This window comes from Centroberyx affinis, unplaced genomic scaffold, assembly GCF_046629955.1.
Source record: "Centroberyx affinis isolate AG114_WGS23_722 - 3 ecotype Tasmania unplaced genomic scaffold, CSIRO-AGI_Caff_v1 ptg001223l_1, whole genome shotgun sequence".
Lineage (NCBI taxonomy): Eukaryota > Metazoa > Chordata > Actinopteri > Beryciformes > Berycidae > Centroberyx > Centroberyx affinis.
Window position 1 is genome coordinate 1 of NW_027279738.1, and position 70,401 is coordinate 70,401.

Here is a 70,401-nt window from a genome sequence, read left to right on the forward strand (position 1 = left end):
AACCATCTAAGACAATTCAATTTGAATAGTAATTGTTTATCTATCATCAGCATCATATTAACATGGATATAAGTCACATACTTCATATCTGACCCTTGTCATGACAAATTGGGGGTTCATAAATGTCCTAGAAACACAGTTACAATCAATCATTGCAGACATTCACACTGATTACTGCATATCAACAGTAGAAAGTGATCTCAGGTCTGTGTTTTGTGTTTTGTGGGTGGCAGTTAACCATTCCACAACTCAGACAACTACCTGGAGGATTTCAACGGTCGGTGTGTTTTTGGGCTGGGTGGAGTCTGCTGAGGACTTGCTGCGACCTCCCCTCTCTGTCCCGCTACTTTTCTGGCTCAGTCCGTCACAGAACTCCGGCTGGCCGCTCTGCTGGTGGCCGAATTCGAAGCAGATCCTGAGCTCCCCGACCCGGGAGCGAGGGAGAACGTCCGGGATCCACTCGATCACGAACGGACTGGCCTCCTTCTGATCCGCTGTGCACGTTCCTAGCAGAGATGTACACATTGCTCAGAAGAACCTCACGCTTTCCCTCACTTATAAACATGACCCGGAGCAGTCTTACTCACCGACTTTGAGGAAGGTGCGCAGCTCCATGGGTCGTATAGCCTGCGGCCGATCCGTCCTGCAGCCCTCCGGCAGTTCTGGTTCAGGGGGAGGCTCGGGGCAGCGAAAAGGCGAATAGGAACCATCAATATTCTTTACAAAACTCTGTGTCAGCTCGAGAGGCAACTAGTGGACACGGACAGAGAGGTAAAAAAAACAGTGTTTCACTATACATTAGACACAGAGAAAGTGAACAGAGGAATATTTATGAGAGAGAGAGAGGGGGGGGGAAAGAGGGATTACCTCCGGGGTGTCAAAGATGCGTTTGACCTGCATGAGGTTAGTGATGTGCCAGGTGTACTTGGAGAAGGAGCCTAGAGGAAGACCGTCATTCCTCACAAACGCTGGCATCCACACGCAGAAAGAGAAAGCGGGTATGAATAGGGCTGGACGATATGGTTGAAATCAATATCACGATAATCATCAAGGATTTTTTTTCGATATCGATATATATGACGATATGGTGTGATGTCAAAACTTAACTGAAATTTTCACATAATATTCCTACCATACTTCATTTTGTCTGAGTTTCTAAATAAAATTTGCTTGTTCTCATCAGTTCAGACAGCAGAAACTGTGCGTCTCGATATCCCAAAATCACCATATCATCACAATATAATCCCACTGAAAGACGATAAACAATAATATTGAATTATCTAGGTATGAATTATCAAAATGATCATGTATAACTAAAAATGATTATGCATAAATCAATTTAGTAAGTGATGTTGGTCCCACCAGTCGTGGTGTTGGGCAGCCTCCTCTTCTTGGAGCCCAGTGAGAGGCGGTGCTGCAGGGCGTTGAAGAACTCCTGGGGGATATGGTACACCAGCGGCTCCGGCTTCCCTGATGGAAAAATATCCCGATTACTAACTTCTTACTGTGTGCATGAAGCAACCAAAGCCAGCGATCACACACAGACATTCATAGGGAGTGATATCACAGACTGTCAGGCAGAATCAGCTGGTAAGTGACAGTAAGTGACTTTTTGAAAAATCATTTTCAAAAAGATGTAAGCCTAGCAAAATCAAATCTGTTTTTTTGCACAGATTCACATAAAGTCTGTAATCTAGTATATGTGCTTCAGCTTTACCGTCAAACTGGTAGTGCATGGTCTGGTGGATCCTCTCTGTGACACTGGCCAGCCACTGATGGAAGCCCATGGTCACCGTATGCTCGTCCACAACCTGGGTGCTCCCTGAGACACACACACACACACATATTAGAAGATCAAGCAGCATAGCATACTCTCATTCATTATCTAATGATTCAGTTGGTCAGGATTTGTTTGTTTGTAGGTGGGCCACTATGCTCAGACCAGCCAGTGTGTGATCCTTAACAAAATGTCTAAAAATGTCTAGCCAAGGGGGCTGGAAATGGTTTGTCTCTCATAAATTAAATATTGTTCAAATATCCTCTGCGTCCAGTGCGGCCCCATTCTCTTGAATCGCGGATCAGGATTATTGCCAAAGGATTAGATAGACAGAAGAAGAAGAATAAAGATAGAGACAGATGCCTAAGACGGTGTAAGGCTCTTGAACAGACAGACAGATTTACACAGTAGAGATGAAAGGGGGGGGGGGGGGGGGGGGGGGGGGTCAGAAGTGAGACAGGCAGGCAGCACCTGGAGTTTTCAGCCCAGTGGCACCAGGGGCTTTCCTCTGACCGGCTTTCCTCAGACCGGAGGGTGACACTCCCTCTCTCCCCGCCCCAGAAGGAAAGACCACAGAGGGGACTAGGGACAGAGGCGGGGAAATTAAGGAAGGACAGGTTGGAAAAGAGGCAGATAACATAGATAAGAAATGCCAATGGCAGATTCAGACGATCACGTTTTGGAGAATCGTCGTCATCAGTATCATTGTGAAACTATCCACCAGTGAGAGACTCATCCAGGCGAAGTCTCTTTCCTTTATGGTGAGAGTTGATGGGCTCGGCCTGCTGCAGGGACTTGTCCGGAGCACAAATGATTCTGCAGTCGGCACTTTGCTGCACACCTGAGGGCACGGCAGATAAAAAGACACACAATATAAAACGATATGCTGTATTGAACCGCACGATAGATCAAATTCAACTGAAACTGAATGAGACAACAGGCTCGGTCGCCGTACCACTGGGGCTGTAGTTGATGAAAGCGGCGAAATCCGAGGCCAGTTTGTCGTCACTAGCGAAGGCACACACACAGGCGTAGAAGTGAAGGCAGGGCTCTGAAGCGGCGGGAAGAGGGGTGGAGGATCCGCTTGCCCCGGGCGGACCTGCCCCGTCAACACCGGCTTTACCTCTTCTGGCGCTAACCTGACAGGCACAGTGGAAAACGGCCTGCTGCTGCCCGTCGCGGCCCCTCCCCTCGCTCTTCGAGATCTCAGACAGACCGCCTGCCCCGACGCTCAGATGCAGGAGGCCCAGGGGGTGGTTGGAGTCGGTGTGGCACTTCACCACCAGGGTGTCCCTAGAGACGCGCTGCACCAGGGGCCCCGGGGACTCGGTGGCCAGCCTCCACAGCTCTTCCCTGGCTTGAACGGAGGCCTGCAGCCCCTCCAGGATGGAGCTCTTCAGCGTCAGAGGGGTGGCGTGGCTCTGACACTCCATGGCGTGCTTGATGTGGGTGCAGAGGCTGTCTGAGGACGAGCCCTCTTTGGAGCTGCTCGCCGCGGACTGCGATGGGCCCTGATTTGACCTTTGACCCTGTCGGCAAGAAGGCAGGAAGCAGCGGCCCAGGTTGATCCTGGTGAGCAGGGTGGCTCCGTCGCCCGTGGCTATGGCGGTATCGGTGGGAACCAGCTCCACAAAGCCGAACTGCGTGGCTGTGGCGCCTCGGCCTCTCTGACACACCGAAAACACCTGCACTCCTCCACCGGAGCCACCGCCTGCTACTCCTCCTCCCTCGTTTTCCTCTCCCCCCGCATCCCCTCGCTCTCCACTGTCTATAACCACTTTCACCACCTCTATCGCGCCCTTCTTGCTGCTCCTGCCCCCCGCGGAGCCGTCTCTGAGGACAATCCCACAGGCCTTGTTCTTGCAGCTGAGCCCACGGGTGCCATTATAGACGCCGCACTGAGGGCACTTGCGAATCCCACGCAGGGTGGCCTTGCCAAGGTTGGAGAGGAAAGCAGGAGTCGCCGGTGTGGTCTTTCTGCTCTCTCTCTGTCTGGCTGCCAGGTTGGCCTGGGTGGTCGAAGTCTGCGGTGTGGAGGAGGAGGAGGAGGCCACTCTTGATGATGGGGCTACTGCTACTTCAGTTTCCATTTTGGCACCTCTCTTTCACAAAGAGTTGAAACTGAAAGGGTAGAAACCTTAAGAGAGAAAAAAGAGAAAGCCCAATGAGATTACAGAACAAAGTGTCCCATGTCTATTAGTTACTTAACAAATGGCAAATTGCAAACTGAACTTTTAACATAAATCACATTGCTACATTAGGTTTAAAGAATATGATTTGATTGCATTGCAACTGTTCTCCATGCCCCTGCTTCAAATGTGCTGCTGCTCATTTTTTTTTTACAGTCTATGCACTGCACATGCATCAATTTGAATGTTGCACCTCGTCGCTGTTAGACACCGGCGGCTTTGATAGGATCATTCTCTAGGTGTTTTAACTACCTGTGAGCAGCCTCGGTTTGAGCAAATTCAGTTTTTATACTCGGGCCTCCTATTCCTCTCGACCGTCGCCATTCCTCCTTACATCCCAACAGCCGCATTGCGCCTGTAACGACACTCTGCATTGGCTAGAGATGGTCACATGTAAAAAAGGGTCCGCCTCTCCAGGAACACTGAATCATGGGAACTGTAGTTCATAGAATCGACCACCGCTCGCACTGTGTTCCACTGTTGCAAACTCGGCAACTTTGTTGCTCCTGATTTTGGACACATTCCAACGTGTCTCATCTCAGACTCTGTCTCTTTGGGGATTAACAAAGACAGGGCTGAGAGTTGGAGTTTTATGGTCATTTACCAGGTCTGTTCCTTGATACCAGCTCTTAGGGGTGGAAATAAGGTAATTTACGTTGAGGTCAGTGCCCTTTCCTTTCGATCTCACAGTCTTCCCCCACCATACTGATCTGTTATCAGGGAGGAGGCTCACACAAAATGCACAGGGCCTTTCCAGATGTGAGATGACAATGATGATGCATGTGGGTGCAGTTACTACAATCACAATCAAATTATAAGTGATGGTAATCTTTGTCAAACCCTTCCTTCTCCACACTATTTTACTTTCCCCTCCAGTGTTAAAGATAACAGATGCAGACAGTACAGATGTGAGCCGTTTAAGCATCAGCATTTTAATGGGACAAAGCAAGAACATGTTATTGAAGCATCAATATAACTTCCCTTGCCAAAAGATAGGTGGAAAATATTCTCAGGCACTGCCTATTCTTTGATAATTGGTTGGTTAAATTAAAAGTAACTAAAAATAAGGCAACACAATGGATCTCTTCCAACTGTATTAAAACTCTATGGTGGGCACAGTGCAAAATTCTGATCCTTATCAGGTTGTTTGATAACATTTAGGCTCCTAATCTATAATAACACCAAAGTCATTATTTAGGTTTTAAACACAGAATAACTTAAACTCTACATTACTGTGCAGTCTAAATCCTTTTGCATTGCATAGCAATGCTGTTTGTCTGGAAAAGTCTGGAAAAATCAAATGTTGCACTGTCCCTACTGAACAACAACATGGACCGGCACTGGACAGGGATGGTACTGCCAAAGAGTTGCTTCTATAATCCATTACCCCAACCCTTCCATCATAAAAGCAAGCTTCCATAATTAACATCATTTTTTTTCTTTATACAGCTTCAGTACAATTGAACAGACTGTTTGGTTATTTACATAAAAACAGCCCGCCAAAAGAAATTACAAAAGAAAGAAGTGGAATGCAAAACATTTCAAAATACCTAGTATTTTAACATCAAATTTTGTGAAAAGGTAACCAAGTGTAATAGTATTTGTGCAACATTTGTCTGCCTTGAAGTAAGATAACAATGGCAGTAATCCCTGCAATTGGTTTAGTTGAGATATTGAAAATCTAATTAAAAAAATACAGTTGACATCCATTTCATCTTTTATAAACACACATAAAAGGTCTTACATTTCACATGATTCAATGGTGTCATTGCTTCAACATTTCTTTATAAGACAGTCCCAAAACAAAACACAAAAGGCAAAGCTCTTCATACAATGTCAGCAGTTTTAAATTGCTTAAAAAAAAACAAAAAAAAAAAGCAAGAAAAAGTCTCATTTTGTCTATTTATAATAGCTGTAGCAAAAAGAAAAAAAAAAATGGCATAGTCCTTTCTGATTCATGAAAAAATGAACCGGACATGGTCTTATGTGTGTAAATGCATCTGTTTATGCACACACACACGAGCACACACACACGTTTCTTATCCAAAGGCTGGGATCTTCACCTCTGATGACAAGCCTTTCCTTTCACTCCTACCCACCTTAAAGGAAAATTCCACCAGATAGTCTTATGCTGTTATGAATCATCAATTTGTGACATTCAATGCATTCCAGGAGTTATTTTGTGATGAAGTGATGCAATTTACCTTTTGTTGTATCTGTTTTTCCTCAGCCTGCCTTGTCTACTTCTACTTCAGTTAGCGATTTCCTACATTTCCCAGAATGACAACCCCAGACAATTTGGCTGGACTTGTATTCAGCTTGATTGTACGTGTAGGTGGAGAGTGCAACAGCGATAGCATAGTGAGAGCAAGAGAGCGAGAGGTTCCAGTTGAGAAAAAGCAAGAGTCTTGTGGCTGCGTTGTATTATGGACTACTGAGGCTGCTGTCGATGGAGAAACTGATCTCTCTGCCTCTTCTATGATGGATTTCTCCTTGTATGATTGTTGAATGGTGCAAAATGGTGAGTCTAAAACAAAGCCCTTTCTCTTCAATTCTGTGGGACTGACACCAAAACCTGACGTTTACTGTAGATGTTTTAGATTGAACATTTTTCTCCTGTTAAACTCCATTGTAGCTATGCTGGCAATATCTCAACCTGACGGCCAGTTATCTGCCGGAATAAGAAAAGTACACCACCAAACAACAAAATGCACCCAGGAATGCAATGTGCATCGCCAATAGCTATTTTTTTTAACAGTGTCAAAGTGTTTTAGGGTGGATTTTTTCTTTAAACTTACAGATTTGGGCAATGAGTGGGGGTATGGGCTGGTAGGGAGAGAGCATACCAACCTCCCTACCACAGATTAATTATGTGTGGTAACAGAGAGGGCACATCTAACTCCCTCTTTCCCCAACAAATGATCATCCTTGTGGCCTCAGAGTATCAGAGAGTGGGCCCTCCTCGGCCACTCATCAGTGGGTGTGGTAGCCAGCTGTGCCCATGCCAGCCTGGTTGGTTAGGACCGTCCCGTTGACTCCCTGTCCTGGCTCCACCACAGCACCGTTGCTCACCGCACCCACACCCGTCCATCCAGCCCCAGCATGTACATGACTGTAAACACCAGACACAGAGACAACATCGTTAGCAGACAAATAGAGAGTCAGATTGTGAGAGAAAGTGGAGTGGACAGTAAGTAATGGGTATGTGGGCAGTGGGCATGGAATTCACAAAATCAGAGGATTGACGGGTTTCGGGAGGGAAGCTGAGATAGATGGTGCAAGAAAAACGGCAGTGCTTGCAGGAGAGGACATTTCAAAAGCAGAACTACAAAGGCATATGACAAAGGATGATAGAGAATGTCTAAATACGGAGGGCATTTAGAGGACACGGATAGATTGAAACAGAAGTAACACAGGGAGCCTACAGCTGCTACAAACAACAACAGAGTATACCGGCACATGGTGTCTTTTCATTTGAACATTGCGCAGTGAACAAGACCAAATGAATTTTGCATGTCCTGGGTAACATTCCACAGCCGCTCCTTTCGCCTACTGAGGCTCAGTTACTCACTTGTAGCCCTGCTGGTTCCAGGTCTGGCCATAGACTCCGTAGGTGGGCATCTGCCATCCATTGGGCACATACTGACCAATCTGCTGGGTGTTACCGTACCACTGACCCCACTGACTGTAGGGCTGTGCTGTAAAGCCCACTTTGTTCTGCTGAGATACAGAATGATATTTTAGGAGGCAGAATATCATGGTGGGCATAGAGCACAACAACAATGAAACTGATGTTTCACTGTGAGACCTTCATCTGATAAGTTATGCGTTTTCCTCTACACCTAGCAGCTGACCATCATAAATTATTTATGAAGCTAAGGGTGATCATGATAGACAATCCTTGGGCTTCTTACGTACCTGGGGCACCTGTACCTGCTGTATGGGGCTAGCCACATCTGTTGTTTCTTTGCCCCAGTAACACTTGACAACATAGCCCTCTACGGATGTACCATTCACAGACACAATGGCATGAGCTGCTCCTTCATGGGAGTTAAATCTGGACACAGAAGAGGGGTGACACAAATTAGACTGTTCAAACTAAAGTACACAGAAGTTAGGTTCATATTTGAAAATCCAATTTTTACAGCATGAAATATATATCTGCCTGATCTGACAGGTCAATCAGACACTACCATCAGGCTACGCAGGCTTACCTCACAAATGAGTAGCCTTTGTCTGGGAAAACACGGATTTCCATTATTTGGCCAAAGGGTGAGAAGGTCTGTCTCATAATTTGCTCTATAAAAAAACAGGAGCTATATTAATATTCCATGTATGAGTAATGCTTCTAAAATTGCAGCTTGATTTCAGGGAAGGTCTATGACTGACCTGTGAGACCTGCTGTGACTCCTCCGCAATACACAGTGCAGTTGTTGGGGCTGGATTGGTTCACCACTTCATCAAACGATAGTTGCTTGGTGTTTGCTGCTTTCCAAGAAAGACATAATTAGGTATACAATCCATTGCTTTATTCCATTTGTTTGTGTTTTGTCCTAGAATATTTCTCACAGTCAATAAAAGCTCAACTGTAGATGTCTAAGGTAAGAAAATTGTAGGAACACATGTCTGCATTTGTCATCTAGGGACTTCAAGCATAACTCAAAATGTTGTCAATTGCTTCAACATAGAGCTACTTATGACTTACTTCCGCAGGTCTCCAATAGAGTCCTACAGGGCCAATGGATGTGCCAAAAATAAAAAATAAAAACACTAAAAAGACAAATGTACAGTTTGATGCTACCTTGGCCATTGCTTTATTACTTCCTTCTTTACTCTATGCTGGCTGCAGCTGCCTGTCTACATGCACTGCTGTGTAAAGTAGTGCAAAGTAAATAGTGGAAGTTGCCAGGTCATGGATCGACTGAAATTTAAATACATGTCTCCTTACACAGAGAGCATCACCATGCTGAAAAAGACATGCTTTAGGTGCTTTTGGGGTTGATTTCTTTGAGAATCCATTGGCCCTATAGGACTGTATTGGAGAGCTGCACACACAGGCAAGTAAGTAAGTAACTTTAAGTTACGTACTAAGTATCATAATTTGTTTGGATGGTGTGCTGTAAATCATGCTTTTACCCACCTTTCTTCAAATGGTGGATATCTCACTTTGGAACAAAACTTCTCATATATAAATACACACACAGATAACTCCAAAATAAAGGAAACACCAACATAAAAAAATGTAAATTCCATCATTTGTTGTTTTGATGGTGGTGGAACACGTCTCTGGCGCTGCTCCAGAATCTCCCATAAGTGCTCAGCTGGGTTAAGATCTAGCCACTCAGGTGACCATAGTATAATTGTTTTAATGCTGAAACCGTTCAGTGACCACTCTAAGGGTTCAATGGACCTAAACCACGGCAAGAAAATGCACCCCATACCATGACAGAGCTGCCAGAACCCTTTTCCGTGGAAAACAAGCACATGGGCCTGTAGATTTCTTTTGGCATGCTCCACACATGTACCCATCTGCCTGTTGACAACAGGGTGAAGGATGACTCATCTTTCCCCTCACAGCTCAGTAGACCACTGCCTGTGTTCTCTACACCAGTTCACTAGCAAAAGCGCATTTTTAGGTATAGTAAGGGACTTTGGGCTTATGCTCTGGAACCCAACCATGCTATGCCTCTCTGAGTTTCTTGACAGGTTATTCTTTATGAAGCTGCCTGCACATACCTTAGATTGACATTTGCAGTCAACTGATTCAGAGTTACTTGTCCGTTTTCCTGGCATCTCAAACCTTTGCACGGACATCAGATTCAAGGAGTATACACTTCTGAACATCTCTCTCTTCCCTCAGACTTCCATGCTAACATCAAGCACAGCCACTGTTCCTCGTAAAACATCAGTCATTTCAGCAGTCTTTGTCACTGAAGATCCAGCCAAATGAGACCCAGCCATCTTTCAAAGTCACAAAGATCTCTTCTTTGAGCCATGGCAGCCAAAATAATAGGCAGTTGGCTCTGCCCAGCAGTTAATACATAACCTTAGACATGATGGGATGTTAACTTCTTAATTATCTTAGGGATCACACCGGGTAGAAGCGTTTACTGTCAATATACTCTGTATCCCTCAGTTATACAAGTGTTTCCTTTATTTTGGCAGTTACGAGTATGGCTTAAAAAAAAGAAAAACATGGTTCATGTCATGTTGCTATTAATGCCAGCTAAATTATCAAGAGCACTAACCGAATAAATTCAATTGATGATTAAAAAAAAGTGATGAAGAAAAAGAACAATACTAAACAGATTTTCCCCTACTGGCTTTACCTTTCCGAGTGCACTGACAGTAAAATGACGAGTTTGTATGCTTGCAGTGCAGTACCTCATGCTGGCTAAAAGAGCTCAATCAATCTTTAATGTCTTCGTGAACTCACTTTCATAGGTAGTTTTAGGGGGAGGCTTCCTTGTGGCCCAGTTGGTCCTGATCTGCCTACCTCCCAACCACTGTCCTCCCATCTGTTGTATGGCGTTCTCTGCATCCTGATTACACAGAGGAAACACACAAATTCCTGAGTCAGCAAAATCAAGCACGACGTATCTAACAGTAAACCCTGACCCGAATTAAGTCGACAAGCAGCACCCACTAGTGTTTTTTCTCTGTCCTCTAAAACATGCAAATGATTGCTTAGCCCAGCAGCTGCCTACGGTCGCACTTACCCATTTGTTGAAGAACGAGACAAAGCCATAGCCTTTAGATTTGCCTGTGGCCATGTCTTTCACCACCCGGGAATCACTGTGGACAGACATAGCACACGGTAAGCCAAGAAACAGATGGCAAAAGTAAGCTATACGGACTAGCCAGAGCCTTCCATTTCATGAAATACTGCATTTCTTAAAAACGTATGTTTAATAAATGCTGCAAGAGAGATTAACTCTGACAATTGTACGTTTTATAAAAGGAAGGGTTTTGAGTGAGTGCACCCAGAACAGCTGGAGATCTAGATATGATATACAGTAGATACTTCAGATTAGCATGATTTACTCAATCTAGGTCTCAGACTTGAAGCGTTTAAGAACCACTGCTTTGATGAATGTGAAGATATACTTACGATATTTTCCCAAATGGAGCAAAAGCCGCCTTTATGTCATCTGTGGTAATTTCAGGACTTAGATCTCCAACAAAGACATGAAAGTGACCTAAAACACACATTCACATTTTTAGTCCATACAAGAAAACAATGCTTAGCACAACTGAGATAATATATCATGGTTTGTGTTATTCATCATTTACAGATCAATAGTAAAAACTCCACAGAAGGCATATATATAATTGTATGGATACATTCACATTTTTCCAGGGCATGTCCATCAACAATGAAAATATTGGCTACATTTAAGGACAAAATTATCATTTGTTTTGTTTAATTTCTTTCCCCATTCTGATAAGCAAATAGCAATTTGGATCACATGTTCAGGTTATCACACTTTTGGAGCAGCAAAGATTATTTTGCCTTCTTTTGACGATCATACAATGCACTGCTTTGTGTTTGAGACAACTTGTACTGCAAGTTGTCCTACTTGAGCCACCACAAGTAGGGCTATCTCACTTAACAATTCTGAAGGCATGAGAAAAGATTTTTTTGGCACAATTAAATGTAAAGGCAGCCAGCCCTTCAGAGTTTGATTTTTATGTCACTAAGCTAAATAGTACTGCATGGCAAAAAATCTCTAGGCCTCAATCCAGGAATGTGTATGTGTGGAAGTTCTGCTTCTTTCCCTGAGGCGATTACTTCCAAAAGGGGGCGGCATTTTATCTAGTTGAAACAGTTTTCTCCGTGCATCTTCCAGCAAAATGCGGCTGAATCAGGTGCTTCTCAGCTCGAGGACAGCAAAGGTCTAAGTTCTTTTGTTGACACTGACTATGGCAACTCCCACCCTTGGATTCATTATCCAATAGATTTGAAACTCTGTTCAACCAATTATCCAATGACAGTTGTACACCTGGTCTAGGTTGACTATATATGTTGTTTGCCTCATGTCTTTGTCCACTTTGACTCTGATGAAGACACAGTAGTGTCGAAACGTTCGTCTGTTTGCGCAATTAAAGGCTGTGAATCTATCAGTGTGCTCCAGTCCCTTTTGTTTTCCGGTATTTTATCTAGCCTAGTGGAGAATGTATTGAATTTGCGCAAAAGCCTAGAAAATGTCTGCGGTGAGGGATTTCTACATACTGACGGAGAAAGACAACAAAATTAAATTTTTATTTCTCCAGTTCACATGGTTGAGTCTTAGTCCATCATGAGTGTTACCCCCAACACTCGTGATTAACAATTATTTGAAGGGATGTCTGAAAAGCTTACCCCGTTCTGCACATGTATTTGTATGAAATTCGTACAACAATCTGTATTGTACTGGACGATATGAGTGGGGGGGGGATGAGATATTGGTATTGGCCTCAAAAAAACAATTTTCCATGGAGAAACCATTAATCTTTTTCAAAAACTACTCACTGCTTGTGTCTTTCTTCTGGCAGCTTGGGGTAGTGGCCCAGTTGACTTTGACCTCCTGCAAGAGAGATAGATGTACAGCAAGGGAGAGAAAGAGGTGAGAAGTTAAATCTGCCTGAAGATGTGAAGGTGTTTTTCTGCTGATTAGAGGACTTGTCACACACCAGTGTTACTTTTGTCATATTTTGTGATTGAGAAATCTTGTGGTCTGTTTACACCCGCTTTGGGTTTTTAAAACACCTTTGCAAATGTATTTATCCATTTATATTTATCTAAGTCTATACAATTTTGTTTGCATAAATTAATAAAACTTAATAAATAAAAACAATGGAGAGTACAGAGGGACATAAAGATTTCACGTTCATAATTAGGAACATTTCAGGCTCAGTCTAGTAAAAATTTGGAGCAAAACTCTAGGAAGTAAGGTCCAAATAACAAGGGACTTACAAACAAGAGATTTATACGAACTTGTTATACTCCTCAAACGGTCCTTCATTACCTGTTGAGGATAAAATATTTTCAACTGAATATGTCTTTATTGAAGTTGCTCTTATCTGGATTCTATGTGCAAATAATTTTGCAAAAGAACACATAGCAATAAATACGGAGGGGGACAGAAGAGCATTATTTCAAATAGGTTAAAGAATGTCACATGTAGCATGATATCACAACAGGGCCATGTTAAATTAACTTGTACATAGATGGCATATCACTCAAGGAAAATGTCCATTAACAAAACAGAGATGACATGGACGATAAAATGACGAGACAAAAACCCAAACAGCACTCTGCTTTTACTTATGTAGATGTAAGGCATACTCTCAAACATGCAGCATGAACTAATGAACAGCCCAACATTCAGATCAAGAAGAACCTACAGTTAGCCGTAGTTTACTACACAGGTTAAACTTACAAATAAAGAGACAGAGTTATGAAATTATCACATTGCGAGTCATCATCAGGATAATGACTCAGCACAGCACTGAAACATGTGAAACTGTTTACTGCCACTGGTAGTCAGGAAGGAATGAAACAGAACACAACTGTCTTCAACGAACAAAATACAATTGTGAAAACAATCTACCACAAACAATTTACTATCTAGATAACTGCATGGCATCCTATATACCAAGGCAGAGGATTCAGCTACGATGATTTTGGAGGTGGTCAAAATCATCTTAACTTTTGTAGGTATTTAATGCCTCGTCTGAGGGGTCAACAGAAAATGATCCAGAAACTGCTTCACACACACAGCAATGACTGTTGACTATTGAAATATATGCTGACTGTTGTTTTGTTGTGTGTAAAATAAGCCACTGTGGCGGACTGACTGCATAAAAGGAAAGAATTTGCTCCATAGGTAATGAAGTGGGCTACGTTAAGCAGCTCAGTAAAAAATCCTCCTCCTATATTTTGGTTTGTTATTAGCCAGTGCTGATTTGAAGATTTGAGAACTTTGAATTTTGAATGAATACTGAATTCTCTCACACACACAACTTAACAAAATTACACAAGATAATAGTAGGCCATACCTCTGAAAATTGAAGTGACTGGTAATGAAACAAAGGATAACTACTGGGTGTATTACATTAGTGCACAAATTAAACAGATATAGCTTGACATTTGAAATATGGCTAAGATCAGTACTACTGACTTTTCATAGCGTCAATGTCTGTTCCAAAGTCAAGCATAAGCCTAGATCGACATTTTCTGTGGTTGCTTTGTCTGTGTTCTAATAATTTATGTGAAATGTAGGCTATATGGGGTAAATCATTTGTCATTACCTTTTCATGGTTGTCAAACAGCAAGATCATTAAAATGTTTTTTCTAGAAGTCTCAAAATACTACCTTGCCTCCCCTCTTGAACGGAGGTTTGCACAGAAGTTTGCTAGCTTGTCAGCATTTTGCAACTTCCAGATAATTCAGTTATTATGATCATGCAGTTGTTTGACAGACGTTAAAAGGTTATGGGCAATTAACAACACCACATACATTTCACATAAAACGCAACCACAGAAAATGTTGATTTTTTTGTTTTGCCCATAGAAATTTAACAGGGTTTTGCACTTATACCGCACCTTGCAGGCGTGGCCCATTTGAAACATCATGCCATTCTTATCTATACACTTTTGTAATTACAGGCACATTATTATCAGACTCCAATATTTTTTTTACCATCATGGCTTTCATGTTTTCAGTACATGGGAGTGACTTGGTGATCTATCTACTGACTTAATGCCAAAACAAGAAAATGTCGCCAAGGGGTCCTGTGGCTCAGTGCTATAAAGCACGTACCATGTAAACACAACGTCCTGGGTTTGAATCTGGCCCAGGACCTTTGTCGAATGACATCAACCTCTCTCTCCCAATCTTTCCTGTCTATCTCTACTTTGAAATAAATACTTCAAATGAAGATGAAAAATGTTGCCAAAAAGAAAAATGAAAGAACCAAAAGCAAACCAAAATTGTTATTACAATTATTTCACCTATTGTTTTTAGAATTGTGATACTTTAAATTCACAGCAGTCAGATCATGGAAAACAATGCAGTACTCCTGGTTTTCCCACCCCAACCATGTTTCCAATTCAATATGGTGCACAGGGGAATAAAGCAAAATCAGTTAAGCGGAGTAGGAGTGGGGCAATGAGATTAATTTTACCAAGATACAAGTTCTTTGCTCCCGCTTACTTCCAACCCTCCCCACCAAACCTGGAGCTAGTTGACTCACCCAGTAGATATGATAGCTTACCTTACCCAGTATTTTCCGACCGTTCATGGCTGCAATTGCGGCAGTAGCATGTCTATACTCGTAGAACTCCACAAAGCAGTATGGGTCATGACCTGCTGTCTGGAGTGGACAGGAAAAGGAGATAAGTCACTGTGGCAATAAAAAGATATTATCGTTCCACGATAATATTTGTCACGCTGAGTCAATGGCGCTGCTGTTCAGATCCCAGTCACATCATGGGCATATTTTTTCTGTAATGGCAAGATGGTAAAAAATGGACCTGTGTCTACTTGGGTTCAAGCCAAAAGAGAAAAGAGAGTCCGCGAACCTGAATAGAGTTGGGCAAGTTGTCCATCCACCGTCATTAATCGGCTTCCCTACCAGCCAGGGCTAAGGTAGCATTCCCAAACCTAATACATTTCCATACCAGTTAGATCTACTAGCGACTAGATATTTGCAGGGAAATTTGTTTTAGATGAACCACTGTAATTACAAAGATTTGGCTATGCAAACCAGTACCAGAGTCACCTGGGGCGAGTGAGTATATCGCAGTACAAGGTGAGGAAGCAGGTCAAGGTTTTGTGGTATGAACGCGCAGACTGAACAGTGTTATAGGACACTTTTCATTAGACTTGACTGCCAAAGGGGCATTTTGTGGCCTAAGTATTTTAACGAGCGAGAGAAAGACAGCAAGGCAGAGTATGACAGAAGGCAAATGAACTCACATCTATCATTTTACAGCTCTTGCAGGGTCCGATCTGGCCAAACAACTGCATGATGAGGGCCTCTGTCACATCCCGGGACAGATTCCCCACATACCTAGACACACAGAAAGGACATGATACACACAGGGAAGAAACAATGTCAAACTGAGAGAACATGGATTCTGGAGGTTATAAAACATCAGATAGGGGTGAGAGGCATTCAAGGTTATCCAAGGTTATGCATCTTGAATCCAAACAAGAGGAAATCTTGACCACATACTGTGAAGCAAGAAGCGGCTAGTCAAGCACATTGCCTTCCTCCAGGAGTATACAAATAGATGTGCAAAAATAGACACTCTAGAGTTTGATTTCGTTGTTAAAATTCAACTCCATGTCCAACTTTACCGTTTGCCCTAGTGTGCAAGCTGTTATCTAGAGGTCCTCGCAGTGCTGCCTTTAGGTAGGGGTGTGAATCTGCAAAGACTTTACATTTTGATTCACGGGACTATAATGCATTCCTTTTAATTGTGTAAATAAACGTAACATACGGTCATTATGACAATCATAAATATCTGGTTTTGGAGCTCTTCATAGCACCGAGACAGCTCTTCAAGGTGTTGAATGACTTGTGTTTTCTAACACAGGAACAATCCTGTTTTAGTTCCCCTATCTCTTAGTGCAGTGCTTTTGGCACAGCTGATCATACCTTTACTTAAGCATCTCAAACACTGGGTTGGCATCTCTGGTACTCCAGACTGTTTTTTCTCCAATCTGCGGGATAGAGCCTCTGTTGCTACTGGGAAGTCCAGGTTATCATTTAATTTACTTGTGGTGTCCCCAAGGAGAAAAGCCCCTTTCATGAACTTAGATGGCCTACTTTTGCAAAATTTAAGCACTCACCTTCCCACTATCTTCCACAAAATTTCTACACTTATTCTCATTATAAATGGGGGGCGCAACTTTGCGTGGCAATGTCGCTGCCAGTGGACATTCACCTAGGCTTTCTCCCCACAAAGAAAACCACTGTTTAGCCTCTTGGGTGTCACGTACTCAAACGTAGCTTCCTATGGTTTGATGTAAAGAAGTCTAGGAATCGATTGCACAATTAATAAAGTCGGAAATAACTCCAGAAATTTGGATTTGGAAATCATGCAGCCAAAGATCGGACTCAAGATGCCAAGTAAACGCAAATGAGTTACAGTGACATCTACAGGCCGTATGAGCAAGACGAGTGTAATTTTGCACTGAACGAAACAATCAGCAGCTATACATACTTGAGTGAGTGCGGCCACGAACACGTGAGCTATTTTGAGACATCACCTCTCAGTCATTAAAAAACGATGCTTGAGGCCTTACATGTACTCACTTGCAAAAAAGGCAACTACTAATCTCCCTTTACCTTTGCTGGCTTGAGTTAGAATTAAGTTAATCTTTCAGAGTTAATAAAGAACGTAATAGTGTTGCAAAGTTACAAGCCGTTTTCAAAATCAATTGACCGTAATCATGTTAATAATCATGTCAAACATCAATGGACAAAACGCACAACTAGCAGCCGGGTTAGCAGCCGGTTAACTGCAACTATATTTCAAACATTGTGCTTGTTACAGAGATGGACACGTCTGACTAGCATGCTTGCTGAAAAACACTAAGGTTACCTATCGCAACCAGAGAGTGAGCATGGCTATTTTCTAATTAACGTCATGCCTTCAATTACATTAGCTAGACAATGCGTTGACGTTATATGATTTAAACACATTTTAACTGATAGCCATGCGACAAGAGCTCCACCACTTACGTTTGTAGTAACAAAGCTGACACATAACAGGGACCACCCATGTTAAATATGAATGCACTCATGATTCTATACGTGCCTTCTCTTATATGTACAGACCCTCACACCAAACTCCGTTCAAACATCTGGCAGTTTAATGTTGCCTTGGTCATCGGCATACTTACATACGCCGTAGAACAACAATTAGGAGAAATTAAGCAACAAATAGTCACTCTTCAATTCGGCACACGTGCAATACATCAAGCAGCATTTATTTTAATAAAACAAATTAACTTTTAGAAATGGTTCGCCTGTTATTCCAGCAGTCGTCTTCCTCCAAAATAAACCGCGGTTGGCGCTAGCGAGCAATGTGAACCGATTCTAAAAGTTGAGATTTTACTGAAATACAGCGCTGCTCGGTGGATTATCAATATGCCGAATACACCAGTAGATCCCAGCGATTCAAAATATGTCTTAAATCATGTTTTATGAGGCGTGTACGTTTACCGACAAGCAAAGCTACGCTAAATTCAAAGATTTTTACCTGAGTTTGGCGTGCCGTTCTCTCCATACGAGAGAACGGGGCTATATTCTGCAAGGCACTCTAGTCTGGAGGCACTGAATGTTATGTGACAAGGCAAATGGATAGTTAGCCAACATTAACACACACACTTACAGGGTCTTGGGTTGTTCGTCGTCCATTCTGTTCAACTTGCTGGCCGAGTGTAAGACGCAACCCTGAGAGCGAATCCACGACTGTCGTGGGCAACTGCCTGTGACACTGTCAAATTATTTTATTGCGCAGTATAAACTGATCTACCGCCCCTGTTAACTCCAATGTGAACAAAAGGTAGGCGACAAAGATGGCGGAGAGACCGGGGCGAATACACGCTTCGCATGCATGTGCTCTGTACGCCACTGTAGTTCAGCCGAAGGCAACTTGAAAGCAGTCAGCAATGCGAATACTGACAGCTGTTAATGAAAACAAAGTACATAGTCTGGTCTTACTGTTGTTGTTGATTGTATCCGCGTGCATACTTTGAAGACTAGTGGAGTGAAGTAAAAAGCCGTGCGCCGCCCGGGAATCGAACCCGGGTCGCAAGAATGGGAATCTTGCATGATACCACTACACCAGCGGCGCCGTTAAGGACAATACTGTTTCCCCTCCACGTTTTGTTCTCGTCAGTCTTGATACATTGTTATGACTTCTTTTTTCAAAAAGTATCAAATGTTATCCTTTAAATGCATTTCATCGTCCATAAACGAACCGTCCCACAGGACCTACAGAACCGTGCAATTTCCCGTCTGCACAGTACACATATTACCTATTACCTGTGGCTTAGGAGCAGGTAAAGATCTTGTTCAGAGTTTTCAGAACAATTTTAATTGAGGGAAAACAGCGCAATCCGATGGCCCGGTGTCAGAGAGAGTACAAAATAGTGAAATATAAAAATAAATCTAAATATGTGGGCTCACTCTGTAGCACTGGTCTGTCTGTTGTACAAAAGTCAGAAAAAGAGCAGCTTCAGCCATCACAAAACGATTTTTGGCAAAACTATACTGTGTAGTTTAGAGAAGTAAATTCTGTGAATGTGTCTCTCTGTGTCAGATTATTTCAATTCCACAGCTGTAACTTGATCCTTGGAACAGTTTCAAATAATGACTGTAGTGGTGTATCATCCCAGCACATTCAAATATAAAAAAAAGTATATAGTAAATAGTAAACCTGCTGGTTTACTATTTTACAATTGTATTTTGTTTTATTTATTTACTGTTACGTTTTGTTTTGGGGATATGAGGGATTTGGATCAAGTTCTCAGCATTTGCAAATTATTATCAAATCATTATTTCTTACTAAAATTACATAGTCCAGTTCTAAAAATGAGCAGATAGTTTCCACTTTATGAAACGGCAAAGTTAGAGACCTAAAATGAAAATAAGGTCTACGTAGACTTTGTTCATTCAGTAGATGTTATTTATGGCTTGGAAAATCTTCTCATCTGCAGTCAGTGTAGCACTTTAATCTTTGCAAGTAATATCTGATACAAATCCCTAGTGCAGCTAACACTGTATAATGTAGCTCATTTTAAAAACAAAAAAGCTAAATATCATTACTGAAAATTGCCGAATGACCTAAAAAAGAAAGAGCAGGTGTAGCCATATAAATTAAATCATGACAAAACCAGCATGATAATAATAAATTGCAAGGAAGAACTATACAACAGCTTATTAAAAAAGTCAGAAAGTCAGAAACCTGACTCATTAACTGTCACATTATGACACTCCAACTGCAGCTTTCGTTTGTCATTAATTTATTTAAATGCATGTATAAATGCATAAATGACATTAACCAGGGTAGAGCAATTATCCTTGAAGATGAAAAATGGAACAAAAAAACAAAAAGAACTCCCAAAAAGTGCGGTGCTTCCCTTGCCCTTACCCTGGTGCTGCTACACGCTGCCCTGACGATGCAGTCTATGCTATCCAGATACCAGCCAGCTGCCAACACACACACAGATGGGTGAAGTCTGCTTTTCTGGATCAGTCAGTCCCTCATCTTGGGCAAATGTTTCGGTCAGTGACGAGCTTTTCCATCCTCTTTATCTTGCGTTTGTTCTTGGGCATGGGTTTGTCATACATGCCGTTCTTCAGTAGGTGCTCCTTGCTGTGGTGAACCTGAGCGCCGTGCTGCAACTGGAAGGAGCAGAGAGCTCGGAGGGGCCGCAGCAGCACCTGGACAAATACATGGGGAAGGGAAGCGTGATGAAAAAACACAATCAGGAGAGGAGACAATGTATTACATTTATCCTATTTCTTTTGTAACGCATCCTCTGTTAGCCAGAGGCTTCAATGGCACCAACTTCTTTAGTAGTTGCATGGACCAGTGCACTCTACTGGGAATCCATCTATGTACTGTGGCTGTATGGCTTTAGATCAGACTTCACTCTTACCTGCCTATACTGTTAATGTTCACTCTACTATCTGAGGAACAAATACATGTTTCAAAGCAGATGGACACTCCACCTTACATAGTAATAATCTAATAATAATAGTTATTCAGGACTGTCACCTCTTGGATGTCGTCATCCCGCTCCAGGATGGACAGGGCGACAGCAGCACACTCCAGCGTGGACAGACAGATGTTGGAGGGTTGTGTGCGGATCACATACTGACTGGACAGAGCCTTACTGAGTTGCACCTGGTTAACCAAACCACATTTCGTGTAAGTGTATTATTCTCTCTCTATACCAATGTTGGCATATACAAGATACTGCCTTTTATGAATTTAGGGCTAGGAAAACAGCCTGGGGATGAAAAAAAGTTTCTGAGCTGGTACAATTAAGATAGATGCACAAAAGCAAAACACATTTAATCCAGTGAAGTCATCCACACTAGGGCTGAACAATTAATCAAAATTTTATCGAAACCACAATATGGCCTACTGCAATTTTCAAATCGCAGGAGGCGCAATATTTGTTAAAGGCGAAATGTGTGTCAAAATACCATTTTAAATTAAATATTGTCGTGCTGCAGAGATGTCCTGGCCTACACATCATATTCTACAGACTTAAGAAAACATCTTTGTTTGGTACAGATCCCCGCAAAAATCACACCATAATCATTTTAATACATTTTTCAATGAAAATGAAAATAATGGTGTAAAAATTATTATTATTATTCCCTCTAATATCGCAAATCATATCGCAATTGCAATATCAGTCAAAATAATCGCAATTAGATATTTTTTCAAAATCGTTCAACCCTAATCCACACATTGATCCATTGAATCCAGGTCTATTTTTTAGATAAAAAGATTAAAGTATGTACAGCTTTAAGAGGCCTACACTACACAATTAAAGACAGAGCTTTTTAAACTCCTTTCAGCTATTGACCGAAATGAGCAATTTATTATCTTGAATTTCTTTGCACCAGAACCCAGACTCTCACTCGGGTCATGTCAGTACACAGTCACACATACCTGTTTAGGCAGATGGAGCAGGCTGTTTCTGAGGAACATGTATTTAGCCTGGCTCCACGTGCCATCTATGATGATGATGTTATGTCTTACAGCGTCCACTTCCTGGTCTTCCTGACCCCCCTGGTTTTGCACTAGCTCCTCCAGGTTCTGGGCTTTTGGGCCTGGGTACAGTATCAACGTTCTGCTGTCCCGACACACTGCAGCTAGATCTGGGTGCCTGAGTAGAGGAAAGAGAGCAAATCTCAATACCATCTTGGACTTAAGATTTCAGTGACAATGGTATTGTAATCCACATAACACAGAAATCGTCCTCAGGGTGTTAAGAAGTACTGCTTACTTTTCTTCATTAAACCTCCTTCCAACTAAGACATTGCATTTTCCCGGTGGCAAACACGCAGCAAGGAGAGGGACTGTGCGAAGTACTCTACTCTCCTGAAAGCACACCAGGGGTTAGTGTTCAGTGGTCTGAGACCATGTGCCAGTGAGAGCCATGTGTATGCAGGTTTCCATTTCAACCAAACACTACACCATCTGAGTTCAGGGGTTAGCTCTCCCTCCCAGGTTAAATGTGTGCTAGTGATTGATCAGCTGGTGTCCTGTGTGGTTTCAGTGGAAACCTGTACGCACACGGCTCTCAGTGGCACAAGGTTACAGACTACTGGGTTAGTTCAAAAGTTGACTGATGACATAGAAGCTGTGTTTTGAACGTGCACAATCATATTTAATGTCAAGGGCATTGTAACTCAGGGCTCACCTCTGCTGGGTGCTGCACTATGTACAGACATGTGGAGACCTCCAAGGGATGCAGTGGCAGAAAAGGACAGAGACACACCTTCTGAGGGCGACTGCATGGGAGGAAAGTTGGAGACCAGAAGCTGTGATAGCTGTACTTCCCAGCCTAGCCCCTTCTGTTTTAGCTGGTCTTGGTCATTCTGTACATAAACCTGCTGCCTCATTAGAGCGTATCTGTTACTTGAGGAAGAAAAGGGAGATGAGGGATATCTCCTCGCTTGTCCAACGGCTAACCTGCTAGCTAGCATTCAGCTTCCAGTTAATTAAACTCACCGGCATCGTACACATGTCGGTCGTCTCTCACAAACCTCGACAGGCAGGGCAGCTAGGTCGCCAAACCCGTCGACTAGTCCATCTTCCGAGGAGGAGTTGTCGCAAGTTACTGGTTCGTTTTCGTCCGAAGAGACCGACAAGGAGAAATTAGGGACTGCTTCCATCGCGGAGTTAAAATAGAGCTAGCATCAACTTAGCTACCTAACAACTACCATAAACAGAGCGCCGAGCATGAGCTGTAGCATAGAAACAAACGGCTAAAATGCCGTCTAATCAGGCAGCCTTCGGAGGCATCAAGTCATGTCTCAACCGAATATTTACAAAAATGCTGCCTGCTGAGGTGCCTCCAACTGGTTTTGAAGGCAGCATAGACGTATCCTTCTTTGATTGAGATATCCCACAATCCCGTGCGTCCGCTCCACAGCGCTGACAGAAAAAAACAAATGGCGAGCAACAGCCCGGAGTTCGTGTACAAATGTAAGTTATTGTTATTTTTTTAACCTCAGATTTCTACCGAGAAGTAGACAGTTTAGTCACTGAATGTCCATTCTCTTTTGATGTATAATGCTTATTGAAGAAATTTGTTCTGACTTTCGGATTCACTGAAAACAGACTTTTTGAGGTAATCCTATCCGTTATGTTAGCTTACTAAGCAGACCATTGAATTATAGCCTAAAAGCTCGTAAGTTATAGCCTTAACTGTTAGTTATTTAAAACGCAATGTTTGATCGTTGGTTAACCATTATTGAACTTCACCATTTCAAAGGGTCGACGGAGGATACCACTGCCTTCACTAAGGTCCGGCAGGTGCAGGTCCAGACTATAGACTGGTCCACACTTCACAGGGCTAAAAACAGCGCCCTGAATGGATGGAAGTAAGTTGAGCTGACAAAAGCATTTTTTGTTGTTTAGTAGTGAAAACATTCCCATCCCTAAATTATACCAGTTGGCTATTCAACAGACAATAATTATATTGTAGAAGTAGCCTGAATGTTAAACTATTACTACTACTGCTACAACTAGTATTACTACCTCCACTGTTACTACTAAGCTACTACTATTACTGCTACTACTGTTATTACTACCATTACAACTGCTATTACTCCTATAATAATAATTTAAAAAAACCAAAACTAAAATAGTCATGGTCGCCCATGTGCTCCTGCAAGGCAGACAGCTGAGCAGCAATTTGGTCTCTCAGGTCACTGCCACTGACTGTCTCTCCATCTCCTCCTTCCTCTTCACCAGGTTCTCCGTCCTCCACCGGTAGGACATCCCCATTGCTCACACAGATGTGCAGAATTGTACAAGCCATGACAACATCAGGGACGAAGTGGTGTCCACCTCCAGGGCGTGGAGGAAGATGGCCCTCCACCTGGCCTTCATCATGCCAAATGCTAGCTCAAAGACAGAGGGAGCTCTAGCATGGCATTGAACTTGTCAAGCCAGGTAAGTATTTATTTAAAATGGATTATCGCAAGCAATCCTTTCACATACTTTACTCACATATGGGAAAATAATTAATACATTAACCTGTGTTGTGCCACTCCTCTGACTGGGTTTTTATAAGGTGTCACCAGGGAGACGGGCCTCTCCATGCATGGATACCCTCCATCACCCAGAGGGAAGGTGCCCTGTGGTGGATACACCCCTCGCCGATACAAGGGACTGTGCTGGAGGACCCTGGAGTTGTGCACGGAGCCAGGGAAACCGACAGATCATCACTGGACGTGGCTGTGTGGTCACATACGGCCTGCAGCTGGATGGAAGGGAACAGCTTGCGGTTCCGATAAGACCGAGCTTCTGGCTCTCCAGCGGGTTTGATGCAGATGTGACATCCATCAGCACCCATTAACTTTTGTGTATATAGTTTAGTTATTGTATATTGTATATATAACTATTATTGTATAACTATTGTATATATAACTATTATATATAGTTGCATTAGTGTAATTGTGATTTGTTATGTAGATATGTAGTTATTTTTTATTGGTTATATATTTATGTTCAAATAAAGTACAAAAAGCATTATAAAAATGGTTGATTATTTAATAGCAGAAACAGTACTTGAAATGTTTTTAGTAAAAGTAGAAATAGCGTATTCATTGCAATATAACTTCCAGTATAACTCAAGTTAAAGTCCTACATTTAAAACTGTAAGCAGGCAAAAAATATTGCAGCCTAAGCAATGAAATGGTTATGAAAAATAAACCTAGTAGTTGTGTTTTTTATGTTATGTTTTGTTCATTTTATTTTATGGCACTTACTTTGTAACTTTGACGGGAAAAGTGCATACATTTCGCATATCCATTCTTTCTATTCTAAGTCTATGACCGTGAGTCTTGATTTGGCAAGTTGACGGTAAGCAATCAACTCGTTGCTGCCATCTGTCGCTGAGGCGGGAAAAAACTGGTAAAAAAAAAAGTCAGAAAACAGGGAAACGTAAATTTCTAACGCAAGATGTCGCCAAAGCCCATGTTAAAGACTACGCGAGTGGATCGGTCACAGATAATCCCACTTCTTCACTTCTTTTAAAACAGTGGTCCGCCACAGACAAAATACTTGCTAGTAATATTTTCACAGTTCTCTTTACATTTTTTTTTATTTATTTTTTTAATGCATTCATTAAAACACACACATGACGTGTGTGTGTGTGTGTCCATGATGATCCATGATGGTCCATGATGATATGGTGATTTTTGGATATCGTGACACACAAATCTGCCGTCTAAAATGATGATAACAAGCACATTTTATGCTTTATGAATATTATTTCAGAATTTCAGTTTTGTTTGCCATCACATCTAACATTACCATTCGGTTCAATTAATTTGATTATTTAACGTGATTTTGCATACTTGAGCCATACTGTTATAGGCTATATATCAATATCCAAAAAAAACTCAACCATATGGCCCAGCCCTACTGCCATGCAAGACTCACTCCCCATGGTAAATATGGCTCACTGCTCAGCTGCAGATGGGACCTGAGAAGATCCCACTTCTATCAGGCCTAGCTCTGATAATATTAGCAAATAATTCTCAGCATTTGTTTTAACCTGCTTTGATTACCAGATGGGTGGGGGAAATACTTTCAAATACTTTCTTGCAATTGTTTAAAGTTCGTGGCAACTGTTGTACTGTCCTGTGTGTCTAACCACACCCCTCTGGCCTTGGTGTGGATAATGCAGGGAGAGGCACAGACAGCTAGAGTCTAAGGTTTGGACTCCTTTGTTTTAATCTAGATTGAAGTCATGGTTGTCTTATTTGTAGAATGCAGCTTGGGAAACATAAAAGATTATGCTACATCATGTAAAAGCGTCTTGCAAACATTGTAGACAATCCGTCTAAAGAAGGTGATGCTTGAACATAATAATGCATTCATTATTACACACATTATTACACACTTATTGGGTCTCTTTTCTGATCCTCTTCAGTTTAAAAGATGAGAAGAGGGTACACAGTACAAAGACTTCTGGTTAAGAGGTGGTGTCAGGTTAAGGGCCAGGGAGGGTTATTTATAACTGAAGATCCACCCTAACATCTCTCATACATACATACACACACACACACACACACACACACACATATATACTCACACTCATGACCCAAACTTCTCCCTTCAACCACTCCATGATTCATGCACCCCATTGCTCAATCAGTTGACACCCATCTATTGAATTAACCTGGAGCAACATGAACACTGCTCATACACAGGAAAAGATCCTCTTCCAGGAGAAACTCCATAAATTAGGGGATCGCTTGGCGACGACTGTGTTACTGTCATGATCCTGAATATGCATATAAGTACAGCATGGTAGAAACTGGTAGAAATGATAAAAGGACAAAAGGAAAGAAATTTGCTACATTATGACTCTGTTTGTGTATGAAATTTTAAGAATGTACCTTTACTCAAAACCTTGAATGTGACTCTAATCACGTTTTTCACATTAAACAAGGACACAATAGTGCTTAGATTTGTGAAAATTGCTACACTAAAGTATAATACACTGTCCACTTCCTTTAGCTGGTTCAGTCACTAAGGCAGCTGGTGATTTGCTTTCCCCTTCTCTAGTTGATTCAGTTGAACTATCCCCTTGTTTCTCCGGTTTAACCTCTGCCTTAGCCGATTCAGATGATTTAGTATCTACCTCTTCTGGTGCAGTTTGTGTTTTAGCTGTTCCAGTCTCACCCCTTTCCTCTGCTACGGTTTCAGTGTCATTCCCTTCAACCAGAGCTGGTTCTGTGTCAATTGTTTCATTGTTGTTGTCTTTTACTTCTGTTTCAGCCTCATTTTTTGCTCCTGTAATCAAGGCAACCTGGGATAGAGTGACATCATCACCGTCTCCCTCGTCGGCAGTCTCTGCCGGTGATGCCGTTTCTTTCTCCTCCTCCCTCTGTTCCTTTCCACCAGCCTCCTCTTTTTCCTCAATAATGTCAACTGGGGTCAGAGGTGTCAGGTCCAGAGATGACTTAGGAGATGATGCTACCTTTTTTCTGGGAGGAGCGACTGGCTTGTGCATTTCCAAGGCTTGTCTTCCCAATTCCTGAACCATGGGCGCACCGTCATCATGCCCGTCCAGGCTGGAACTTCCCCAATCTGGTTCCTCTGGGAAGAACTCGAGTGGATCTATTGGGATTTCAACATTCTCTTTCGCTGTGATTTTAGCAGGTTGAGCCACTTTTTCTGTTGTTTTTGATGCTTTTTTCTTTGTGTTTGATTGAATGTCATTCTCTTCTAGTGATTGGGGGAAAGGTTCTACATCACATGGAGAAGAATTGGCACTTGACCTGAAAAAGTCTGTGATTTCCTCTTCAGCATTTGGCATCTCACCTTTTTCGGGGTTTGAATGCAAATCGCCAAAATTGTACGAATCTTCTGACAACATCCGAATTCCTCCCTCTAATTTCTCCCCTAATTTGTCTTTTTCAGTTGGTTCCATTTCCAACACAGGAGTCTCATCTTTTAGGACGTACTTCTCCAGGTAACCCCTGGCCTCCCTGTCTGAATGCCTACTGTGGAACGACTTCTCCGAGGTCATACTTTCTGTATCCTCTTCTTTTTTCCTACTGCCCATCGCTTCCTCATACAGGTCTGTGTATAGGAAGGCCATGGCTTTGGGCTCTTCAAGCAAAATGGGGTCGATAATTTTGGGGGGGCCGTCGGGTAGAAAGATCGGGGTAAGGATGTCCTCTTGGCTTCCAAACAAAGCTGAACCGCTCTCTTTTAAAGGGAACTTCGAGGGCACACCCTCAGTCACTTCGCATCCTTCTCTGTCTAGAGCGCTTTTCATTAGGATATCATCCGTACCACCATAGAACACTTCATCTAGAAGCTCACTGCTGATTTCTTCCTCTGCGGTTCTCGTATCTACAGTTCCAGTCATTGCGGTGTTGCTTTCTTTGGATTGCACAGGCTCCTTCGTGTCTTGGATCTCACCGGCCTCCTCTGCATAGAGTTCTTCCTGTCCCTCTGTGGTCACGGCAGGACTCCCTGGGGCCTGGGCATCAATCAGGGTGAACTTCTCAAAGTAGTCCACGTTGCCAACGGCTCCTCTGCCTGGAGGTCTGGCCACCGGAGCCCCCGGGGGATCCATCACATTTGGACCGATGGGGTGTGAGGTCCTCGCCCATTCACCTCCACCTGCACCCGATCCTGGTAGAGCTTGGGTTGAGATTACCAGCTCATTGTTGAGGTCAAATAGCTTGTCATTGGTCTTCTCACTGGATTTAGTAACAGGAATCTCCTCCAGGTAAGAAAGGTTGTCCACCATTTCTTTGCTCTCCTCCTCATCCACAGTTGCCAGTTTAGGAGGAACGACAATGTTGAGGATTTCTGAGCCTTCGGAGACCAAGCTGAATAGCTGTTGTTCTTTATCTACCACAGGATCTGCCACCTCCTCTTCGTTTCCTTCTCCTTCGGGTTTCACATTTGGCAAGGAGACTCCCACTAACTCCGGCCTCCCTGAAACTGCGTCAGCGTCTTCTTCAGCAAGTTCTCGTTGTCTGTCTGCCTTGCTCTTCTGATCACTGACTCTCTCTTTAGTTTTCTTCCGTCTTGATATCTGTTGCTCATCCATGACAATGATAATCCTGCCTGCTGGAAGAGACCCAGGTGTTGTGGGCCGGACTGTAACGTGAGAGCTGAAATCCAACGTGGGGTTTCCGGCTTCAGATGCCCAAGGCGTGGTGCAGCGGCTAGGGCTGGTCTCCCACTCAATGCCGCTGTCCTCACCCTGCACAGTTACCATGGAGAAGGAAGCGTCCATCATCAGGCACTGCATCTTAGGCCGGACAGTCTCGTCGTGGACGGCCTCACGCAAACTGAAGGCACAGTAGCACACAAACAACATGGTGGTGAGGAGGAACAATCACCAAGGAGTGGCGGCGTTGGATAACATCAGCTAAATGCTGATGCTGTTGTTTACTGTGATGTTTACTTTTTTCCATTAAAATTTGTTTCATGTTTCATTACTCAGGACCTTTGTCACACGTCACCCCCCCCCCCCCCCCCCCCCCCCCCCCCGGTCTTTTCTGTCTCTCTATTCTTTGAGCTATCCAGTGAATGCAAAAATGCCAAAAAATAACATACAGTAATATACAGTAGACTTAATAGCTACACATATTTGGGCCATATGCTATAACATTCTACATTTCACTGTGCTCTTACCTCCAATTTTTGAGTCTCCACTGACTGGATTAGAAAATGTTTTGACATTTGAAATTGTTCATTTACTTCATTCTGTGATGGGTTTTCTGAAACAATCATGATATTTTGCTCTGGGTGCAAAACAAAAACATATAAACAATCACTGGTATTTTATTTAACTGATTACATTTATATTGAAAGGAAAATGTCTTTCACTTTTACCTTTCTTTTTCTCTCCCATACTTAGACACACAGACAGAGGCATACACATACACACACACTCATAAACAGACAAACACACACACAGGTCAGTGACACTAATTGAATTTCCTCCATCAATTGGCCATTCCATATGGGCAGTTATTACTCTCAAATAAATCATTGCCTTTCAGCCGCTGATTTGATATAATTGACTGATTCAACTGTGGGGATTTGTTGATAATGTAAAATAAAGAAAATTATTTTGCTTAACAACTTTCATACTGTTATGAAAACTATAACGCAATCCCCATTACACAGGCAACTTTGACTATAAAACACAGCACTGTATCCAGGAAAGCATATTAATAACAATGCATTAACCTGATCACATTTATTGATCTGTACCTGTTTCGAAGGTCCTCCACTTCATCGCTGGTCTCATGGTCTTGCTCACTAATATCTTCCTGTGTCAACACTGTCATCTGAGTGTCCACATCTGTCCTCACAAAATCTTCTGACAAAGTATCCATTGTTGCAGTATCTTCATCAAATCTGTAATAACCTCTCAGCACAACGCAGCGCTGCTCTGTTGATCACATTCTAAGCAAGCGTACTTGACTTGAGATTTCATGCTCAGCGTAATCTTGAAATAGAAGACTAGGCTTCCAGTGTTTCATCTGAAGCATTCGCAACATGTAGGGTAGTTAATTTGTCATCTGTTTACACTGACTGACCCCTTGCATTTGGCATTCATGACAAATTGGATTAATGTAAAAAAAAAAATAATTTCTATTGTAGCTTCTGACTAATATGAACTGTAAAAAAAAAAAAAAAAAAGGAAGCAGCAGCATGGGGAAAATGCCTGATACCTCTGCTTTATTTTTCTTGCCAGGTCTAAATATAATTTTGTGTCAGTAGCCTGTATCCAATGACATGAGTCTGTCTGCACGTCTGTCATGGGCAGATAAGAATGTTGAAAGTAGACGCAGTTTCGTCATTAATTGTGTGTAACACAGTTGGGATCAAACAAACCCCTTATTCAGTTTTAACAAGTGACAATGAATTGGTGAAGTAAACTCAAAAACTGCAAATCATCAAGCTGCCTCCTCCCACCTCTCTCTCTATCTATCAGCCCTTCCCCCCAATAACATTTATGGGCTAATGTGATAATTAACGTTCTAAAATTCAATATATTGCAATTGAAAATTTGCATTTCTTCTCTCTTGCTCCATGTGTACTCGAAAATGTCAACCTTACACCTGCTTATGCCTGTCTTCTTGCGGTGTGACACAGATACTACGTGGGAAATGCAAGACTCCAGAGGAGTTGGGGAGGGTTTTGCTTATACTCACACAGGTTGTATCTGGGCAAGTAGTCTGGCATATCTTTCCTAAATCATAAACATATCCAGTGGACAGACATGACAAGCATAAGCCAACAATTTACTGGTGTAGAACATGCACAGTCATCTTAAAGCCAGCAGGTCTGGAAATGTGAAACTTGGAAGGTTTCCCCAAACTGTTCTATGGACTGTATTAAGTGACACATGCCCAGTGAGGTGTGGAGCACTTCTGACAGGCCTCACGTGGCTTTTGGAGAAGGCTAAAAACAGACAGCCCTGCAAAGTGCCATACAGATATGTGGTTCGCTCTGTTTTACGTCACAGAGAGGAAATAAGATAGGCTGTAAAATCTAAAATAAAATAAGCTGTATATTATACATCAGTTCAAAGCACAAGAGCACAAAATCAACACCCCAATAATAACTGGTGGTCAGAGTTTACACTCATAGTGTAGGCTACTATTGGCTGATCTCACAGGGAAAGTCATTCCCAGTTCCTGATGATAGAGTGATAAAGTAAAGTGATAAAACACAGAAAAAAAAACATTGAACGAAGAGGTGCAGTCAAGTAGGATAAAAAAAAAAAACAAGGATATTGGAAAACATCTCAATTCAAAAGAATCAAAACAACAAAAAACAAGATGAAAAGAAACCGCATGGCAGAAAACAGTAAAACAACAAGCTCTATATCAATGGTTCTCAACGTGGGGTCCGGGGACCACCAGGGGTCCTTGAGGGGGGTTCCAAGGGGTCCCCAGGAAAATGATGAATTGTTAAACTTCACCATTATTTAATTTACAAGAAGTTAACACAATTAGAGAATGTAGAAGAATAACTGTTTTGATCATAATTTCACTGTTATCTCCCTACCTACAATACAGATAGTCATGGAATTCTGGACAAAATCATATCTGACAACAAAAATATTCTCAGATTTGGGTCTAATGGGGGTCTGTGGGCCTAATGTGGACTACATTAGGGGTCCTTGATATGAAAAAGGTTGAGAATCACTGCTCTATATGACATGGGAAATGAAGATGGCCCTAATGCAGGTTGTTGAGGCTATGTCCATCTATATATTCATACATGTATTATAAATTTAATCAAACTATATTCTGCGGTAACACTTTATTTGGATAGTCCAATGATATTCTCCACTAACTATCAGGTGACAAAAAGTAGATGTTCAACAAAGTGGCACTTGTCTATTTGGTGCATCTCTACAGACTATCTAACCCTGACCCTGACCGTAGCCTAACCCTAACCCTATTTTAAACCTAAACCCAAACCTAACATAAACCCCTCAGATTCACCCTAGCCCACACACTGAATATCTATAGACTACTTTTCACACAGTTATGAGAATCACTTGAACTATCCAAATAAAATGAGCCCTATTGGGCCATACGACCTGCTCCTTCCCTATATACAGTAAATTAGTCTGCGGTTGCTTCCATTTACAGGATAAGACATTACCTAATTTCATCATTATGTCACAGAATAAGATTTACTGATGGCTCTGATAATGTCATTTGCCAGAATTGTGTCCATTACTTTAATTTTCAAAAGATCTGTCAGTTTTATTTACTTGTCCTCTTGCTTCTCTTCGAACCACACAAAGCAAGTATAAGCCAATAATATCAATATCAATAACTGTCCACAAGATGGCAATCATCAGTAGCACATAATCTATTCCTGTGTGTGTGTGTGTGTGTGTGTGTGTGTGTATGTCATAGTAGTTAGTGACATCTGCTTTTGTTTTGTACTTAATTTATGTGAAAAGTTATTCCATAAGATACTTTAGCAGTAAATCTTCTCATATTATCTGTCATATAGCAAATATATCTTCCCTCAAGAGGAGTGTTACTGTATATTAAAATCCACTATGCCTGGCTGTACCACTCTTTTTTGTATTGCAAAATAAGCTACTATTTTGTAACCTAACAACATTATTATTATTATTATTATTATAGGCATACCGGAAATGACGAAAGACTTTATTGCCAATTACGTCAGGTTTCAAAGAGAGTAGCGTGATGACGTCGCAGCTTAATGCTCCCACTGAGCAGAGGGATGGAGCCGAGCTAATGAATGGGATGAGAGCTGATAGACTGTGCAGACTGATGAAAGGAGAACCGGTCGATGGAGCATCTAGACCACAATTTGACATTTGGGTCCCGGTGTAGGCTATAATGTCAATGAACAGTAAGATAAGGAGTTTGAATATTTAGCATTAACTCTAGCATCACACATTTTTTTTTTCTTTACTATGAGTGAGCTTAGCTGCTGTGGTCTCGTAGGACAGACGTGATGATGAAGACTTGAGTATGCACCAAGTCTTTTCCCTTTTCTCAAAAACAGACCGGAGATGAAGCTCTCTCGACAGAAAAGGTTTATTATTCCCAAGTAGCAGAAATGACTGACACAGCCTCGGTCCTGTTTGCTCATGCCTATTGCAGCAATAACACGCTCTAATATCACATAGGACTGGAGGAATTTAATGGCACAGCGAGCGACGAGAGCCAGCGACTAAAACTGGGATTTATGGACAGTCGGCTTATTTAAATGGAGCTACTGGGATGAATGTTGAGTGTTTGTTCTCGGTCGATGATAACTATCTGTCCATCTACTATCTCTGCATCTGTATCTACTGGTCACATTCACGTCGGTGTCCTCTGTGGAGAGCACATACCAGCAGGCAACGGATTGAGTCGACAGCAAGCTAGCAACGAATGGATAAAGCTAACTCATTTTGCAGAAAAGTGGAGTCTGTATTTCTGCCTTGCTTTTTTGACCGGCTAGATAACGCTGCTTCCCGCCTGTATTTCTCAACTTGTTTCATCCAAGAATGAAAAAAAATAAGCAATTCCACCAACTCGCGCTAGATTTGCATTAAAACCACACTGTCTCTGCTGTCAGTCTCGTCCCGAGTTAGCTTGGTAATCCTCGCATGTAGCCTCTCGCATGAGCATGATTGAAGAGTTGGTGTTATTCGGCTAACCGCAGCTACTAGCGTCAGTGCTGGTGTTTTCGGGCATCATGCATGCACCGACACGTTTGTTTGGATGAAGCAACACCCCGCCACATCCAGAGGAGCAGACCAGCAAGCCATGTCGGACTGAACAACACCGTGGCTCCGGCGTCAAGTCACAGCCATCAGCGCTGAGCAGAGCAGCTTATTGGAGAGGATAAAACACAGCGGCTAGCTGCAAGCCTGTTCCCACCGCCCTCAGAGACCACTCACAGGACCATTTCGACTCCAGTTAGCAACCAAACCTACCAAAATGGGGTATGTAACTTGCAACACAGTGCAGTGACAACCTATGTTCCTCACCGTCAGTGTCGAGGCATGACTGTCTGTTTCTTTTTTTATAAGATTTCAGCAGTCCAGCAGGAGGTTTCAGCAGGGTACCAAAGCAGGGTTATCTGATAGCTGCCAGACTGGCAGACATGGCTAGCAAGCTAGCTGTATGAAGTTGGCACTTACTCTTGCCATCCCTTGTCACCTTGACAGCACATGAAAATACCAAACTGAGGCTTGGATATACTACTGATAACAGTGGTTGTCCATCACTGGGTCTAGTCTTAGCCTCCACATAAACATCTGACATCCAAGACAACAGAAACCACAAGATTACACTGTGATGTTGCCCACGATGAACTAGACTACTGTTTATGAATTGATGACAGAGAGCAGGCCAAATAGCACAGCTCAGACTGTAAACTGGGACAAAACAGTGCATGATTTGTCACAATCTGATGAAGCGGGATGATGGCGAAGTAAGGCATATGCAATATTATTTCCCCTCACTGTTACAGGAAAATGATAGTCAGCAGGAGGATCATTATTTATTTTGTGCTACCAAGAGGGAAGCCAAGCCTCCTCAAATCGCCACCAGACAGTAAGGATCTCTCTTGCAGTTGACTCATGTAATGCAAATAGCTGAAGCCCCAGATGTGTGGTGATTCTCCTGATCAAGAGCGACCTAGTTCTTCCTGCAGATGAAGGCAGATGTGGCATGTGGTTGGTTTGTTGTCATATTGTGGTTGGGGGGGTGAATTACTTACCTCCTCAAGCAATGCACATCATCCGTAATTCTCAAAGCCAATGGCGATAATCCGGTCAAAATCAGTTCCTCAGACACCGACAGAATGCATGTGCACTTATCCCTGAATTAGCCTGTCAGAGTTGGCTCTTCTATTAATGTAAACACGCTGTCAGCCTGAGACTTGGCACCTCTGGAAAACCACAGAGCTCCAGGTATCTGTCAGAGGAATTCAGTTATATTGAGGCAATAATTAATAGTGAACAGATTACATGGAATGGTGAGATGCTCCAGCCCATATGAAAAGCCTTACATTTGCATTTGTAACGCTTAGACCACATTAGGCATTGCAACAGCCCACTCCTGCCAGTGTGCTTTTTACTTACTATTGGCTGAGGGGACTAAATATAGCACTGGATAATTTTGTGAAAAGTGTTTAAAGTCAGATGTGTCCTATATATTACAGATTCCCCTGCAGCTCCAAATTCCTTACCTCCACAGAAACAATCTTCAAATGAAGTTACTCACTCTGAGTGTGAGTGCAGAGTCTTTATCTTAGAGTCATACAAGTGAACTTTATTGTGGAAACATCACAGCTTTATTGGTATGAAAAACTGGACAGAAGCATAATAATAACAGAAAATGAAGCAATAACCATATGCTCTTACAAATCTACCCCTTGATGAGTTGAGAGAAAAACACTGGAGAGGTCACTGAAAAGATAGGAGATGTCCTCTTCTTCTGCACTGCCAGCGATGAAAAGATAGGTAGAGGAGCGGTGCAATAACTCTTACTCACCTGTTCACCTCTCTGAGCAGATGGAGCTTGTTTCGTCCACACTCTAATAGAGAGAGAGAGAGGACTTCAACCAGTGGGAAAAGACACAGGGCTCAAGCTGTCAGTGCTTCCCCCTACCTTGAGCAACCATGGGAAATAAAATATGATAGTGTGACTGAGATCAAGCAACAAACATCCCCTGTGCATATGAATGCATGTGTCTGCACACGCGCACACACGTGTCTATCTGTTACTAAGACCACCCGGACCAATGTATGGCATATGGGTATTTTAAACCGGAGGTTTTGCCTTGCCAAGCCCTGCTGCCTCCCTCTGTGAGTGGGTTAACCGATAGGGACACTGGGATGTGATTGGGCAAGAGAGCATGTGGGAAGGAGAGAGAATGAGAGAGAGAGTTGGAGGATGTTCACAGCTCATGACCAGCCCTGAGTCACATGGTTGTTGCCATGACGATGCAGCAGCTAAGTTAGTAATGCAGGGTTATTTTTCTGTGCCTAGTAAGCACAGACTGCAACCATCAGTGTTTTGACACAGCAGAGTGCTATTGGCCACCATGAGATTTTCTCCTCTTTTCAGTCAAATATTTGTTTCCCTCCTCGCATCTTTTCCCTGTTATATAGATGATAAGCTTTCATTATTTTACTATTTAAAAACTGTATTTATCGCACTTATCTAAAAGCAGAGAGTACAAAGTGCTTTTACGGGAAGGCATGAAAATAAAAGTAAAATGCTAAAAAGGAGGAGATAAAATGAGGGCACACATTCACAAGAACAGTGGTTAGAAGAAAAAATAAATAAAAATACATAAAAACATGAACAAGTTAAAATAAAAAGCCAGCAAAATAAAATAAAAAAAACAATTAATTGAAAGCAAATATCTAAAAATGTGTTTTTAAGAAGTGATTTAAAAGATGATATTGAATATATATATATAGATTCCTTACGCACAGCGTTACACAGTCTGGGGGCCCGGACGGTAAAACCTCAGGCAACTTAAGTCTTGAGGCTAGACATCTTATTGTTGTCGTTTAGTTTGATAACCACAGTGAAGAGCCAACAAACTGTTTATACTGTATATTGGTGGCAAATATCTTTCTTTATCATCCAAAAGTTCAGTTATTGCTGTGGGTATCTGTGTCAGTTTTGGCAAATGTTTGGAACAGACAGTTTAATTGTTTCACAGTGAGGAATGAGAAATTTAAATTATGATATGGCTATGTAAATTAGAGAGGAATCATATAGGCATATCATCTGTCATCTGTCTGTTTGTCAGCATTTGCTATCAATGACTTATTATGTTATTACGTTACTATGAAGAAGCTTTGAATAACAGGTCAGATGAGTTTGAATAGCACCAAAGCAGAGATTAAGTAGCATCCTAAAATGGAATGGTGTGACTGACTGCAACAGTTGCTAACTTCCAAGACTAGGCCAAGAATGAATGCATAAATGCACTTAAAACCAAAGAAATGTGGGAAAAAAGTGGGTTTTTCCCTTAAATGAAACCGACGTGCTGTTGAGAGAAAGATAAAGGTGCTTTTGAGAAAAAAGGGTCTTTCTAAGAGTAGTCGTACGGTTTTGTTGCTACTAAATAAGAGATGCAGCATGCACCAAAAGCGGCTTGACCTGGGTGACTATTTTGCAACTGGTGGCATTCACGGATAAAGCGCATAATTGGGAGCTGCACCAGAACACAGACAGTACATGTCTTTGTCTGTCTGCCTACCACTATGCAAACAGCAGTGTGTGTGTCTGTGTGTCTTCTGTTTCCCTGAATGTGTCTGCCCGTTGTAAGTGGAGAACTGCTGATTTGATAACATCTGCGGTCAGATTCCTCTGTCATAGCACTTGTCATTGACACTTGCATGCCACAATACATTTCATTGTGAAAGGGATTATGTGCTAACAATTGACACCCACAGACACACACACAGTGTCAGGTTTTGATCCCTGCCTCGCCATCACCCTAATTGCACCCTAAAATATAAAATGATGTGCTAGAATTCGGGGTGCTCAGTTGGCCCTTTTCAAAATCATGGCTGATGGAAACTTTGATACTGTTTGTTTTAAACATTGGCAGAGCCAACGATGGTGCAGTTCTTTCCTCCATGTCAGTGGCAAAATCCAGCCACGCCACAATGCTATAGCGATATTTTGTTTTTACTAAAGCCATGAACAAATATAGACCATTTCTAATTTCAGCAAGTTCATTTTCAGTTGGCTGAACTCACCTTGTTCTTTCTCTCCTGTTTAGTCTTGACATGGGAGCCTAAACCCAGTGGCCTCTGGGTTCCTTATAAATTATTTGAATACAATTCAGATAGATCGCACGTACAAGCAAGCACTTGGCTTATAATCAAATTCAAATTGTATTAGTCTGCCAAATTAACCGATTGTCGACTAAGCAATTAATTAGATGCTAAACAGAAACTCATTCAGACACTTTATTTTGGAACAAGATTGAATCAAACAAAATTTTCAGTCAGATACTGCCACAGGTAAATAATGCAGATATTTTGCCTTTATCTTTTTGGCGAAACAGGTTATTTCTTGAAAGAAGAATTTGTGTCGGTGTTGGTCTATAATTTCATTTTGTGCTCAAGTATCTTCAGATCAATTTCTGATTCGGTGCATGGCCATGTTGAACTTATTGGATTCTATACCAGTGACTAATAGCAACACAAAATATGGTATTAAGGATTTGTGTTGAGCTGCCTGTGTAGCCTGCTTCATCACTATATTGTAGAAAATTCTTTAATCCATTATTTGACAATATATTTTAATAGGTGGCAAGTTCATGAGTTGTGGAGCAGCCTCTGGTTCATTGTTTTCTGTTGACCCCCTCAGATTAGGCATTGACCCCCAGAGAAGTAGCAGGGGGGCCCACTTGACCCCTCCAAAAGCGTCCTGGTTTGCTCTATATGAGCACACACACCTGCACACTAACTGATAGATAACAGGGAAGAGTCACTGGAAACAAATTATGTCAGAGGACAGGAGGAAGAGAAATTTCTTCGTGATGAAGAACACACACACACACACACACACACACACACACACACACACATGCCCACACCAAAGTTCCCCAGAAATGAAAAATGTAGTTGGTGCACTTACACAGCAGTTTCTGATCTCTCTGTGGCATTGAAAGTAACCTAAGACTTGATTTTGATCTTATGTCCTTCCTTGCAAGACAAAGCTGTTTACTTGCTACAGCACTACCCAGATACACTACACAATTAACAGTTTACAGATTATGCTTCAAGCGCAAATAGGTATATATATAGTCTCATCATCCACACTGTTCAGCTGTCAGGCTGTGTGAGCCGGTGTGAATCCTGGGTGCACACCCTCACATTACCACCATCTCTCTGATTAACTGAGTCTATCTTTTAAATAACATCTGCCGAGTCTCCGCTCCGCTGAGTTAATTAACACGTGGAGACACGAGGAGAGGCTCCCAGAGCGAGGAACAATCACGCTGTCCCGGAGAAGACCCTGGACACCGGGAGGAATCCGCTCCCAGCCAAGCAATCAAATCTCCTTTCCCTGGAAGCTTGGCAGATAGGCATCTTAGGACCAAATCTCCATAGAATGAGCCCAGTTTCAAGATGAACAGCCTGCTTTAGCGCGGGGCTGTCGGTATTAATGTTGAGGAGAATGGATTCAGGGCTTCTGCAGTTGTCTTTGATAGTGGAAGAAGGCCAGTTGAGAAGCTCAGAGAAGCTCAGAGTCCAGGAGGAGCTCACTCAAGACAAGACAGGGCTGCTGCCTTTTCTCTGGTTCAGTCAACCCAATCCAACCAAGAGTTTACATGGCTAGACAGTCACACACAGATGCTTCAGTGGCTTATTGACTGCCTACATGTAGCATGACGGTGGCTGCCGCCCTCTGAGGATCGAGAGTGTGGCCTGTGTGTTATTTTAGTCCAGTAGTCCAGAGTGACAGAGGTGGGAAAGTGGATCTCAATTCTACACGGTTGAATGCAGCAGAAAATGCAAGTGATTAGGCCTGTGCTTTGCATTTTGCATTTGGATATTTCAAAGGGGATAATATGTCTTTACAGAAGTACTACCTAGCTTTGATGGTCTATAGAAGGATTGCAAGCCTAAGTTCACGACTAGAGAGTCTCACTCTATAATCATGAATAGTTTCTAATATCAAGAGAGTTGATGTGCTGTAGCCAGGTAGGTTAGTGGCCCTGTAGTTTTCAAGCTTGGCCACCCTAAATTTGAAGCTAGTCGCTAAGCAATAGCATCTACATGAATTATTATCAATAAACTTGGTCACTGTCTGCAGAACATGAAAACTTTCTAGATCTATTTTTAGTATTCTGTGTATCCACCAGATTGCCAAATCACCACAAGAAGGTGAGTCTGCCATTGCTTGTAATGTTGTTGTACTGTACTTGGCTATAATTGCAGTAAAGAATGGTTTTATACAATAGTTACCAATACTTGTGGACTTGGTGAAATTGTTTTGCAAAGTAGTGTACACACAAAAGAATAAAAAAGAAGAGAAAGTAAGCGAGATTGCTAACTAGCCCCTTGATTACATCAAGACTTAGCAGCCAAATGTATTTTTTATTAAGTAAAGTAAACTTTATTGGAATTGTAATTCTGTTTGGAAATAACCCTACCCATCAGCTTGCTTGTCTGAAATTCCCCATAGTGTAATACATTGTAAGATACATCACCACATAAGTGAAATATTAATTCTTGATTGTATGTATGTACTGAGCAGTTGTAACTTTGTACAATATTAGACAATATTTGTGCTGAAAAGGCACAGCAGTCATATTGTTGCTTTAGGAAATGTGTTTGGCAAAGTGATTAGAACAGACTTGTCTAGTGTGTGTGACCTCTGAGCTTGTGAGGGTGGTAGTGAGGGCACAGGGCTGTTTGCAGCCTCTCGCCCCATAAAAACCTCAAAACAGGTTCTCTGATCTAAAGTGTGCCGTAAAATCCCTCTCTCTTTGATTAAATCACTGCGAATATCATGTAAGGAATTTCACATTGAAATGTTGAGGTCTGAACCGCTGAATACAAACATAAATAAATGCTATTTTTTTTAGTGTAAATATTAATAGTGAATGTGTGTTTGCATGTCTCGTATAGAAAAATAGTTTTACCTCACTTCTGTTAGGGAAAAACACTTTCAAAACCAGAGTTTGGTTTGGGTTTTTTTTTCTGGTGAAGTGTGATCCATGAAAACCATGGTGAGGAGGAAGTTGGCACACACTGTCTCCTAACTTGGCCCATTATGGCAACAATATCGTCTTACTCGTCCAGTTTTTTAATTGGCGTTTAGATTTGATTTTTAGTGCGTAGTCTTTGAGTGTAGTCTTGTGTTTGAAGCAGTTGCATAAATGTAATTGTCCATATACATGGTAAAACTCCATTTTGCACCATCTCTCCTTGTTTTGGGCTGGAGAGGACGACTTGTTTCAGCATCAGGCCTAGCGTTTGATATTCTGAGGGAAGGACAAATTGGGACATTTCCAAACGGAGACTGTACATCTCCAGGCAAAAATCTGCTCTTAGTTTCTTGCGGGTTTCAAAGGGCGTTCTGGGTTGTAACCGGAGCGATGCAGCTTGTTTTGCTATGCGTGCTTTTAATCCAACACCCTGGGAGCTTTTCATCCATAGCAGTGTTTGGAAGCCGTCCAGAGCCTGCTGATCTCTGTATGTTGGCACAGGTGCTTCCAGGTCACCTTTGGCATCATTGCGTCACTTCGGTGTCTCTGTTTTAGACAGTGTGCCCCTTGCTGGTCAGGTCTACCCAACGCACACTCACACATGCAAGGTCTCAAGCTGTAATTTGCTATTCAGTGTTGGGAAATAGGCCTGAATGTTTTTCAGATAAATATTATTAACCTAATATTGCTGTTGTACCTGTAGTCTTTAACAATGTATTATGATAAGATGAGAGCATTATGTGCATAGAGTATTGTGTGTTTAATACAAAAATAGCATTTCAATAGCTATTGGTCTGTGTCATTAGGTGTCACTGCATCACTGACATCCGTCATGGGACCCCAGACCGATCACGTCAGCACCAGCCCCTCCTGCTACACCCATGACAGGTGCAACGGGTGTGAAAGTGATGTTCAAAATTAAATGAGTGACAGGCCGCAGCAGCAGCCAAATATGCAAATCTGCACCAACTCTCACTACAGTATTGATTGGAACCCAGATTATCATGTTGGCGCCAATAAATTGACTTGTAAAACTTTGGCTTTGATTAGAGGGCACCTTCGCACCGTCCTGGCCTCTCCCCCCTCCAACACACACAGGCTCGGGGCTGTCTGTCATCCTCTCTGGTTCGGTACAATAGCCGTGCCGGGAGAGATGATGGCTGTCCATGTTTGTGGGCTCTGCTGCAGCATTGTTCAACTCTTGTTATTTTAAAAGTAGAGGCAAATTAGCATATCTGCCCTCGCGTTTGCTGCTTTTAAAAAATGCATAATTCCTGCCTGATTTCATCATTACCGCCCACACACAAGGGAGTAAGTTTCAAGAAAGACCTCTCTCTCTCTTTCTCTTGCTCTCTCTCTCTCTCGCTCCCTCTCTCTCTCTCTCTCTCTACCCCATTCTTCTGTTCACCTTTCACCATTCTTCTTTTCACCTTTATATATTTTTTCACCTTTTATGGGCATTATTATCCTTCTTCCCATGTCCCATGTCCCATGGACTTATATACCCAGAGAAATAATTCAGGTATGCAGTATGCACTGGATGTAGGCTAACACTGTGCTAGGTGTGAATAGTATTTAAGTAGCCTAGATACCACCATTATGAGTGCTTTTTTGATCTTATTTTGTCAGGCTCTCTTAAGTCTATATTTAAAGTGGCTTGGCATGAAAACATAAATCATTTTTAGTGACTCTGTCTTCATCATACACAGTCTGCAAAGGTTCATTAACTCCAAATAACGGAGCGATCATGAAATTATGGTTTATTCTTGTCGTGTTTTGGTACCTTGCAAGTCAATTTGATGAGGCTAATTTTAACATTGGTTCATTCATTTACTGCTTATTTTTTATTTGCAGTAGATATGCTTGTAATATTTTCTCATGTTACTCACTTTTTTTACCCATTGTCTTTTGACTGATACTGTGCATACGAACAAAATTAATATATTTGACTATCTTTAAAACGCAACTTTTGAAGAGGGAGATTGTGTGTGTGCATGCATGCGTGCCAAACACTTGTGTGTATGTGTACCTTTTGTGTTTGCACATAACACACTTACTCTCCTGTGTGTGTGTGTGTGTGTGTGTGTGTGTGTGCACAGTGTGAATGCCCGGTGGGTGTTTTTCCTCTTCCAGTCAGTGGTAGTGCAGTACACAGCAGGAGAGAGTGAATTATGGATGTGCTGAGATCTGGGAGGCTGCGTCTCTCACCTACCTCCGCATCATCACGTTCTTCGCTACTTCTGCTTCCTCTCCTTGGCTGGTTAGAGTTAGATGTTTAATGTGCAGCTTTATTCACACATTTGTTTTTTTGTTTTGCCTTTTGGCGACATTCTCTTTCTGTCTAGTTGGAACGAGATCTTGTGCTGAATAGTCTATGTGGCGCGGCAGTGGTGACTAAATCTTAAGTGTTTGACCATGTGACCAAAGTGGCTTTTACACACACACACACACACACACACACACACACTGGAGTTGTCTATTGCTGATGTGGCTTGTTTAATCTATTTTGGTAGAAGCCTGTTTTCCCCCTCACAGGCCCGGGTTCAGTTACACACAGCATATTTTAAGGCCGACCTAACCTCAGAGTTGAGGCCTATAACCAGATACTGATTGCCCCATCTCTTTCTTTCCCTCCCTCTCTCTCTCTCTCTCTCTCTCTCTCTCTCTCTCTCTCTCTCTCTCTCTCTCTGCAGAGAGCAGCCTATCTTCAGCACACGGGCCCACGTCTTCCAGATTGACCCCACCACCAAGAAGAACTGGGTCCCCACCAGTAAACACGCTGTCACCGTCTCCTACTTCTTTGACAGCACCCGGAATGTATACCGAATCATCAGTCTGGATGGATCTAAGGTGTGAGCATGTGTAGCACTCAGTACAGTGTTTGAGTGTTTATTTTACCCTCCAGGCCTTGTTCAAACAGAATTGTAGATTGTATAGATTCTATTTTTACGACGTTCAACACATAGATAAATCATATAAATCGTACCAATCAAACTTAGTCCCTTCTCCTCACTTGTACAGTCATTCTCTCATTCACAACCCAGAACCAGGACTTTACCACAGGGAACTTGTGAGTGTCCAAACCTCACTTACACACAACTTTTCTCATTGGTCTGCCTCGGCCTTTCCGCGGTCAACGGCCGAGGTGAAGCGGCGAAGGGGGGCGGCCGGGTCTGTCATGTCTATGTGGCAGTGATTATTTTCGGCTGGAGAGGGGCGCAGGGGCGGAGTTAGCGCGGTTATGTAAGGCCCTCCGCTGCCTGGGTGACCACTGCTGTTGTGGAAGTAGCAAGTAGCACTGTATTCTGCCGGAAATAGCAGAGAACGGGTGGGCTGGCGCTCGAGGATATTATCATCCAGACAACAGCAAATCATCTCAGCAGGGAAAAGGGAAAACACACACGCTTCCATGCGTACACATAACAGAGACAGATGCCACACAATGCCAAGTCGTTGGCTATGCTTCCTTCCAACTGTCAGGCGGATTTTAAGCAAACTTTTGAAATGTCACAAGCATAACAATGAGAACTGGGTGTGTTTCCACCAGCTGGGTGGAAGTAGACGCATCCCAGAACCCCTTCATCAGAAAAAGGGTTAGTCATTTATTTGGCAAACGTGTTTTCATCAACGAGAAAAACATTTCCATGTCAATCGATCATAAAAAAAGTTTGCATTGTTATGGGATACAATACATCATAATTTGCTAAATGAAAAGAAGCCCACCCACCAGCTTGTAAAACTACAGTAAAGCCCTATTAACATAAGTTTGACAGACACCAGTCTTACTGTACCCCTGCTGCCCCTCTGTCCTCGCCCCCCTCCTGGCCCAGACCGCTGCCCCTCCCTCACTGATCAATAACGCTGCAGTCCATTGAGCTCACTTGGGCCCTCTCTTCATTGACTGCTTCCTGTTTGCTAATCAGTGGGGATGCAACCCCACCTCTATACAAGACACACACACACATCCCCTGGTCCCAGGCCAGATGGATAACAGGCAGACAGCCTCTGTTGCCCAAGGCAGCAATCCCCATTTACCACCTTAGCTATTTTCTCGCTATTTTTAAAGAATCAATGGGACTTTTACAAACAATATATGCATTATCACTACATATAGGTCTTTTTTTTTCTTATTTTATGTCATCCTAGGATTCAAGGTTTTGATGTGTGACCCATTTATGTTTGTGTCGTGTCTTCCGCAGGCCATCATCAACAGCACCATCACCCCCAACATGTCGTTCACCAAGACATCTCAGAAGTTTGGCCAGTGGGCCGACAGCCGGGCCAACACCGTCTACGGCCTGGGCTTCTCCTCCGAGGGCCACCTGGTCAAGGTGAGGACACAGTGGTTACATCCAAGAAGCTGTTTCTGACTGCTCTGTCTGTACCTTCTCCTCAGAACACTCTGGAGGAGAAAGTCAAGGGGAAGGGATTGCTATTACCATTTGTTTGTTGAGAGAGCTGAATCAGTACAGTAGGTTAGATGAGTTTCCACCCAGGTTTTTATGTTGCTCTCTTCTGTTGTCGTCTCAGTTTGCAGATAAGTTTTCTGAGTTCAAGGAGGCGGCACGGTTAGCCAAGGAGAAGTCTCAGGAGAAGATGGAGCTCACCAGCACTCCCTCTCAGGTAACTCTGCTCAGCACCAGCCCATCCATGCTTACTGAGAACTTCAGGAAGTCAACCTGCAATACATACATGTTTCACCACAGTCACCAGCTAATTTTTTTCAACAAGTTAACATAGGCTTTTACTTAACAGCTGTCATTGCTGCACATAAATTACACTAACTTGAGTGATATTTGACCCATTGGATTGATTTTTGCACCTAGTATCCAGTGTTTCCCATACAGAGTTAATATTTGCGCGGCCCGCCCAGATAAATTAACACTCCGCCAAGTAAATGTATGTTTTGGATTCATGTCGGGTGCCATGATTCATTTTCCTTCGAGACGCCTGCATGGAGTGGCAGTTTGAAACCTTGATAATCAAATGGAGGTTTAATAGTGTGCTAAAAATATGAGTTACTGGGTTCGCTAAATTAAATGTCAATAACAAGTCGCCAATAACCCAAAGTAAACTGACAACCTGTGGGAAACACTGAGTATGAGAAGTAGCATGAGAAATGAATGTAATCATGTGGTAGTTTCAGCAGATATCACAGCTCCTATTGCTAGTCACAATTCTAGGAGTTTGAACCTATTTCACGGTGTCACTCGTCCTGTACGGTGTCCTGCTGTGGCCACATAGCTAACAAACATGTGTGGCTTGTTCTGCCCCCTTTGCTCTCCCTAACCATTCCTCCTCAGGGTGCTGCTGTAAAAAGGAATGTGTTGTCAGTCAACAAACCTGGTAAAAAGAAGGTAAAAGGAAACTGTAAAGCATCACTGCCACTAACCCGATCTAATGGCCCTTCTCCCGACCTTACCCCCCGATCAGTGGTAGCAGTCCCTCTGTAGCACCCGGTCTCTACATTTCAGACTCCACTCCCCCCAGGGGGTCTCCCCAGAACAGTGCCGCTGTGGCACATAAAATGTATTATTTTTCTTTCACCCATGTGAGGATAAGGATGGATTTGATCGATTGATTGCATGTCAAAAAAAAAAACTTTGGCCTATCTCACATTGTTATTATAGGATATAATAAGCGAGTCGTTTTTCTTTTGGGGAGAACCCTGACACCAGTCTTTATCTAACAACCTCCTCTATCATCGTAATGTCAGATTAACAACCCGAGTAACCCCATCTCAGTGAATTTCCCACACAAACCTCCCACAGACAACCCTAAAGTTTTCCTCTCATGCTCTCAAAAAGGTTACTTTCAGCTCAGTAGGAGTGGAATCGGCTATCGTTAGGGATACTCTGATTGGTTGCAAATCACAACAGCCAACCTTAAAAAAAAAAAAAAACATAAAAAACAAATTCAAAGTGTCTCCAGGAAAATGGTATTTATCATGCAGTTTTATAAAGTGCCACAAAAATATTTAAAAATTGCAATCTGAAATGTGTCTGCAGCAGAAAATATGTGCACAAAAAAATCCCACTAACCTCCACAGGCATTTTTACGATGCATCATGACGAGGAATAGGCTGATTTTATGAGAATGTCAAGTGTCAAGGCAGAGGCCCAAACCGACTCTCACCAACTCCCAGCCATCAACTAGGGAAACTCATAAAAGATGCAAACTCCACAGCAGAGACAGCAAGCTGCCAAGACATTACATAAGGTAATGGAATTCATTGGTCTTGATACCGAGCCACTTTCTATTGTGGAAGGTGAGGAATTCAGACAAGTTATGACCCACTGACTCTACAGTCTGCCAGGGCATCAATATTTCACTGTAGCTCCAGTCCACCTCAGGTACAGAACACTGACAGCCGTCTGGAAGAAAACATCTCTTCAGCCCGTTTCACAAGTGACAGTTGGAGTTCCAGCATGTGTCCCGTGGCCGTGTCGAGTCTAACGGGGTGTGAGCGGACCGATGGGGACTAGGGACTTGGCGAAATGATTTGTGAAGCAGGAGGTCTCAGTCTTGTTCTGAGTGATAATTAAAAGGCAAAGGGAAAAGTATCGTGGTTTGACAAATGACAGATTATACTGATGCATTTGAACATAAAGAGTCAGAGAAGCACTTACTAAAACTAACGTGAATGAAAATGAAAATGAAAATTGGATTATTTCATTTATTTTAATTTTGTAATTTTGTACATTATGCTGTCATATATAGGAATTGAAATTGTATTTCATGATTTCAGTTGAATAATGGCACTTCTCAACTTCCATACTTGCCCACTTCATATTTTTGTTCTAAATATAGCTTATTTGAAATATTTCATTGGACTTTTGTTAGTTGTTTGCAGTGCTAAATTGTCAATCATACTTGACCCGTGTGCATCTTAATTTTTAAATTCTCCTAATTTTTGTTTAAAAAGTTTAAAATAGTTACTTTTATTTCTGCACAATAAATACAAGGCTATTTAGGCCGATATGTGCAGAGACATTTTCACCCAGCACAGAGTGCAAGGTAAATAAAGCATAGACCTAACTTCAGTGTAGTTTGATCTATTATATTTCAATACAGAATGTAATTGTAACATTTTTTATTTAGCAAAACTGCTTGTAGTCCCTCATCTTGCAACCTCGCTTAAAAGTTAAATGAGAGTTTCTGCTGCTATATTTCACACAGCTACACTCTAAAACTTGCCAGACAGGTGAAAAAAAATCCACATTGCTGCCTAGATCAGAGTCAGAATCTGCAGACAGCACTTACATCTAATCACCGTTGGCCTAAAATTCAGAGCATCCCTAACTGCAGTTCAGCTGAAAATCCTGTATTGTTTTTTGAGAGCATCGGATCGATCACACAATATTACACTAGATTTGTCGTGCCTGAGAACTCAAAAGTTAATGCGACGTGCATTTTCTCTAACTGTCATGTTTTTTTTGTGCCACAAATGTGTGAAACCCAGGAGTCAGCCCCAGGTGATCTGCAGTCACCTTTGACCCCAGAGAGCATCAACGGCACAGATGATGAGAGAGTCACACCGGACACACCGCAGCACACTGAAGCCAGAGCAGAGCCCTCGCAGAACGCACTGCCCTTCTCACACAGGTAAATCTCATTGTTCATCTCGGTACAAATGGTGATCAGTGGTTGGAGATGGTTAGTTAGATGGTGTCTGTAAACTGTAATCACCAAATAATTTACTTCCCTTTTATTACAGTTTTGTTTTGAGAAGGTCTTTCATTCAGTTTTCCCATAGTTAGAATAAATCTTATAGGGTTAATACACCCTGAAGATGGAAGTGTCACATCCAGCACTGTAAATGAGAGACTGACTTGTCCACAAGGGACTCTCTTTAGAGTGCTGATTTAAAATGAAATTGGCACAGTGCAGCACGGAGCAGTGGAGTCCACGCCGGTTGTGTCGATCCGTTCATTCATTATTAATCTGGTCCCCAAGCCCCCCGGACAGCGTTAAAACATTGCATTAAAACACTGTGTGCTTCCTATTAATTATGAACTACTAAATGAGTGGAGATGCATTTGTGCATCAAGTCCTCTGATCACACTCTCCAAGGTGTCAACTTTGCCTTGGGGGTTATTAATGCATTAATGATTATTTATTGTCGTGTTAAGCACATTTTTGCTGCTGAATTTCAGCCAGGCAATATAAATCTTAATTGGCCAATATTTTGCTCATCAATTTATAACAGGGTGTTATCACATGGCAGTTTGCATTAATGCTTTTTTACAAATACAGATAGGTCACACCAAGCGTGTCTGGAGCGCTTTATTTGAGACCAAGACCGCCTGCTGCAGGTCTCCGGCCTCTCCAAGAGAACTGTGGTGCGGTTTGTCAGGAGGGAGAACGTAATCCGAACCAACTACCAGGAAACAACCCCAAAACACAAGGGATTATGGGTATAAGGAAACAGAGGTTGACATCTGATAACCAGCAGTTACTCATGCTTGGAATGTCTGGCATAACAACATGAACTGAGTGCAAACCGCAGTCTGGACTGACGCTCATATTCAAGAATTTCCTCATGTGTTCTTAACTGTTTTGAACACCAGAGAGGGGAAATTACAGCAGAGTGTATTTGTTTTGATTCCCTCTGCCACCAAAGTCTCTAACCTGGTTGAATGACAGGTTACCAAAACTGTCCAATAAATTAGGTATTTGTGACAGTGTGAACCAAAATGAACCAAATCCAAAAATGCATTAAAAAAAACGGAACTGTTGGTGTGATTGCACAAGTGTTGGGCCTTGGGCTTAGAACATCTACTTTACCAGCTGGTGAGTAGAGTCCACTCCCTCCCGTCGGTTTTTCAGTAGCAACTGTCTATCTCTCCCTCACATCCTTTCAGTTCATCCAGCATCAACAAGCACTGGGAGGCAGAGCTGGCGGCGCTGAAGGGGAACAACGCCAAGCTGACGGCGGCTCTGCTGGAGTCCACAGCCAACGTCAAGCAGTGGAAACAACAGCTGGCGGCCTATCAGGAGGAGGCCGAGCGGCTACACACACGGGTACCGCTCAGTGACCGCCCTGAATAGAGAGGCACACCTTAAACCAAACAAGTCCAGACTGTACGATCCCACAGTGCATTAGTGGTGATGACATATAGACCTAGTTAATTATGAGTTTGTTTGAGCGTGATCTCAGCTCTCTGGCTCTGAATCAGTTGACTTCATCTATTTTATGGAGAATACTGTAACATTAGGCAACTTGACTTGCTAGTTAATGTTAGCACCTGAACTGTGATACATTAAAGTACTGCTTATAAAACAATGTGCTTTATTTTAAAATGATGTAGTATGTTTGTCTTATGTGTGTCATAAAAACATGTAGCTATTTACAGTGTATCCCCATACATCACTGTATGGTGATATAGATATGGTCTGTTATTTGTTCTTTGTCTGTTAGTTTGCATGGCTGCTGTCCATGCAAACTAACAGACAAAGAACCCAAAAGTACGTGCTCCAATTGCGTGATGTCTTTAAATTAATTTGCATACGAGAAGAGGATTGGCAGGTTTGTGAACAATCGCAGCTTAAATATGAATATTTTTAGTCAGTAAAATGTTCACAATAATAGAACTTGCTTCATACTTCATCTTATGAATTAGGTACCGCTCAACAAAGAACACAGAAAATGTTCTTTTTACTACACACTGACAAAGTTTGACAGCACCCAGGTGTAGAGGAGTGAAGTGTCTCACCCTGACTAGACTGACCGACCTGATACTGGCTCTCGCGGTGTGCTGGTGATGTGATGCTGTGTATGCACAGGTGAAGGTAAACGGGTGTGTTTGTGCTGCAGGTGACGGAGTTGGAGTGTGTGAGCGGTCAAACAACAGTGATCAAATCTCAAAAGACAGAACTCAACCAAACAATAGAAGAGTTGGAGTTGGCGTTGAAGGCCAAGGAGGAGGTATGTTTCGAGTGTGTGCGAGATGTGCTGAGTAGGTGTGTGTGTTTGTTTGTGAGTACTGTGATCGTATTTGTTCCTAATATCAGTTCTTTCTTGTAATGACTTGCAGGAATTGGAACAGCTTAAAGTAGAGGTGGAGAGTGCCAATGAGTTCCAATCTCAAAAAGACTCCCTGACACAGAAACTACAGGTGAATAATACACTCTGCTTACAGTGACACCTAGAGCTGGTTAAGCACAGCTGATTGGCTAGACTCCCCATCATCCCTTCACCTCCCTTACTATCACCAAACCCCCTGAAGCATCACTCCAGCCATTATTGGTACACAGAGTCTGAACACTGTGTATGTGCACTAGCCTGTGTGGCTCTTGACTCATTCAAATAGGAAAAATGTCTAATTGACACTTGAGAAGACACATCTGTGTTTTACTGGATTTAATCCATGTTAAGCAAGACTTTGCAATTGAACAGATATGGTCTTTTGCTGAATAGGCATTACATTTAAAAATTTGGAAAAGAGCTTTGCCTTGACATCATGACATATCCCAAGATGGCCCCAATGAAAAATAATCTGTTTTCCTTCCTTCGAAGTGGTAAGCTTGGTGCCAAACCAAACCATGTCATTTGACTTTGAAGTATCACCATAGTCTGTTATTTAGGCCTGGCCTATAAGGCCTAGAACGTCTGAACGAGAAAGGCATTCACCTATCAAACTTCAATGATCGGGGGGGAAAAAAGCGGATGTTTAAAAATCCAGGTTTCTGATTCCCCCCTCCTCGCTGAAACAATACATGCACATCTCCCTCAGGACACGGAGTCGAGGAACCAGACCTTGGAGGCCCAGCTGAGCGACCTGGAGCAGCGTCTGGAGAGCAACCAGCAGGAGAGGGAAGCCTTCCGCAAGAGCCTGCGCTCCCTGCTGGAGCTGCTGGACGGCAAGATCTTCGAGCTGACCGAGCTCCGCGACACCCTGGCCAAGCTCATCGAGGGCAGCTAGAGAGAACACACACACACACACACACACACACACACACTCATACACACCACTGCCCCCCCCCCCCCCCGCCCCAAATCATCGCCACCACGCAACCACAATGCAGCCAGCGCTCAGAGAGCCACAGACGTCACCTGCATACCGCATGTCGCCACTCACATCGCCACCAACGAATAAACGACTTGAATTCTCTTATTTCGACACGTATACCACGCGCATAAGAAAGTATGTTTACACACAACTTTATGCATAACGCCACACACACACACACACACATTTTTGCTACGTCCATATATCCACGTTCAGATCGGTACACGTTTACAGCAGCCTACTGAAGAGGCTCCGCTCGGACCATGCCTTCCCTCCTCCCCCTCTGCCCCTCTGGAATATTCTTGACTCTCTCACGGCAGATGAACTCCTGAATAATCTATTTTTGTCTCTTCTTTATCTGACTAGCATTCCATTTAAGAGGACGTTGAGTTTTTGCTTTTTTTTTTTTTGTGCTTTTGCTTTCCTTCAATCATGACGACTGTGTTAAAGAAGACCCGCTCTTTTTGAGCTTTTCTTCGGTGCGTTCTGCAGAGTAGTTGGGGATTGTTCATGTCTCTTTTTTGTCTCCCCCTCCCACCTTTTTCTCCTCCTTGCATTCAGGTTTTGTTTTTTTTTAACCTACTATCAGTTGCATTATTAAAACCCTCGTCAACGGATGTCATTGTCAGCCAAATGAACATTCGAGTCAAACGAGAAAGACTGTTTGACTCGCTCTCGTTCTTTCAAGCTTTTGCCAGACTCTGAATTCACTTAATTTTGCTGTTTTGAACTTTGACGGGTGACAGGGGGGTCGAATGTCATGAAGAGATGACTTCCTGGTTGAATGCTACCAATGTCCCCCCCCCCCCTATGACTTTGATCCACTGAGGGATTTACCAAATGTGGCCGGGGGAGGACACCCTTATCTTCTACAATAAATGAGCAATACAAAAAGGGAGCATCAGAAGTAAAACACTTTTCAGTCTCACTTTCAGGTAATTTACTCCTCTCTCGGATATGAATGAGACAAGTTTAGGCCACAAGCAAGGTGGGGTTTTATTCAGCTGTGGCTACAATACAGTCTTTCTTTCTATACACTTTTTTAAGAATACTAATATAACAAACTTCATAGTGCACTTGTAAAAATGGAATTGTATGTATGGGTGAATCGGATTATTTTGTTTTCTTTCCCTTCTTGTTTTTGTTGCGACTTGAAGTGCAATGATTGAATCCTCTGTTTTTGTTAATTTATTACTGACGCTAAAATAACTGTTATTGAAGATGACTCTGATTATCATGAAAGTTGTACGAAACAAAGATGTTTTCTTTCTTTACATCTCATTTTCACTTAATCTTTTTTAATGTCTGGTATGTGGGTGTCAAGGTAGTTTTTTTAGTTTTGGAAAAAACTGGCAATATTTTTGAACTATTTATCAAAGGAAATGAAAATATAGATACTTGTATAGCAGGTGATGACAGGTTGGATTTGCAGAGAAACTTTTTCTTTTGCCAAATATGTTTTCCTGTACAGATATGAATTTTGCTGATGTTGCCTTTGGTACAAAGATGCATCAATGGTAGCTAACTGCGGTACTTTTTTGTGGGGTTTACTATTTGCCAAAAATTCTGTGATGTTAGAAGAATATAATTATGTATACCTGAAGAACACTATTTAAGGGCTTGTCGTTGGTTCCGGTACATTCGGGAGACTTGAATGGGTTCAGCGGTGACTTTATCACATTTAAATTATGAATCGTAATATTACAGCTTGAAAGGGAATAACATTTGAATAAAAGTTTTAAATGTTGATTATACCACATGCTTAAACACAATTGTAATTTTGAGTTTATAGTAAAACAAAAATAAATGAAAAACATGAAGTCATGTGTCATCCTTTCAGCGTTCTAATTTTATCAATAACTAGATTACCGCTTCTAGGGCTTTAACACGCATGACTGTGTGCAGAGAATTACTGCAGCTCTGCTCCAGATGGGCTTGTGTAACACATTTGCTCCATTTGTGCCAACAAAAGTCTGGTCTGGTTTGCCCAAGGACATTTACACTAATGTCTTCATATGGCAAAGAGTATTCAAAGAATAAGACAGGAAAACATTTTGGTGCTTGGTTTTATTTTGAAGGGAAAAATATACTTGGGATATAGAAAGCACATAGGAATGTAATGGTAGGAAAAGATGCAAAATGCAACAAAAAGAAAACCTTATAAAGTACATTTACATTTGTATGGTATTGCTTTAAAAATTCTTATTTCATTTTTAAAATCTGAAGTTTTTAATAAATACTTCAATACTTTTAAGCATGCTGATATATTTTCATGATTTACATTTCATTACAGTATAATTCATATGACATTTTTCAGTTGAACAAATTATTGCACTTACGTTGTGATGGGTTTGTCTTGAAACCAGTCACATGCATAAGGACATATAACTCAAGGGTTATAGGTCAAACTAGAGTTAGCTTGAGGAAGTAAAAAAAAAAGTCTACAATTAATTCACAATTTGGATTCTACAAACATCTAACAAAGATAGGTAAAAAAAAAAAATACAGAACACAATGGCATAATAAGCTCAAATACAATGAAAATGGACTGAGAGCAGTGACTGATGGGAGGAACTATTACTGAGCAAACTCAACTGTCTGCTCCGAGGTCTACAGATTCACATGATCCAAAAAACACCACTATTAAAGATCTGTGTGGATGAATGAGATCGATTCAATTTTGAACAATTGCAATCACACAGCCCGAGCCATGATGTCGTTGTGCTGCATGCAGAAAAGCTTAGTGTTAGGACAGCGGTTGATTCTGAGATCTCCAAAGACCAAATAAGGATTTAAACACTTATACATCTAGACGGACCGACAGTCTAGCTGGACAGCAGTTGTAAGTCCATTTGTTTTCAACAGTACATCCTCAATTTAGCCATGGTAACTCAGTGTATGACTGTTTTTTTTATTATCAATACAGGAAAAAGTGAGTTTTCTATGTTTTTTTATTATCAATACAGAAAAAAGTGAGTTTTCTATTTTTCAATTAAAGACACGTTTGACACAACTCATACATAAGAGATTGGTATAAAATCACACACACACACAAAAAAAAAATCCAGACAAACTTAAAACGCTTCCAGTTAAATTATTAATAATGGACTTGCATGGAAAAGATCTTTGAAAACAAGGCAGTGGAAAGAGAGACTCTCTCAGGCTAAAATTAGTATAAAAAAAAACAAACAAAAACAAAAACCAAATGTTGTAAAATAAATATAGACATCACATATGATCCCAAGGTTGTCAGCTCTGGCGATCTGGATGTGTCTTCTGTTACCAGCAGAGGGCGATGATGCCTCAGACACCTGAACCACCTCACACCAACCAACCCTGCCAATAGGCTTTGTTTACTTAAAGTTACTGTGTATAATGTGACCAAATAGAATATGCCAAACATTTGGGAATGTTATACATACTACTTGAAATAGGCTGAATTTGCCCTTCAACACTGATTCAGAGTCAGCTTTAACATTTCCCCACTAAGAGACCTTATAAAGTAAACATAGGATGCAAGGAGTAAAGCCTTCATAACGCACTAAGTCACACTAATTATGACAAAATGTTGTTGACTAAAATCATATTTCACTTGGTATTTAGTGCCACCTCCTCAAACAATAATCCGTTTTTACCACTGGGCATTTAGCTAACACTGTCACCTTTTACTAAAAAACACCCTCTATTTCCATTCATCATGAACTGACCTCCAATTTTTACTTCATGGGGTCTTGAAGATTGATAAAATGGTAGGGGAGGCTGATCCCTAGGCAGCACTCAAGAGCATCTTCACCATGTAGCCCATTATTCATCAGGGGAATCCTATCCATAAATTAAAATATTAAATGAATCCATTATACCATCTGAAACAGAGCAATGGCAAAAACAGCCTATCATAAAAAAAATGACCAAAAGTGAGACCATAGATTCAAGTAGGTGTTCATATGTCAGTATGTGGAACGGTATATGTCAAAATATTGACCTGGTCAGCACAAGTCAACAGATAACGTTCGGTTTAACCGTGAATAGTGATTTGGAAAAACGACACCATAACAGTTAGCCATGACTGCTGTCTGTGTGCTAGTATTGTTTATAGTGTTGGTCCATGATTGACCATCTGAATTTACTGCCATACATCATTGGAGATACCAATTCTGTTAGCTGTTGCTAAGCTAAGTGCAAGCCTTCTTCACTGGCTCGCAAATTCTTCTAAAGCTCACAGAAGTGCCATCTCAAATTCTAGAAATCTCTGCAAATAGATGTGAATAAGTTTATTCCATATTTCTATCTCAAACGGGTTGAGCTGCTGAGACTCTGATCCTGTGTGGGCTATCTGATGTGTGGGTAAATAGTATATCTGCATAATATCAGAGGTAAACAGTATATCTGCATAATATCCTGCCATGCACTTTCTCACTTAAACGCTGTATTTCTATCAGCTATAGCATCTTGGGCTATAGCATCAACCAGGTGGTATGGTTTCAAATTGAGCTCAATATCGCTCCTCCACAATTCCTCCATTGTATTATGAATATGTATTTGACTACCTGTGTCTATTGGAAAAGTGAAAATGCTAAAAATCAAGACATTAACGTGTTTGTTTTGCCAAATTCTTTCCACCATGGTAATGAAACTGTAACCCCAAAACCAAGGTAACCAAACCATGAATTTTGTGAAAAGTTCCACCCCTAGTATGTACCAAATTAAGGATATAGGAAAGAATCCTCCTCAGCATACATTTGTATACATTTCTATGTACTGAAATGTATAGTACAATATGGTTAACGTGTAGTAAATACTTTAATGTATGCAGTACAAGCACTCAGTAACGTCTAGAGGTTTGGGGTGTCATTGCCAATGTGGGGAATGTAAAAACAAAATCACTCGGTCCAATCAAACTAAAAACAAACCCATCACAGCAAGCTACAGTATAACTCTCAGACTTGAAGAGTGACATAATGAGAGGTTAGAGGTGACAGTTGTATCCTAGCTAAGGATACCACAGAAATAACAGAAGTAAAAGATTAGTGGTCCTTCTTTTCAAACAAGACACAGAAGTAGGAAAAATGTACTTCAGGCCTGTTTTCCACTGTTACAAAATCAAGGATTTTTGTTCACATTGCACCGAGGTATCTCAAGTTGATTTAACCCGGGTTTTGTCCACTGGATTGGGGCCGTCAATTTTTCTCGGTTTTGGCTCTACACGTCCATGAGGAGCAGGCCATAGAGATCCGGTGTGAGTGAGTATGTGTTTACAAAAAGTATTCTTCAATGAGCCAAACTAGTTTTCCCAGTCAGTGCATGGAAGGCCTTCATCTTCAGACTCAGACTCCGGCGAAGCCTCCTTGATCCTCCTCAGAGCCTCATGAATGCTGCGGGTCAGAGCGTCGGCTGAATGCGGGAAGCCCTTGGCGTGGCGCTGCTGATCCGGCCGGGTCCGTACCTTCCTCAGCCTCACACCTTGCCGAATCTGGGCCAGGATGTTGTTGCTGTCATCGTCGTCTGGGTCAGGAGCTAGAACCCGGAGCTCGGCCTTCCTCAGGTGGAAGCTGCCCCGTTTCAGAGAGGCCAGCACCTCGTCCATGGGGGAGCTCGCTGCAAACACACACCGGCAGGAGAGTCATACTCTGGCATTTTATGTATGTAATGTGTCAGAGGTGTGTCCAAGTCAACTTTGCTTGAGTCCCAACAAGTCAGTCTCAAGTTTTGAGGCACGAGTCTCTAGTCAAGTTTAAATGTAGATTACCAAGTCAAGTCCATGTCATTAATGTCAAGTCTCAAATCTAAATGTAGAACAGCAAATCAAGTCAGAACAAATCAAGAGTCCAGTATCAATTTAATATCTTAAAGAAAACTAAATATCTAGGACTTTTCAATGCAATATGGTTTTAATAGGATAAAAACTTGGTAAGAGTATCATGAGTTTGATTTCTATAATCAGTTACATCATTCCATACAAATTCAGAAAACAGAATTTAAATTCAGTTGTCTGGTGGAACAAATCTCATCATCAAGTCATTTACACAAAGATCACAAGATCACAACACAAGATCTTTTGTCAAGACTTTAGAAACCTTTTCAAGTCAATGTCATGTCCCAAGTCACCAGAACCCAAGTCTCAAGTCTTCTCTTCATGCATCAAGTCAAGCAATTAAGACTGTGACTCGAGTCCAAGTCATGTGACTCGAGTTCACACCTCTGTAATGTGTTATAAACTATAAAATGTTTGCTCACAGCTGCTGCTGTTAACTAGCAAGCCAAGTAGCCTAATGTTACTGTTTTCTTTATAGAAGAGATGATGTCATCACTTAAAATCCACTGGGACTGTACAGAGGCTGTACTTGTTCATCCAGTTACAATTTCTCTGTTCAAAGAGGTGCATATCTTTCTGAGGAAGTCTGCTCTGCCAAAACAACGTTGTGAAATTGGAATATTGATCATGAGTTTCCTCCTTACCTCTTCTCCACTGTGAAGAGTCCAGAGATGCCGTCTTCTTCAGCTTCTTCCTTGCTGTCAGCAGTTGGCTGCTGTCAAAGAAGCGAGGGGAAAAGGGAGCCAGGGGTAACGGAGGGGATTCAGACCCACAATTATGGTGCCGCACTGGGCTGCCAAGGGGATCCCTCTCCCCTCCCTCACCCAGCTGGTCCTCTGAGGGAGGAGGAGGTGGAGGAGGAGGGGGAGGTGGGGGAGGGGGAGGTGGAGGGGCCAGTGAGAGAAAAGCTGGGGAAGCAGAGTGAGGGAGAGCTGAGAGGGGAGGCATGGAGGTGAACGGAGGCAAAGAGTCAAGATTTTCAAGAGCAGCCGGTCCAACTGATGGTAAAGAGACACTGTCACGGCCATAGGCATCAGATGGTGGTGCAGAGAGTTCTGGGAGATCTAAGATGCTCTCAGTCTGAACGCTGGCTGCCTGGGTGCCGGGCTGCTCTGCTCGCCCTGCTGGTGAGAGAGAGGCTCCTGCTCTCCTCCGGGTGTGAGTCTGGCTCAGACGCAATCTGCTGGACTTCAGAGTCACCTGGCCTGGATAACGCTGTGTGGGCAGTCAGCAAGAGTCAACAAGAGCTAGCCAATCAACAGTGAAGCAAGTACACAAGCATTGAGAGAGGGGTAATCTTAATGGCTCTATACACACTGTAGGTGTAGTTATTTCCCACCATCATGAGATCGGAGGAGTGAAGTGACTCCTGTTACCCGTAAAGACAGTCTAGTCATTTAAATCTGCTCTGCTGCAATGTGTACCATGCATATGCGCATTCACTCTCATTCATGAATTTGGTTGTCACAACCACATTCTGTCAGTGTGTACGTAGCCAATGAGAGGTTGATGGAGCTGAACATCAGTAAATAGCGGATGTCTGAACTCCTACCTGTTTGAGGCTGCGAAGTCTGTCCAGAGTTCTCTGTCTCTCCTGACTCACTCTGGCATTTCTCGTCGCCTCTTCATCTTCCTCAGCTTCTCTCTATACAGGAAAGAGGAAAACAGACACTCCCAGGTTATCACATTTTCAATTTGATAGAGTAACAAGTGTGCTAGTGCTTTTTAGGTGTTTGGAGGGTGTCCAATATTGGATTGGCACAGAGCAACAGCAAATATACACAAGCTCGCACATCCAATCTCAACACAATTTAGCATCTCATTGTAGCTAATCCTATGCGACGCACCTACAGACTCCGCCAGCACTGACGAACACACACAGCCCAGTTCTTAAGGACATGCTCGATCCCAAGCAACTAATAAAACTGTGGGTCATACCTGATGCAGTGCCTGAAGGGGACTGGGGTCCTCATGGCTACCTTGGTGCTGCTGTATCTTCTGGTTGTGATTGACAACACAAATTTCCTATTAAAGAAAAACAATAACATATACATTATGTATTAGAATGAATTGCACCGATGTTATGGTGCAAAGATATCTTTAAAAGGCCACCACAACAGCTAACAACACGGCTGCCTGTCTCAAAGTTAAAAGGGCCGCTGATTCCTGCTTACCTTCTTGTTTTTGAGGTAGACTTTTTTGGCAGTGATGCGGCCCCTGCGGGCCTCTAGCTGCCGTGTCCTCTGCTGTAGGACACTGAGCTCTTCATCTCTGAGGGGGGTTGGCGGGGTTGCAGGGTCCTCTACACCCTGCATGGCATCAGGGCTCTCATAGGCATCATAGTACACCACCTCATCCTGTCGCTCTGGCAGCACACACAAATACATCAAAATACAATTATAAAATGCTGCTCGTGCTGGTCCTCAGTTCTGAAAGCTGCTGGAAACACACCTATTATGCAAGCACACCTGTGATTGCATATAATCTTCAATGTTAATGAGATACCTGAAAATCAGCACTCACAGCACTACTTATGTGGTGCTTTGTAAGTTTGTTTAGCTGCTGCTCAAATTAGGCCTATATTTCTGGGTACACAAATACAATTTTAATCTTATGTTTTAATTATCTTTGTTTCAAAATTGAAGATTTATTAAACATTTACATTCTTTCCCTTTTAATAAAACTGTTTGTTAATGCCTTTTTATAAAAGTAATAAGCCACTCAATGCAGCACTTTTTGATCTTAGAACAGCTTATAAAGCACAGTCCCTTGAAGCTCATTGCTTAAACATACAGAAGGGACAGAATTTGTTAAACATCTTTGTCAATAGAATATAATAGATCCTCACCTGTCATCTGCCTTCGCAGACTCTGCAGCTGGGCAGTTAGCAGCAGCTCCTCACAGCGCAGCACCTCTGCCTGAATATCATACAGCTGCAGTTGCAACTCGTAGTACAGCGCCTCCAGCTGGTCCAGACGCAGTATGGCATCCTCCCCACCTTGCAGACTCTGCATCTGGGAGCACAGCCACACATTGGCATTACTCTAAGGCTAAAGGGCATATGCCACTTGGTGGATGCTTTTATCCAAAGCGCCTTACAGTACTATCTTTGCATACATTTTTAGTACGGGTGGTCCCAGTGGGACCTGAACCCTGCAGTGTTCCTGCCATGTTCTAAGAACTGAGCTACACAGAACCACAAGGACAGACAGTAGACCAAGGATACTGCAATTTTAATGTATGTTCACAAGTCAAGCAACAATTTGACCCTAAGCTTCATCCCCACTGAGTAATTTCCACTGTTCTAGAGCAGGATGTTAGTTAAAGGATACCTACGCCGTGAGGTCATGTCTAACATGGCCATTATCTCACTGTTTTTCCTTCTTTTTCTCGACTTCTCTGAATCCGTAAGTGATCCTTTCTCTCAGACTTTTCATTCTGGCCTCTGATGCCCTCACTCAATTCCAACAGCCTTTAACAACACACCCAGACAAACTGCAGAATCTAAGAGTGACACACACACACACACTTTGGTCTACATCAGTGATAACGGCTTTCTTGTGACTAGCATGAGTGTGTGTCATGGTGTGTGTTACCTCCTCCTTCAAGCCATGTTTCCTCTGTTCCAGGCAGATTTCCTTGGCCCTCATCAGCTGCAGTGTTTCTTTGGAAACAGCATACTGCAGCCGCTCCATGCGTTCAACTGCTGCTGCCCAGGCTGACTTGCCGAACTTCCTCTGGTCAACACGCATTCGCTCATATACCGCTGCAACACGCACACAAATGCACACACACCAAACAAACACACACAAACACAAAAACACAGAGTAATGTTTATCATACACTGAAACAAATACTAGAGACTCAAGCAGTGTTCAATACAGTCCACGACTGCTTGAAAAACAACATTTCTGAGTTGAAGGTAGATGAAGTTGTTTCATAGTTAAACAGCAATTAGTTGGCAAGTTTAAGCAGTTAATAGTTGAGATAATTTGAGGATTAAAATGGTGGAAGGGAAAGCTTAGAGAAAGCAGTTTGGCATGTGAAAGCTTGGAGATTAGGGTTTGAGAGAGGGAATGTTGGTTTTGAATGATCTCCACAACATCTCTTTGATGCTTTGGTGATGAATAGTTAACTGCAGTTTGTTATTAAATACAAATTCAATACAAAGGTTCAAAGGTCAGACAAATGACATCTGCATGATGTCATTGTGTAGGAGAGGGAACGCCACACTGCTTTGTAGTGGGAGGAAATGACTCCTTTCTGTGTTTACCTTTTTGCGCTCGAGTCGTGGTGTCAAAGAACTTGACAGTCAGGTCTTGTATGGAGAGCACAGCAGCGTGAGCCTTCCTCTGCCACTCCTCGTCCTCTTTCCTCAGGCCCTCCACACGACGAGGACCCAGGCGCTCCGTCTCCAGGGAGATCTGAGGGGGTCAACGCAGGTCAGCACGAGAACATCACCTCAAGGCCTAAGCAAGTCAAATCTATTTGCATCAGCACAGGTAAGGGAGGTTCAGTGAAGTAAGGACCATTCAACTTCACCGCCTTGTAATACCAGTCAGTTACAGAAGGTGGTGCTTTGAGGTGAGGTAGCGACCAAAGGCATGCCTGTGCATGTTTATGTTTGTGACACTAACCTAGTGTCCTACTGAGGTGGCAGGGCAATAAATAAATAACAAGCTGAAGAGAAGATAAAAAAAAAAAATGAATACAATAAATAAGAAGTCTATATTATGTGGCAGAGCACTTCCACACATCACAACCAGGGTTTATTTCTTTTTTTCCTTTTTTGCAGTCATGACAGGCCATGTGCAAAGAGTGAGAAATAGCTGTGCCACGTGGAGTCCTGTCCTGGGTGTTGTCTGTGAACTACATCCCCCCGGAGAAGAGGAGAAGGAACAAAATGTACACAGAGAGCGAATAAGCTAAGCTCCCTGTCAGGGCCTCTGCATATACATCCATATTAATATCTCAATGTAAAACAGATGTGTGTAGGTGCTCAAAAATAAACAGCACCATAGTAATCAACGACAAACCTCACAAGGCCTTGTTGATTTATGTCAGCCAGCAAACTTGGTGCTTTGTGTTTTCTGTGTGTGTGTGTGTGTGTGTGTCTGCACGTGAGACACAAGAACAGGGAGGAGTTTTGGGGTGAAATGAAAAGAGAGAGTGGGGGAGGAGAAACGGACTGAGGGCGTCAGAGACCAGAATGAAAAGTCTGAGGGGAAAGATCACTTTAGGATTGAGGGAAGTCAGCAGAGAAGGAAAAATAGCAAGATAAAGGCAAGGATTTCACTCAGTCCCTGTGTTAGCCATGATCTCATTGCTGAGGTATCCTTCAACAGAGGGGATATTCAGCCTCCACGCCAAGTACAGTATTTCAGTTAAAAGGGAGTGCATTGTTATGCTCTCAAACAGTGGAAATGACTCAGAGGTGATGACGGTCAAATTTCAACTTATGGACACAAACACTTTATTTCAACACTGTATTTTTCTGTTTGCTGACAATATACATCTCTTTCTGTATTATGCTCCGTTTTGCCATGATGTGTTTTTTCTTAGAACCTACATGAAACAGCTGGGCCTATATGTGAACAGAGATGAAGAGAAGAGCCTACAGCAAGGTCTAAAATTAACACCCACCAAGCACCAAACGCCTGTAAAATTTGTCATTGGCGGATCAATCAGTAGGGTCACCCACCACACTGGCTGGTAACTTTGAGATGAAAAAATACAGTCAGTCGGTTATATAGGCTACAGTCTTTAGTCTTTGCCTGTTCTCAAACTTTGTCCCTGCTGACCACCGTACACTCTCTCTGATTGATCTCTGATTTGTTTTTTGCGATCAAATCAATCAAAGTGGTAAAATCGAAACTTCTGAAAACTTTTATCTCCTGTTTCTCTACTGTCGGGATCGTTACGAAGCTTAATGTTTGTTGAAGCTTAATCCATGTGGAGACACACAATATGTGAGGCCACAAAAAGCAAAAAAAACGTTAAGGCAAAGAAAAAAAAACTTCATTGTGTAAATGAGTCAGCAAGTTTTAAATTAAACCTCTAATCTGCTCTTATCTATTTATTAAATGAACAGTATCTGATTCTACACGCAAAATAGCACTGAAAATGGGTAGGACACATATTTCTGCGAAAAATCTATTACTTTGGCCAGTAAAAATTTTTTTTTTTTAGTTCCCAGCGTTTGGCAGACAAGCTGAAAAGTTACTTTCGGACACTGGCCTACAGTATAAGGATACAATACTACAACACCAGCAATGTATGAAATGATGTTATGTCACAGGAAGAAAAATATATCATCTCTAGTTATATCAGCTCTATCATCTCTAATCTGTCACCTGGCAAACCCCTCCCCCTCTCAATTGTCACTTCCTGGTGTTAGTCTCAGACACTCAATCCATGACCTAATCCCTGCCTCATGAATAATACACTATTGCTCCTGCAGACAGCATAGCACCATTCATTTGTTATTCCCATATTCCTCTGGGGTGCAACAGAGAGAGTGAGACAGGGGGAGAAAGACAGAGGCCAAGAGATAGCTAGGCTGATTGAGACGCACTAATGTTGTACACCTAAATATTGATTTTTGTGCTAATACCAGCCCAAGTATCACAATAATATCACAGCAATAATTCAGTTGCATCGCTGCACTGAGACACAGTCCACTGAGTGCAAAATAAGATCATAATGTTTTGTCATTGTTATGAAGTGTGTTGATGAATAAGTGAGACTGAACAGAAGTGGCCAGCTAAATTAGTCCGTAAATAAATAAATTATGAAATGACGCACAAGGACATAGTAGCAGTTTTAGAAAAACTCCTTTCTCAAATCAGATACTGACTGGCTTTATAGTATCAGTCTTCTGTGCAACATTTTGATACAAAGAGGGAGGGGGAGAGGAGTTAGTGAGTGACTCAGTCCTCTCTTTACACCTCTCTGGTCAACAGCTGTTGGTGACAAAACACAGAGGTGTCAGACTCACACTGAAATAGACGTGACACCAGTTCCCATGGTAAAGGCCTGGGATTACTGCAGATACACACCACATGATGGCCCTTATCTCATAAGGTTAAAATAGCCATTTAAGGCCTTTGTGAGTGCCGTAGCACCAGATGTTAGGCACTACTAGTTTGTCAGGCAGCCTTGGAGTATTGGATTACTACTAATGAAAAGGTTAGGTTGGTGATAACCACATTATGATGACCAGCGGATTTTTTGTCAGTCTATCGATTAATCAATTAATAATTTAGCCTATAAAATGTAAAAAATAATGACAAATGCCTATCACAAGTTCCCAGAGCCCAAAGTGAAGTCTTAAAATTGCTTACTTAGTCTGACCAGCAGCCAAAAAACCTCCAAAATATTCATTTTATAATCATATGAAACTGACAAAAACAAGCAAATCTTAGCATTTGTGAAGCTGTAACCAACAAAAAATTGGTATTTTTACTTAAATCAAATTACACACCAAATTCAGATTTTCCTCTACACAAAGCAGATTGCTTCACACTTCAATTCCTTTCATGATATTTACATCCTTTAAAACTGACAGTTAACATCTTGTCTTTCTTGTTTCTCATCCAAGCATCCTGGTAACCCATTTATGAGTAGTATGTTACTATTCGAGCCTGCTGCCACCTAATTTGCATTTTATGTTTTGTGACATTTCGCAATTTTGCGTAAAATTCACTTGTCAATTGGATGTAAACTAGTATTAGGTGACCACCATGACAACAGTTGCCATGTAATAACGCAGCCTATGTGAAACAGTAACTAGAGCTCACTATGGTACACAACTATCTGAAACATGTCACAGAAACCACATTTTTTATTCATGGCTGGCCTCTGACCTTCCAGGCAATTGGACACCCACACTGCACTGCTCTGACATGCAATAGGGCCGCCCCACAATACACCATTCAAACTTAACGCCCTTTGTTGCTGACATTCATTCAGGTGATCATTCATTCACCTATTCGTCTGCTCTCCATTCACTGGTTCATTTGACATGCTCAGATGTCTACAGTTTGATACATAGAGTGGAACAGACAGAATTTGCTGAAAACTGCAGCTATATCAATTTTCAATTTAAGTCAGCCTGTGCAATTATAACAATCTTGAAATACCACACATAAGAGTTTGCAGAGTTACATAAAACACACATAAAATCCCACAATCCATCTAGATATTTTTGTGTACAATAGTTTCCATGTACAATCCTACTGTCTGCCTTCTTATACTCAACTCTAGTTGACCAGTTATACCAATCTATAGGCTAACCATCAAGCACATTTCTGAAAGCTTACAGCACTGTGATGACTGGTTTGCTTTACAACAAAAGTTTCACACATGTAGTGTGTATTCACACTTGCAGATGAAGATAGAATGGGCTGTAATTCTAGCAAGCAACTGATAGCTGGCTGCCCTAGTCTGTTTTCACCTCACCCAACTCACAACATCAACATCAAGCAGGATGCAAACTATATGTAAATCAGTATCCCGCCTCCTCATTCCCTGGTCCCTCTCTTTCCCTTTCTTAACAATGGAGAATCTCAATTACACTACACACTGCCACGTCTGCTGACTCATCAATTTTAGGGAAACTAACAGCCTATGCCTGCATGGAGAAGTTATTTGCATACAGCTTTGTTTTCAGCCGTTGGATTGCCCTGAGGGGAGCAGGTGGTTGAGCAGGAAACTTGGGCATCAAACAGAGTTAAGACTCTCAACAGGCTCCCTAAACCATGACAGAAAATAGCAACAGGTTTGGGGGGGGCACAGGGGTCTGGTGTGGTGGTGTTGATGGTTACCGTAAGTCTTAGGGAATGCACAGACCTCAAGTCTTCAGGTAAAACTGAGTTGAATACTCCAACAGTTTCTTCTGAAAAAGTGACATCCCTTTAATACTACATTTAAGGCTCAGTTTCACCTTATGCCACACATTCACAGTAAAAGGAGCTCATCAAACATCCGACAATTTGTTTTAGTGGACTTATTGAAATGTAGGTTTTTGACAGCTAGAAGGCTGAGAGGAACCAGAGGGTAGGCAGATTCCTAGGACAGGTTTTACAACACTTTCCAGAGATTATCTAGTGAGTATAGATCTCTATTACATATTTCTCTACAGCCCTGGCAGAATTGTTAATCTAGCCCACATGCCAATGACTCAAAATGGGGAGCAAAATTAAATAACAGTCTCAGGACCAAGGCAGCCAGTGGGCAACCAATTTTTGAGCCTGGCTATCCATAATTTGTAGACAGTAAGCTATAAATTCAATTTTGTCTGTATTGTGTTATTGTAGTAGAAGTTGTAAAATTTTATTATACTTATAAAAATTCAAAGATTCTAGTATCATGACAACACACAAAATTCTAGTATCATGGCAACACTGAATTACAGAAGAGGCAGAGAAGCTTAATTCCCATTTTAGCTACCTAAAATTGGCTTCCAGTTTAATATTTATTTTAATAACTTATGAATTACTTTTAAGTCAATAAATTGCTTGGTCTCAGCCAATATCATGAAACTGTTGCTTCCTTAAGTGAAGAGGTCTAGTCTCAGATCTGCAGACAAAGTTCTTTTAACAGTTCCAAAGTCTAGATAAAAACAAAAAGTGATTGCATATTTTAGACCCAGGTCACTAGAATTTGGGGAACACACTTGGGGAAACAAATACAAATAGAAACTCACTTTTCTAAACTTGCACTTGACTTATATTTATTGCTGTCCTTATGCTACACAAGTTTTATTAATCGAGTCGAATATGGGTCTTGATTGAACCAGCAGTTCAACTCTTCTTCCTTATTATAGCAAATTTTACAGCACTTTGTAATTTTGTGAAGAAAACTGCATAAATTTAGATAATTCAGTCGAATTTCTTAAATCTGAGCAACACCTGACCCCAGGACTCAAATACCAGGGTAAACTATGTTCTGAGAAATAATCCTCCATACACACTCAGAGAAACACATCCATAGTCATCTGTGTAGGTTCCTGGCACCATGCTGGGTAGACAAGCATGCTGGGTAAGGAATGTAGTTTAGAGGAAGGCAAGAAACCAGTGAGGGTGAAACCAGTGAGAGACAGGGAGAGGCTGGTACAGAGACAAAAAATAGACAGAGTATGTACAGTATGTATCAAGTTGAATAGCAAGTAATACTGCAAAACATCCAAATGTAGCCATAGACCAGCATAGGCTACCAGGGTTTGATAATAAGGATTCCCCAAGGGCCTGAGGCCAATGACACTTTCACTTGGGCCAGTTGCTTGGTCAGTCAGTGGCCCAATTGGACCAGTGCCAAAAAAGTTCTGGTCTTACTATTTCTCACCCGGGGATAAGCCAATTATCTTTGCATCTCTTCTCTGCCATTGGCCCACTTTCCTCTTGGTTGTGCTTTTTCTGACCAGCCAGCTTGGACACCACCTCCAGCAAAGCTGTGTGGAGTGGACACATGTGGCAGCTACTTCCAAAAACAAAGGAAAAAGCAAAAGGCTGTTTCTTTTGTATTGGAAGCAACCTTGGGTTGAGAATGATAAATCAATCACATTGTGCCGTTTATCAGTAATTTCCAAGTAAAGTAGACTGTGCTTTTCAAAAACATCTACAAATATCTACATTATAGCACACACTCAGCGACCTGTATGTTGGCAAAGCAGGAAGTTAACATTCCTTCATCAGGTCCGATTAAGATGGATGAATGGAGAAACTCCATGAATTACCATTCTGATTTTCTTGTTTTATTGGTTGTTGTTTTGTTTTTGCCATGTTACTGCTGTTTGCATTTACAGAAATGTTTCTACCAGCTGGTTATGAGGGCATTATCATCAAGTTGGTAAAAATCATGCATTTCAAATTTTTCACAATCAATTATTTATTTACTTTTTGTTGTTTATTTTTCAGGCATTTTGCTGATGTATTTTATGCGCAGTCATTTTATATTTGATAGCACTAAATTACTTAAATGTATGAGAAATCAGTTATCATGTTTGCCTGCTGGGCAGGTGAAATATAAGGGGCAAGTGAAACTCTATTGACCTGACCAGGGAAGTCGAAAAATTCTTAACACTGAACCATGTACCATACATGAGACAGTAGAGATTAGGCTGCAGATTGCTTCCCTTTTCAAGGCTCTAATGAAGCAAAAAAACACAAGGATGAGGTAGAGAAAGTGTGGAAAACAGAGGAGAGTGTGCTGAGCCTGCAGAATTACTGAGTGGTTTAGTGGCTGCTGTAATAATACTTATGCTGGTTGTTAAGCCGCTCTGGGCGGGGAAAAAGCCTCTCTTGCTGATCCTCTGCTCTGTTTGGCCCTCCTCAGCCCCCAGATGTAGAGCTACAGTGTGGCATAGACTGGCTACTACACCATCCGCACTGTCCAGTTAGCCTCAGCAACTGCTAATGTCATTACAGAGGACTTAGGAGTGTAGGCTCCATAGAGGATATTAGAGTGCAGTGGTTTAGGGTGTATTTCCCAGCACTAACCATGGCTTTTAAAACAGACAAACCACACAAATAACAACCTGTTACAGTACGCTACAGTTAAGGTGAGGCAGCCTGACAGAGGTCAAAGTGTGTTCTGGGACAGAGCAGTTAGCCAGCTAGAGAGAGAGATCTAAAATCTACTTAAATCAAGCCCTAAAGCAGATGGTAGTTTACATTTGTGTGTGTGTGTGTGTGTGTGTGTGTGTGTGTGTCTGTCTGTGTGTGTTACCTTGATCTGCTGCCTGCGCAACATGGCCAGTTCCCTCATGTCCCTGAAAGGCTGAAGCAGGTAGTGGTAGAGCTGAGTGGTGGCCTCCAGAAGCTCTCCGTAGGCCTCGTCCTCCTCTGGGTAGACCTCCAGCAGCTCTACCATGCTGTCCATGGCACGGTGCTTCTCCAACACCTGGAGAAGTACACACACAAAAAGATATGAAAAAAATGACACATGTTCAATATGCTACAAGAAAATATTATCAGGCATACAAGGAAATAGTATAGTTTGATTCAGTTAGTTGTATGAAAGAATTTAGGTGTGATGCTAATATTGCTGATTCATTGGCAAAACTGGATGTCAGTGTGTGTGGCGGCCCTATTTCTAACTAATTCATAATTGCAATGAGGCCTAAACAAAGAGGTCTTTCAAAGCTTAAGGAAAAAAAAGTACGCCTAATTTATCATAGGCAAGGTAAAATGAGCAAGAGTGTGTGTGTATGCGCACGTGTGAGTGAACGCGCACGTGTGTGTGTGTGTGTGTGGTCAGGAATGGTACCATAAAATACATTCTTTCAATGTTGTACAATGGGAATAAATTGCCGCCAACTGTTGCTGATGCATACCATATGTCCAGCTATCCACAGACTGTGCATTGTTCCTGAGATAAATGCTATCAAAACAGCTATTGTACACACAAACACGATTCATCTCCCAGCTCTCAGGAACCAGTAGCTCCAATTCATACAGTACAATACTTCTCCTTCAGTTCTGCCTTGGATAATATTGAAATGTACCACCATCCAATCTTAGTCCAAAGTGGTGAATAAAGTGCTCTTCTTTCTGCAAAGAGAGCTACAGATATGAATAGTGACTCTTATATTAACTCCAGGCTGGTTTTCCATAGCCCTCCACT

General features: G+C 42.0%; 5 protein-coding genes, 1 long non-coding RNA gene and 1 other non-coding gene across 14 annotated transcripts in view; 2 read left to right on the plus strand and 5 right to left on the minus strand.

The window, feature by feature from the left end:
• Positions 1–26: 26 nt before the first annotated feature.
• On the minus strand, positions 27–4,305 carry cunh2orf42 (chromosome unknown C2orf42 homolog). Its single transcript, XM_071524696.1, has 8 exons — positions 4,219–4,305; positions 2,733–3,914; positions 2,499–2,618; positions 1,718–1,822; positions 1,363–1,470; positions 868–968; positions 588–750; positions 27–506 (listed from the first exon to the last, which is right to left on the minus strand). Exons 2-8 carry the CDS (start codon positions 3,865–3,867, stop codon positions 250–252), a joined length of 1,989 nt encoding a protein of 662 aa, XP_071380797.1. The 5' UTR covers positions 3,868–3,914; positions 4,219–4,305; the 3' UTR covers positions 27–249.
• Positions 4,306–4,884: 579 nt separating this feature from the next.
• Positions 4,885–18,474, minus strand: LOC139648525 (cytotoxic granule associated RNA binding protein TIA1-like). Of its 5 annotated transcripts, none has more exons than XM_071524678.1 (12): positions 18,355–18,474; positions 15,929–16,022; positions 15,225–15,323; positions 12,479–12,533; positions 11,078–11,165; positions 10,686–10,761; positions 10,463–10,508; positions 8,356–8,451; positions 8,181–8,265; positions 7,885–8,023; positions 7,538–7,686; positions 4,885–7,078 (listed from the first exon to the last, which is right to left on the minus strand). In XM_071524678.1, the coding sequence occupies exons 1-12, from the start codon at positions 18,378–18,380 to the stop codon at positions 6,940–6,942; spliced, it is 1,092 nt and encodes a 363-aa protein (XP_071380779.1). In that variant the 5' UTR covers positions 18,381–18,474; the 3' UTR covers positions 4,885–6,939. The 5 variants fall into 5 exon arrangements, with proteins under 5 accessions (XP_071380779.1, XP_071380777.1, XP_071380776.1 ...); XM_071524676.1 differs by having other exon boundaries at positions 7,538–7,683; positions 10,403–10,508; XM_071524675.1 differs by having other exon boundaries at positions 10,403–10,508.
• A 274-nt stretch (positions 18,475–18,748) lies between these two features.
• trnag-ccc (transfer RNA glycine (anticodon CCC)) lies at positions 18,749–18,819 on the minus strand. Its single transcript has one exon. It is a non-coding gene; the product is annotated as a tRNA-Gly (tRNA).
• A 914-nt stretch (positions 18,820–19,733) lies between these two features.
• dtwd2 (DTW domain containing 2) lies at positions 19,734–23,043 on the minus strand. Its single transcript, XM_071524695.1, has 6 exons — positions 22,723–23,043; positions 22,412–22,502; positions 21,995–22,089; positions 21,658–21,874; positions 20,749–20,877; positions 19,734–20,411 (listed from the first exon to the last, which is right to left on the minus strand). The coding sequence occupies exons 1-6, from the start codon at positions 22,884–22,886 to the stop codon at positions 20,232–20,234; spliced, it is 876 nt and encodes a 291-aa protein (XP_071380796.1). The 5' UTR covers positions 22,887–23,043; the 3' UTR covers positions 19,734–20,231.
• An 82-nt stretch (positions 23,044–23,125) lies between these two features.
• LOC139648535 (uncharacterized) lies at positions 23,126–24,695 on the plus strand. 2 transcript variants are annotated; one of them, XR_011695578.1, is made up of 4 exons: positions 23,126–23,199; positions 23,489–23,597; positions 23,971–24,171; positions 24,293–24,695. It is a non-coding gene; the product is annotated as an uncharacterized lncRNA (long non-coding RNA). The 2 variants fall into 2 exon arrangements; XR_011695577.1 differs by having other exon boundaries at positions 23,128–23,199; positions 23,971–24,695.
• Positions 24,696–33,489: 8,794 nt separating this feature from the next.
• LOC139648529 (homer protein homolog 1-like) lies at positions 33,490–51,878 on the plus strand. 3 transcript variants are annotated; one of them, XM_071524687.1, is made up of 10 exons: positions 33,490–34,201; positions 43,647–43,803; positions 45,153–45,284; positions 45,484–45,576; positions 46,257–46,310; positions 48,416–48,558; positions 49,818–49,977; positions 50,771–50,881; positions 50,991–51,071; positions 51,690–51,878. In XM_071524687.1, exons 1-10 carry the CDS (start codon positions 34,197–34,199, stop codon positions 51,876–51,878), a joined length of 1,125 nt encoding a protein of 374 aa, XP_071380788.1. In that variant the 5' UTR covers positions 33,490–34,196. The 3 variants fall into 3 exon arrangements, with proteins under 3 accessions (XP_071380788.1, XP_071380789.1, XP_071380790.1); XM_071524688.1 differs by lacking the exon at positions 46,257–46,310; XM_071524689.1 differs by lacking the exon at positions 46,257–46,310 and having other exon boundaries at positions 48,419–48,558.
• Positions 51,879–54,915: 3,037 nt separating this feature from the next.
• jmy (junction mediating and regulatory protein, p53 cofactor) overlaps positions 54,916–70,401 on the minus strand; it is a 23,615-nt gene continuing 8,129 nt past the window's right edge. The window contains exons 2-10 of the mRNA XM_071524693.1: positions 69,505–69,678; positions 62,051–62,201; positions 61,374–61,543; positions 60,626–60,791; positions 59,952–60,142; positions 59,716–59,802; positions 59,330–59,422; positions 58,422–58,992; positions 54,916–57,560 (exon numbers count right to left, since the gene is read on the minus strand). Of these exons, the coding sequence (XP_071380794.1) occupies positions 57,247–57,560; positions 58,422–58,992; positions 59,330–59,422; positions 59,716–59,802; positions 59,952–60,142; positions 60,626–60,791; positions 61,374–61,543; positions 62,051–62,201; positions 69,505–69,678 (1,917 nt within the window). The 3' untranslated portion in view covers positions 54,916–57,246. The remainder of the gene's footprint in view (positions 57,561–58,421; positions 58,993–59,329; positions 59,423–59,715; positions 59,803–59,951; positions 60,143–60,625; positions 60,792–61,373; positions 61,544–62,050; positions 62,202–69,504; positions 69,679–70,401) is intronic.

Excerpts from the sequence above, each read along its gene's own strand:
- cunh2orf42 (XM_071524696.1), bottom strand. The coding sequence starts at position 3,867 with ATGGAAACTGAAGTAGCAGTAGCCCCATCATCAAGAGTGGCCTCCTCC. Across the intron at positions 1,823-2,498 it reads CCTGGATGAGTCTCTCACTG|GGAGCACCCAGGTTGTGGAC; the intron begins GTGGATAGTTTC and ends TGTGTGTCTCAG. Across the intron at positions 751-867 it reads GCATCTTTGACACCCCGGAG|TTGCCTCTCGAGCTGACACA; the intron begins GTAATCCCTCTT and ends CGTGTCCACTAG.
- LOC139648525 (XM_071524677.1), bottom strand. The coding sequence starts at position 18,380 with ATGGACGACGAACAACCCAAGACCCT. Across the intron at positions 8,266-8,355 it reads AGTCACAGCAGGTCTCACAG|AGCAAATTATGAGACAGACC; the intron begins GTCAGTCATAGA and ends GTTTTTTTATAG. Across the intron at positions 7,079-7,537 it reads TGGAACCAGCAGGGCTACAA|TCATGTACATGCTGGGGCTG; the intron begins GTGAGTAACTGA and ends TGGTGTTTACAG.
- dtwd2 (XM_071524695.1), bottom strand. The coding sequence starts at position 22,886 with ATGGAAGCAGTCCCTAATTTCTCCTTGTCGGTCTCTTCGGACGAAAAC. Across the intron at positions 20,878-21,657 it reads TGCTCCATCTGCCTAAACAG|GTGCAACTCAGTAAGGCTCT; the intron begins GTATGTGTGACT and ends TTGGTTAACCAG. Across the intron at positions 20,412-20,748 it reads GGGATGACGACATCCAAGAG|GTGCTGCTGCGGCCCCTCCG; the intron begins GTGACAGTCCTG and ends GTATTTGTCCAG.
- LOC139648529 (XM_071524687.1), top strand. Across the intron at positions 48,559-49,817 it reads GCACTGCCCTTCTCACACAG|TTCATCCAGCATCAACAAGC; the intron begins GTAAATCTCATT and ends ACATCCTTTCAG. Across the intron at positions 49,978-50,770 it reads CCGAGCGGCTACACACACGG|GTGACGGAGTTGGAGTGTGT; the intron begins GTACCGCTCAGT and ends TTTGTGCTGCAG.